Below are 72,089 nucleotides of genomic sequence, written 5' to 3'. Positions count from 1 at the left end.
GTGTGGCAGGCAGAGTATGTTATGTTTGTTTCATAGTTTTCATAGAATTTACAGTGCAGAAGGAGGCCATTCGGCCCATTGAGTCTGCACCGGCTCTTGGAAAGAGCACCCCACCCAAGGTCGACACCTCCACCCTATCCTCATAACCTAGTAACCCCACCCAATACTAAGGGCAATTTTGGACACTAAGGGCAATTTATCATGCCCAATCCACCTACCCTGCACATCTTTGGACTGTGTGAGGAAACCGGAGCACCCGGAGGAAACCCACGCACACACGGGGAGGATGTGCAGACTCCGCACAGACAGTGACCCATGCCAGAATCGAACCTGGGACCCTGGAGCTGTGAAGCAATTGTGCTATCCACAATGCTACCGTGTTGTTTGGGAAAGGAGCACACAACGTTTGATTCCCTAGAGGATCATACTGCCTGAGCATTGGGAGAGCCAACTAGCTTGGGTGAAAGTATGTCGACATCCACCCTTCAATCTCATCAGAAAATCTCCTTGAAGGGCGCCACTCCACATCAGGCATGGCTGACCAGGAGTCTTTTATGCTCTTACCGCCAGCCATTGATATGGTTGGAAGGATTTTCAGATGGACACACTCAACCTGTTTGACCGCATTCTGAAGGCACCTTGCTTGGCCATTAAGTCCTGGATAGAGACTCAAACCTGGAGCTTCGGTTTCAGAGGCAGGGACGCTACCCACTGCACCACTAGAGGAGGTATAGTATAATGGGTTAATAGTTATGGTAATGAGTTAGTATTGCATCTTGTGGTGCAACAATGCAAGCAGCATGATAGATACACTGTAAAGCAGAAAGAATACTTCGGACTCAAGACAGATACACCTATTTTGTAGCCTTTCCTGTACTTACTGTTAATAAAGTAGTTTTGAAGTAATCAGCATGAGTCAGACTAGAGCTACTCATGTGTGAATGGAAATCTCCCTGTGTAGATCAGGGAGATTCTCCAGCCCTGACCCATAACAAGAGAGATTGAGCAGTTGAGGCCTATACTCGCTGGAGTCTAGAAGAATGAGAGGAGATCAAATTGAGGTATATAAGATGCTAATGCAGATTAACAGGGTAGACATGAAGTGGATGTTTCCGCTTGTTGGGCATTCGCTGGAACCTTTTCAGAATCAAGGAATTGTTTTGGATATTATAACCAATGCCTCCACTATCTCTGCTGCCACTTTTTTTAAGACTCGAAGATGTATGCCATCAGGCCCTGGCAACTTGTCTGCCTTTAATTCCAATAGCTTGATCAGTACTTTTTCCCTAGTGATGGTTATTATTTTCCATCCCTCCTCTTCACCAACGTCTGCATTTCCTGTTACTATTGGGATGGTTCTAGTGTCCTCCACTGTGAAAACCGAGGCAAAATATTGATTCTGTGTCTTTGCCACTTCTGCGTTCCCCATTAACTACCCAGTCTCATCCTCGAAGGGACCAACATTGACTTTAGCTGCTCTCTTCCTTTTTATATACTTATAGAATACTTTTCTGTACATTTTTATATTTTGAGTTAGATTTCTTTCAGAATTCATCTTTGCCCTTTTTATTACTTTTTCAATAACCCTTTGTTGGCCTTTAAAAGTTTCCTAATTGAGGCGGCATGGTAGAACAGTGGTTAGCACTGCTCCCTCAAAGCACCAGGGACATGGGTTCAATACCAGCCTTGGTGACTGCCTGTGTGGAGTTTGCACTTTCTCCCCACGTCTGTGTGGGTTTCCACTGACTGCTTCGGTTTCCTCCCACTGTCCAACAATGTACAGATTAGGTGGTTTTGTCATGCTAAATTGATCCTTTGTGTCCAAAAACTTAGGTATCTTTACTGGGTTACGGAATAGGATATGTGCCTAGACAGAGTGCTCTTTCAGAGGGTTGGTGCAGACTTGATGGGCCGAATGGCTTCCTTTTGCACTGTAGAGATACTATGATTCTAATTCTCCAGCCTGCCACCGAACTTTGCAAATGGCATGTCCTAGTCTTTGCCTTTATGTTACCTTAAAACTCCGTACTTATCCACAGATGCATTTTCCCCTCTTACAATCTTTCTTCCTTGCTACAATATATTTTAGATGCGAGGAATTGAATATCTCTTTAAATATCTGTCACTGTTCATCAGCGGTCCTAGCTTTGAGCCCTGTTTGCCAGTCCACTAGGGCCAAATCTGACCTCATGTGTATGTAATTACCTTGGCTTAACACCAGAACACTAGTGTAAATATAAGTTATTGCTTTTGAGCTGGAAGCTCGGCTTTGGGATGACACAGATGTCAAAACTACTGTCAGTTTGAGTATGAAAGTGGGCAAATGCTTCAGCACAGAGTGGCTCCACAGCGTAGCAATGCCTTCCTGCAGTTCTCCTCCAGGTTGCCCGGAGACTGTGGTATTTCCGAGGGATGACAGCAAGGTACCCTTGTGTGTGACCAAGGCTGACTGGACAGAGATCGTAGTTGAGGCTAGCAGCTATAGGGTCTACAAGCAATACTAGGCTCAAAAGCCTGTCAGGTTGGGTGGCACACCATTACTTCAACCAACTGGCTCTGATGAATGCAGCAAACAATGTATAGGTGGGAGATTAGATTCAGGCCTCAGCACCAGATGGACTGAGTGTGTGGGAGCCGGTTCATGCTGAGAACATCGGCTGGAATTTTCCGGCCGTTCCCATTGGCATTTTTCCAGTCCCGCCGACGGCAAACCCCCGCCGCAGATCCTGGCAAATAGAAAAGATACAAAGAACAGGAAAGGAGATGTCGAAGTTGGGACGAGATGTTCTGTTTCTAGTCAGCAGCTATTACCAAACTTAGTAAATCAGCAGCAAGAAATTTTACAACATTTGAAACAGAGAAAGGTATGATGAAAGATGACGAAGAAGACCATTAGGATGTGTCCTCGGTAAGGACAGAAAAGTTCTGTGACTGATCGAAAGATAAAAGTTGGTGGAGCAGGCAGTTCAATGTGGGGAAGTGTGAGGTGATTCATTTTGGTAGGAAGAACATGGACAGTCAATATAAAATAAGGGGTACAATTCTTGAGGGGGTGCAGGAGCAGAGGAACCTGGGTGCTTATGCTCTTGGAGAACCTCACTGTTAGTTATTCAACTGTAGCATAATTCACTCCCCAACTGACCAGTGACACTTAGAGTTTGGTTTCCCCTCATGAACCTCTTTGTACAAGCCATAGCAGGGGAGCTACCACTAAATGGCTTGCCAGCTGCACGAACACAGAAAATGCACAGTAATTATACTTTAGTGTGTTATCTCAACATACATCAATCAAAATAATACATTTGTTTAAAAATGATTTATGTTCATTCACAACTAATAATTATTCAAACTTGATGTCTCAGATCACTGTCGTCAAGCTATATGGTTTTGTTTTTCTTTGTTAATTTTATGTAGGGTGCTAAGACCGAATGATGGGATGAGCTTGTGTCCCAGAATTCAGTATAGAATCGTATTGAGTTGACATAGAATCTGTTCCCACTGGTTAGGGAGGCCAAGGCTCAGTGGGACATAGTCTGAAAGTTAGAACCACAGCTTTCAGGAGTGAAATTTGGAAAACTTTCTACATCAAAGGGTAGTAGAAGTTTGTAACACCTTTTCACACAAACAATTGATGCTAGATCAATTGTTAATTTTAAATCTATTTTTAGAAATGTATTATCAAACATTTTGAGGGATAAGAGACAAAGGAAGGAATGCAGAGTTAGGCTGCAGATCAGCCATGATCTCACTGAATGACAGAACAGGCTTGAGGGGCTGAATGGTCTACTCCTCCTATGTTGCCATGTTGCTGTGCTGCTTTGTCGTTGTAACTGTTCAAAGTGAGACAATTGTCATTTAAAGAGCAGATTTGTTCCAGACAAATATTGGTGAGATGATTTAATAATTTGTTTATTGAATATAGATTCACAATGGAACATCAACATGACAGAGTCTTCGGGGTTTCAGATTCTGCAATAGAACGGCTGCTGTAAGAAGTGGGGAAATGAAATATTGCAATTCAGGCAACTTCCCAATATTCTTAATGTTCGTTAATTTAGTTTGTTATAACCTCTAACCACAATTTCCAAACATTCTCCATTTTTAATACCAGTTCTCTATTAGAATTTTTCTGATCTTTCTGTTTAAACAGCTGCTATTAAATCCAAGCCATAAACTTGGTTTCTCTCTCCAAAGGTGCTGCCTGACCTGCTTCGTATTTCCGTCATTTTCAGTGTTAATTTCAGATTTCTAGCATTGGCAGTATTTTGATTATTCAGTTTAAGAATCCCCTTTACGGGACATCAATGAAGCTAAAATCTGTGTACCCAGCTCCGACTCGTGCAGCATTTGAATGGTGTGGACGGTGTTGGCCAAAGATAAGAACTTGATAGTGCGATTCCAACGTCAGTTTGACTGGGACCACCAGACAAACAGCTTGTGTGAATCACTAACTCTACCCCTGGTTTCAGGCACAATGGAATTACCTGCCTGCAGAGTTTAATAGGTTGCTAATACTCCAGCTTACATCCAGCCATGTCGGTGTTGGGTACATTTTGCTACCAAGTACAAAGTGTATTCAACCTAATCTGTTAAGACTTGAAGAAAATCAAGATTCAAAAATGAAATTGGGCTAAAATTAAGTACAGAAATGGGATAAAAGTGGAACTGCTAAGTATAGCAGTCTGAAAGGGCATTTTTGATTTGCAAATTAGTTTTGCAGCAGGAAAACAAGTCTTTACGTAAGTGACTCAGGGAACCAATGGTGTATAGATGAGATGACTTCAAAATTGAGGGATAAGGGGAAGGTTTGCACCTATTTTCTAAAAACCCTATCCACAGGGTGGGTAACATCGAAGGGAATAAAACAATACATCCGGAGTAAGATATCTGGAGAAAAGGGCAGAGAAGCAGCTACCATCATAGCCACATCCAAATGTAGAAAGTAGGCTCTCCCAAAACAGTTTGTTGCTTAAAAGGCTGCTGTTTAAAATCAAAACTCTAACAGTGAAGAATTTCTACGCTGAAACTAAAGATGGCTTTCACAAACCTGGAAAATAACCTGTGGTAACTATATGCCGGATTTACCTGATAGAGTTATATAATATTGGATGTTGTGTGGGAACACGGGCATTTCACAGAGTTCGGTAAACATAGGAAATCGGGGAAAAGGGAGAACTTCATGAGATAGGGTGTGTGTATAGCCATTGTTGCAGTTAACTGTCCAGTTGCAGTATTATCAGGCAGCATTAAATGGGAAAAAGTTGTCCCATTTTGGGCACGTTTAGCAGGGTGTTTATTGGCGCCTGCAATGCTGACAGTGATCCCGCTATCAAACAGGACTCTTTTTTTCCTGGCTTCAGCGAGGAACGCCCAGCTGAGGCCGCACTTACCTACATTTCCTGCACTGACAAGCTCAGCTCTCACAGTCCTCAGCTCAGCTTGTCAGAACAGGAAGGGTTCAGGACGGGGCAGCACGGTAGCACAGTGGTTAGCATTGCTGCCTACGTCGCTGAGGATCTGGGTTAGAATCCCGGCCCTGGGTCACTGTCCGTGTGGAGTTTGAACATTTTTCCCGTTTCTGCGTGTGTTTCACCCCCACAACCCTAGATGTGCAGTATAGGTGGACTGGCCATGATAAATTGCCCATTAATTGGAAAAAATAATTGGGTATTCTAAATTTATTTTAAAAATGAAAGGGTTTGGGATGCTATTTTAAATGCTGCCCGGATCTCTTAACTGTTCACCGCGCCCTCTGGACCCCCTCCCAATGCCCCAACTTACTTGCTAGGGGGTTTTCGAGACCCTTAGTGTCAGGGCGGCACTGCCAGGGTGCCCAAGTGGCAGTGCCAAGGTGCCAGGCTGACATTGCCAAGGTGTCCAAGTGGCAGTGGGAGTGCTACGGTACCACCCTGCCCAGAGCCGAACACCAAGGGGCCTCCGATGGCCTGTGAGGCTCCCCCTCCTAGATGCCGTTGCGCCTGGTCCACGTTTGTGTGAACCAGTTCTAAACAGTGCGACAGCGAGGTCTCCCAGGCATGGGCATTCGATCCTAGGCCCTGGGATATTCCGGCGCAGACATATTTATGTGAGGCTCACAGCTCACTTAAATATGCAAATCTGGATCCCGCCCAGAGAGGGCAAGGTGCAGGTCGCAATGTCACGTGAGATATTGTTAGATCTCGCAAGGCATCCCAAGTGTCCCAAATCGGATGAGAGGCTTCTTGAGAGATTTAAAGGCCCCGAGTCGGGCACAACAAGGCCCTTCAATTGGGCCCGTGGTCGTTCTTGTCATGTGCTTTCTTTTACGTTAATAAATATTCTTTATTATTGGTTGCAATAAAACTGGACTGTTCCTCCCTGGTTTGCATATATTTTCTCACATGATACCAAATTGAAAATATACACCACTAAGAAACGGTGTTCCAAGTTACTCTTCTGGGTTTTGAGATCCCCTCGCATTTAACACCAGCGGGGTCCTGTACTTAACCCCTGTGATGAACTGTTACTGCCTTACCATCATGTAAGGTGATGTCCCCTTTAAGACCAGGCTTGGAACCCTGGGGATTCCGCCTCTGGCTCCGCCCATCTGGGAGCCATACATAAAGGCCTGCCTCATGGTCTGTATAGCAGTCAGCTCTCGTCCAAATCTGTAGCATAGTTATTAGCCTAATAAAGCCTTCTTTACAGTGTAATCTCTAAGTATCATTATTGAGGGTACCTCAATTTATTAGGCTAAACTAGATTCAGGATGGACGCAGGCCTAAAACCAGAGAAGCTCAATCTGGAAGCACGAACGCCGGAGGCAAAGGAAATTTTTAAATACTGGCTGCGGTGCTTCGAGGCCTACCTGGACTCCTCAGAGACTCCCATCCTGGGGCCATGCAAGCTGCGTCTACTCCACGCCCGGGTGAGTCACAGAATCTCCGCCACGCTCGAAAAGGCGACGAGTTATGAGGAAGTGATTGAGTTGCTCCGCAAGCGGTTTGTCAAACCCGTCAATGAGGTGCACGCCCGGCATCTGCTCTCTACCTGCTGGCAGCGCTCGGGGGAATCGCTCGACGAGTTTGTTGAGAAACTCACCGCGCTGGCCAGGGACTGTGACCATCAGGATGTGACAGGGGAAGTCCATATGAACCTGCACATCAGAGATTCTTTCGTGTCCGGCATCCGCTCGACCTACATCCGGCAGCGACTGTTCGAAAACAGGGCAAAAGACCTCCAGGAGACGCTAATGCTCGCCTCCTCGCTGGAGGTGGCCCGACATAACTTGGGTACGTACCCCGCGGACTCTGCCAGCCCCCCCCGGACATCCTCAGACTCGCCCGTATTACAGGCCTGCGCCACGCGGCGACCCGCTCACCATGGGGGCACACCTTGCTACTTCTGCAAGGGCCAGCACCCACGCCCACGCTGCCCAGCCCGCTCCGCGATCTGCAGCGACTGCGGGAAGAAAGGGCACTTTGCGAGGGTCTGCCTGGCCAGACCCAGGGGCCAGAAAAACAAAGAACAAAGGCCTCGCAATGCTGCTGCGCTCTGACCCGACACGTCCTCTTCTGACGCGTCATCAGCCTCGTGCGAATCATGGGAGCGGCCATCTTCTCGACCCGACACGTGCGACCAACGGCAGCGGCCATTTTACGACTCCGACTACCCGCGACTGGGTGCGGTCACCCTCGATCAAACTCGGCCAAAACACCTGCAGGACTCCATGATGCAGGTCCAGGTCAACGGGCACGACACTGCATGCCTCTTCGACTCCGGGAGCACGGAGAGCTTTATCCACCCTGAAACGGTAAGGCGCTGCTCCCTACGCACCCATCCCACATCCCAAACCAAAGCCCTCGCATCTGGGTCCCACTCAGTACAAATCGCGGGGTACTGTATTGCGGATCTCTCGATCCAGGGTGCCAAATACACCCGTTTCAAATTGTATATCCTCCCTCACCTCTGTGCCCCCCTGCTGCTCGGACTGGATTTCCAGAGCAGCCACCGAAGCCTGACACTGAAGTTCGGCGGACCCTTGCCCCCCCTCACGGTGTGCTGCCTTGCGACACTGAAAGTCGCACCCCCCTCGCTATTCGCTAACCTCACTCCTGACTGTAAGCCCGATGCCACCAGGAGCCGGCGCTACAGTGCCCAAGATATGGCTTTTATCAAGTCAGAGGTCCAGCGTTTACTGGGAGAGGGGGTCATCGAGGCTAGCAACAGCCCTTGGAGAGCGCAAGTGGTGGTAGTCCGGTCCGGGGAGAAGAAACGGATGGTCGTGGATTATAGCCAGACCATAAACCGATTCACGCAGCTTGATGCGTACCCCCTTCCTCGCATCGCGGAAATGGTAAATCGGATCGCCCAATACCGAGTCTTTTCCACGGTCGACCTCAAATCTGCCTACCACCAGCTCCCCATCCGACCAAAAGACCGCCCCTATACTGCCTTCGAAGCAGCCGGCCGGCTCTTCCACTTCCTCAGGGTCCCCTTTGGTGTCACAAATGGGGTCTCCATCTTTCAAAGGGCGATGGACCAAATGGTGGACCAGTACGGTTTGCGGGCTACATACCCGTACTTGGACAATGTCACCATCTGCGGCCATGATCAGCAGGACCATGACGCTAACCTCAAAAAGTTCCTCCAGACCGCCCGAGCCCTTAACCTGACCTATAACGAGGGCAAATGCGTTTTCCACACCACCCGGCTGGCCATCCTCGGCTATGTCGTGGAAGACGGGATCCTAGGTCCCGACCCCGACCGCATGCGCCCCCTTAAGGAACTCCCTCTCCCCCGCAGCCTCAAGGCCCTCAAACGGTGCTTGGGGCTTTTCTCCTATTACGCCCAGTGGGTCCCCAAGTATGCGGACAAAGCCCGCCCGCTCCTAAAGACCACCATTTTTCCCCTCTCGGCTGAGGCCCAATTGGCCTTCAACCGCATCAAGGCCGACATCATCAAGGCCGCCATGCACGCGGTGGACGAAACCATCCCTTTCCAGGTAGAGAGCGATGCATCAGACATCGCCCTGGCTGCTACCCTCAATCAAGGAGGCAGACCAGTAGCGTTCTTCTCCCGAACCCTCACTGCCTCCGAGATTCGACACTCTGCAGTCGAAAAGGAGGCACAAGCCATTGTGGAGGCTGTGCGGCACTGGAGACACTACCTCGCCGGTAGGAGGTTTACCCTCGTCACCGACCAACGGTCGGTCGCCCATATGTTCGATAACACGCAACGGGGCAAAATAAAGAACGATAAAATTTTGAGGTGGAGGATCGAACTCTCCACCTACTCGTACGATATCAAGTATCGTCCAGGGGAGCTCAACGAGCCCCCAGACGCCCTGTCCCGCGGCACATGCGCCAACGCGCAGGAGGACCGCCTGCAAGCCATCCACAATGACCTCTGCCACCCGGGGGTTACCCGGCTCGTCCATTTCATCAAGTCCCGCAACCTACCTTACTCAACCAAGGAGGTCAAGGCCATGGTCAGGGCCTGCAAGGTCTGTGCGGAGTGCAAACCGCACTTCTATCGGCCAGACAAGGTTCGGCTCGTGAAGGCCTCGGGCCCCTTTGAGCGACTGAGCGTGGACTTCAAGGGGCCCCTCCCATCCACCAACCGTTATGCCTATTTCCTCACCGTGATCGATGAGTTCTCCCGTTTCCCATTCGCCATTCCCTGCGTGACATGACCTCAGCCACGGTGATTAAGGCACTGCACAGCATCTTCACCCAGTTCAGTTTCCCTGCTTATATCCACAGCGACCGGGGTACATCGTTCATGAGCGATGAACTGCGTCAGTATCTGCTCAGCAAAGGCATCGCCTCGAGCAGAACGACCAGCTATAACCCACGGGGAAACGGGCAGGTGGAGAGGGAGAACGCGACCGTGTGGAAGGCTGTCCTTCTGGCCCTGCGGTCGAGAAATCTCCCAACCACCCGCTGGCAGGAGGTCCTACCCGATGCCCTACACTCCATTAGGTCACTCCTCTGCACGGCCACAAATGAGACCCCTCATGAGCGATTGTTTCGCTTCCCCAGGAAGTCTACCTCCGGGGTCTCGCTTCCACCTTGGCTGACAGCTCCGGGACCTGTTTTTCTCCGGAGGCACGCGAGGAGCCATAAAACAGACCCCCTAGTTGAAAAGGTCCGACTGCTCCACGCCAACCCCAGTTACGCCGACGTGGAGTACTCCGACGGCAGGCAAGATACGGTTTCCCTCCGGGATCTGGCGCCCGCTGGATCCTCCACCACAGACGCCCCTTCCCGCGCCGCTCCCCTGCAGGACCCGTCGCCCCCTACAACACACCCCCTTCCGGCCCTACCTGATAGGTCCTCAACCGGGACGTCCGTGCCCGCCGCACCACCGCCCGAACTGAGGAGATCGAGGAGGACGATCTGGCCGCCGAGACGGATGGACCTATGATGGCACTTCACCCCCGCCGGACTCCTTTTTAAACAGGGGGTGAATGTGATGAACTGTTACTGCCTTATCATCATGTAAGGTGATGTCCCCTTTAAGACCAGGCTTGGAACCCTGGGGACTCCGCCTCTGGCTCCGCCCATCTGGGAGCCATACATAAAGGCCTGCCTCATGGTCTGTATAGCAGTCAGCTCTCGTCCAAATCTGTAGCATAGTTCTTAGCCTAATAAAGCCTTCTTTACAGTTTAATCTCTAAGCATCATTATTGAGGGTACCTCAACCCCTGATCTGAATATTGTTCACTCCAGTTTCTCACAGTCTTCAGACATGTTACTGACTCTCAATGGAGGCCGCGTTGCAGGGTTGAGAGATCAGGGCGGCATTTAAAATGGCGTCCCAAACTCTTCCTGTACTGATCTCAGCCATCCACAATTCCACCTTTCATTCATGTCATAACACAACAATTATGACATTATTAGAGCCAGTTTCAAACTCAGCAGAAAGTTGAAAAATGTACCCTAGTGAGTCATGCTGACCGTTCCCTATGAGCTGTGTGCCCGAAAACCAAAAGCTGTACTTAAAATGGCACCTTTAAATTACCTTGTGAGCACAGCCATGGAAAAGGATTTAAAAGTACCACACATTTAAATAAATGTCCCCACCACACAAAATGAAATTAAAGGGAACATTGTTCATGTGCGCAATTATGAAGTTATTGCACTTCGATCACAGTTCACTTTTAATCAAAAGGAAATCTGGTGGAGTTCTCCAATCCCATCCACGGTTGGTTTCTTGGTGGGTGGGAGTAGATAATCTAGTGGGAGATAGAAATTTGGAAAGCTACTGGTGTAAAAGCAACCTGCTGTAGCCCTGCACCACTCTTGCAGTGGGGAAAACCACAGTGCTGGGGCTGTAAGGTTAGTCTGCCCCTGTTCTTTGCCATCATAGTCGAGAAAAACTGCACTGTGCTGTGGTATGCATGCAGGCCTCCACTTTCAGACACTGACCATTCCTGTGGCTGGGGTTGTGAAGTGCAGGAGTTTTCTACCCGGTGGCTGATACCAATGTTCATAAGGACACCACAGTGGTTCTGGACAGAACTCAACTTTAGTAAACAAGCATTTTAATGGCTTCACCGCCATTTCATGCTCCCCAAGAGTGCAGGGTGCAATATGCTGCACCCGCATGCCTATATAGGCTCCCTGGCAGCGGCCCGAATGTTCATAAACTGCAATCAATACCATTCCATCAATGTGCAACTGCCGTGTGATCATTGTAAAAACATACTGCATGTCTGTACACATTACCCTGGGAGTTGTCATGACTTGTTTGGGCAGCACGGTAGCATTGTGGATAGCACAATTGCTTCACAGCTCCAGGGTCCCAGGTTCGATTCCGGCTTGGGTCACTGTCTGTGCGGAGTCTGCACATCCTCCCTGTGTGTGCGTGGGTTTCCTCCGGGGGCTCCGGTTTCCTCCCACAGTCCAAAGATGTGCAGGTTAGGTGGATTGGGCATGATAAATTGCCCTTAGTGTCCAAAATTGCCCTTAGTGTTGGGTGGGGTTACTGGGTTATGGGGATAGGGTGGAGGTGTCGACCGTGGGTGGGGTGCTCTTTCCAAGAGCCGGTGCAGACTCAATGGGCCGAATGGCCTCCTTCTGCACTGTAAATTCTATGAAAACTATGAAAACTATGACTCCCACATCCTGAATCACTCCCAGATGTCTAAGATTTTCAGGTGGCCAGAACATCTGCAAGAATGGTTGCTTGGGGATAAGGAGTACCCAGTGAAACATTGGCTGGTGACTCCAAAGCGTTGCTCTCAGAATCGTGCCGTGGAGGGGTACAATGCTGCCCATAGAACCACTCACTCCCTTATAGAGCAGACCACAGGGCTGATGAAGATGCAGTTCAGATGCCTGGACCGCTCAGGTGCCTCCCTGCAATGTGCCATGGAGAGGGTTTCCCGCATGATGACAGTTTGCTGTGCCCTTAACAATCCGGCTGTGCAAAGAGGTGAGCCGGTGCCAGAGGGTGAACTGGAGGCAGGTGAGAGCTTACCTGAGGATGAAGATCTGGAGGCTGAGGAATCTCAGGAGGCTGCTGAGGGTCAGTACGAGTGCGATGACACCATGGAGGAAAGAAGATGTGGGAGATATGTCTTTTATTGCCAGCAGGTTCCAGGAAGAGCAATGCTAAATGAGGTCATACGGTCACATCTCTTTTAGCCCTCAATTCCATTCACTTTTATCTCAGGGGATATCCAACCACTCACAGCGCGAGCAAGTCCTGCATTCACACTTACGCGTTCTGGTTTTCTGAATTGCTAGGTCATGGTCTCTGCTTTGATCTGCAACATCCTGTGAATGCGCTCACTCTGGGAGCTGAGAGCCACTGAGGACAAAAGCAGCGTGAGGGAAGACTTGACACTTTCACTGTCATCTAATGATGCAAACCCTGCCGCGACTGACATGAGGACCTGCCTCGGGAGAGCCTCCTCCACTGTTTGTCTTAACGTCTGCCACTACCACTGCCGCTAGAATATCAACGCTGAAGAGCTGTCCTTGTGGTGATATGCATCATTGTATATACACAAGGGGTTAATGTAAATACACTACAACTAAAAAACCACTAGAGGGAGCACCAGAGATGTCATGACATGCAGACATACAGCCAATGGGTCATTCCAACAGGATACAACCAATGGGTAATCAGGACACCCAGAGGTGGCATTACCACAAGGGGCCAATTCACAACCCATATAAAAGGACAGGGCACACATGCTCTGCCTCTTTCCACAGTAAGAAGTCTTAATACACCAGGTTAAAGTCCAACAGGTTTGTTTCGATATCACTAGCTTTCGGAGCGCTGCTCCTTTCTCAGGTGACAGACAGACATCTAGAGAGTACATCAGGGTTGATCAACAGCATCACACCCAGCACATGGCTTAGAGCCAGCTAGTAAAGATAGACTGAGTTACTACAGCTAAATTAGCAGAGAGTCAAACTCATTTAAGAACTGTGTTAATAGTTCAATAAACAAGTTTATCTAATTTCATAGTCTGGAGCTTCCTTTGTCAAAGCATACATCAAGGAAGCAGCTAATGCTGCACGAAGCAGCATAACACAACAGTCCTCACTCAATGGGGTTCCTCGAAGGAGGGTCAGAAACGTTTATATCCACACACTGCAAATACAGATTTAACACATCTCCGTGACATCACATGGGGGTGTGAAGAGTCGTTCAACTGAGGTTAACATGAATGAATGTTAATCTCACAGTGGGACACTATCACTGACTGGAAGGTTGGCTAAAACGTCACATGAGGATTCCAAATGTACAAATACATAATGCCTTCAGTTGACCAAAACATTTACACAACCACCAAATTTATTCACAGAAGTGCAATTTCTTTACTGCGATAGCACAACCGTGACCTAGAAGTGACATCAGTATACATAACTTTCCTAAAGTGATCGCTACATCTGGATGCATCACCGAACCGGCAATAGAGGTGGAGGCAGCTCGCTCACCGTCACATCCTGATGCCTGTGATTGTGGTGTTGGGTGCTCTGGTGCACAGATGAGCCAACACAGTTGTATGTGGTACAACTCTATTTTATTATAACTCTTATAATACAGTTCGTTCTGGATACTCTGCACGTGCTGTCTCCCTGAGTGTGTTTGGTAACAGATGTGTCCTGGTTCTCCTCTGCAGCTAATACTGACCACCGGGGGTCGTGTCTGTGCTTTTATATCTTTCTGTCATTGGTTGTGGTGTTGTGTGTTCTGATTTGTCTGTTGGTGTGTCTATCATGATGTGTGTGTTTGAATATCATGACATCCCCCCTTTTTACAAAGATATGTGCCTACGTGGTTATAAATATAATGGTGTCGTGAGTGCATCGAAGAGTGTGTGTGTGTGTTATGTACAGCGTGTGCATATGACGTAACTATTTACATGGGGCGATGTCGGGTGCGTCACACTAACAAGGTTGTACCATAACAAAACTTGGATGCGAGAGAAAACAAAAAAAAACTTGAACATTGGTCTGGTCAGACGATATCTGGAACAATAAACAACAACAGGTTATAATACAGAAGTGTTTGACTTTTTGAACGTATGAACAGCGTTATAAGTCCAGTCTAATGGGTGACCGCCTCAAGAATGGGCTGGTCCTCAAGCCGGTTCAGCTGTGGAGATTTGGGGTCACACTGGTTCACCTTGGACTGTTGGAGGTGATGCTGTTGCCGAAGTCTCTACTTTACCATTTGTTGTACTTCGTGCAGTGCTTGGTTTTTTTCATTCGTGCAAATATAACATTCAACATCTTTGTTAGTGGTGCCTTGGCTGTGGTTCGGTTCTGGTGGCGATGGAAGGGGCATGATCCGTGGCATCTCCACGAAGTCATCCTTGGGAACCAGTGGAGGATCCGGCGTGTGCGTACGGTTCAGTTGCGAGCGTGGAAGGCGGCGCAAAGCTCGCTGATTGCGCCTACGCACCAATCCATCCGCCCTGCATGCCAGGAACAAGGTGGAGTCTTTTTCTTTTTATGTTTGTGGTGGACGGCATCTTGTAGCCGATGGGTCGTTGCCATCGAAGTAGCACCATCACTAATATCATGCAAGGCGATGACTGTGCCAGATGTGGAAGTTGGCCGAGACCGTGTACGCTGGTTCCGGCCACCTGCTGTGCCGGAAGGGCGACTCCGCAGAGAAACGTCGAAGCATGTCGCCTTGGAGAGAGAATTGTTGCTCGCATCAACGTCTGGCGATGGCGCGAATTGGTGTGTCCATCTTGGACCGCCGGTGCTGGTTGCCACTGCCGACCCAGTGGGACTGCCACGCGATCCATTCCCTGTCGCCGTGGCATCCGCCGTCACCCTGAGCGTGCCATCACCGAGGCCGCGACACCGCCCGTCCGGAGCAAGGTCTGGCGTGCGCGAATCAGAGTCGGCGCTTGGCTGCTCCCCATCTGGAGTCCGGTCTGCCTTCCGTCGATGCCCCCCGTCCGGAGTCCCAACAGGTTCACTGGAGGCAGCCGAGATTCCCTGAAGCTGCACTTCTGGAGTCGGAACATGCAGGAATGCACCAACCAGTGGAGAGGGTCGAGCCATCGAGGGTGGAAGCGGTGCGCTGCCACCGCAGTCGTCAGTGGTCCCACCGTGATCGTCGAGTGCCTTGGTACGCACTAGGCGAGGTCTGTCACCTTGCACCTTTTGCATGGGAAGTGGGATGCTGTCGTCACTCGTCTCACATCCCGTGGATAGATCCTCATTAGCAGCTTGCTGTTCACTAGGGTTGGGTAAATTGTCAGAGTTTTCATCTGGTGGTGCACACCATGTCGGTGGACTGTCATTGTCTTGCTGTTGTCCTTCATTTGGGCTTTTCTTCTTTGGAATTTTAAATCTTCCCCCAGACATTGCAGAACCTTGTTTATTACCCCCAAATTCTCCCATAGGTATGGTCTCGAATATAGGATCCAATGTTTCTATCGACATTGTACTATTTTCCAAAGAACATTCCGTTTCACTTTTCTTCTCAGGTGCCTCATATGTATCTTTGTCTAATGTACATGCCTTCATGGTCTCTGGGTCTGATTTTGCTGGGACTGGCATGGTCACAGTCTCTCTTTTACTGTTCTCAATTGCCCACATTATACTCCCCATACATAACTGCTTAATCACTGGGGTTAGTGTGGTACAATGGATAATCGGGTCGACCTTATCTGCATCTTCACCATTAGTGGAAAGCACACTTGGTTCACTTGAAACTGCTGTGGGTTTTAAATTCGTTATCTGGCTACTCGATGTCGGTGTCCTCAGGATTCTTGCTCCAATGTTCTGCTCAATAATCAGTGGAGCGTGTATAGGTTCAATGCAATTAATGTTCCCCATAAGGTTTGAAGAGTCATTACTGACTAACTGCTGGTCTCCGAAGTTGGGATTTTGCGGTGCTGTGTTGAAGGGAGACATTTGTCTCTGCTGTAGATATGATTCAGGTTGTGTTATTTCCATTACCTGAGGATCAATGTCTTGTCCATTTTTTCGATCCGTACTAAAACACTGGCAATTCTCAGTCTGCTCCTTGCAAGTTAAACATTCAATTAATTTTGTTAGCAAATCCTCAGCATCCTTCTGTGGCCGTGCAGCATTATTAATCTCTGTTCGGCTATAATGATCCTGAAGGTCAGCGCATAAACCTTTTTTCTTCGGGCTTGGACGAGGCGATTCCTTTGGCTTGTCTTCAGTTGGGCTTGAACAGTCTTCAGCGCTGTGCCCTTCATTGTAGCATGAGAGACCGTCATGTTCATGCTTCTGTGTAGTGGAGCATGGTAGGCTGTTATAGCCTTCTTGCTGTTCACGTGAGCATGGCAGACTTGCATCGTCTGCCGCTGGTTGGTCAGGAGAGGTTGCTAGACCCTCATGGTCTTGTTCCTGCAAGGACTGCGCTCTGGAGTCTTGCGTTCCTTCCATCGTGGAGTCCGTCCACGAGCTCTCTGTGGAGGCTTGTGACACTGGAGTCACTTCTTGTTCGTGCAAGGACTGCGCTCTGGAGTCTTGCGTTGCTTCTATCGTGGAGGCTGTCCACGAGCTCTCTGTGGAGGCTTGTGACACTGGAGTCACTTCTTGTTTGTGCAAGGACTGCGCTCTGGAGTCTTGCGTTGCCTCTACCGTGGAGGCTGTCCACGAGCTCTCTGTGGAGGCTTGTGACACTGGAGTCACTTCTTGTCCGTGCAAGGACTGCGCTCTGGAGTCTTGCATTTCTGCAATTGTGGAGTCTGTCCACGAGCTTGCTGTGGAAGCTTGTGACACTGGAGTCACTTCTGGTTCATGCGAGGACTGCACTCTGGAGTCTTGCATGTCTTCTTTCATAGAGTCGGGAACGTTGAGCGGGACGTGGACCACGCTCTGTGTGGCAGCAGGGCACTCTCCGTGTGCTTGCACCGCTCCCTGTCTGTTAATGTCAGGCTGCAGCATCATCCGGTACTGATAAGTTGGAACGTCATATCTGCTGGATTGAAGATCCTCAAATCCGAAAAATGAATCCGCATCTGCGTCGGATTCAATGTGGGGGCCGCCAATGTGCAACACGAAAGGTTCGTCCGAGTCATAGTCATATAGGACCACGGAGCTATCATTGGGCTCGCGAGGTCCGGAAACACTGTAAAGATCGTCATCGAATTATTCAAGGTCGGAATCATCGGCTTGTGCGTAGGTAACTGCTTGTCGGAGGGTTCTTCGGAGGTCAAATTCATCTCCTGGGTCAATTTGCGGCACTGTGCTGTCATTCCAGGTGAGGGAAGGTTGTTTTACAGCTTTAACAGATTTTTGTTTTTTTGATTTGGGACGTTTCCCTTTTAAATTGGATTTGGGACATTTCCCTTTTAAATTGGTGCAGTCTGGGGCCTCTGACATCCTGACGCTCGGTATGTAGCACGTAGGAAGCGACTGCGCATGCTCAGATCGCTGTTCCTTTACCGATGGCCGTTTTCTTGACTGCGCATGCGCAGCATCTCGCGCATGCGCAAACGAAACTTCCGGTTCTGCGCACTGCTCGCGCAACTGTGCTAGCGTTATACCTTTAGCAAGATGGCCGCCGACCTCGACCCAGCCTTCTCTCAGGCCCGGGATTTTGGCTTCTGGGAATTCGGGCTCCGGGATCCCAGCCACGAGGTGAGTACTGCCGCTTTTCTTACCTTTATTTGCCGATTGGATTGCGTTTTCTTCACAGTACTTGGAGAATTTGTCCAGGACTGCCTGGTAATCGTACCTTTGCTGCCTCCTGAAGAACCTGAACCTTGTGAATATTTCTCTTGCCCTTGCACCGGCGATGGTGAGGAGAAATTCAATTTTTTCGCTATCATCCAGGTCTTGGAGTTCAGCTGCCACCAGGAACAATTCGAACATTTGCCGGAATCGCCGCCAGTTTTCGCGGAGATCACCGTAGCACTGGAGCGGCTGCGGAACCGGGAGCTCTATCATTTTGCCTGGGCACTGCTGGTTGTCTGTGTACACTGAGGTATGCCGGCAGGTATCGATCCACTCCTGTACCATGTGGTGTTGGGTGCTCTGGTGCACAGATGAGCCAACACAGTTGTATGTGGTACAACTCTATTTTATTATAACTCTTATAATACAGTTCGTTCTGGATACTCTGCACGTGCTGTCTCCCTGAGTGTGTTTGGTAACAGATGTGTCCTGGTTCTCCTCTGTAGCTAATACTGACCACCGGGGGTCGTGTCTGTGCTTTTATATCTTTCTGTCATTGGTTGTGGTGTTGTGTGTTCTGATTTGTCTGTTGGTGTGTCTATCATGATGTGTGTGTTTGAATATCATGACAGTGATGATTTGGTGTTTTACCTCTGATGGCCTGAGGCCTGGAGGTTATCTGCTTGATCAGGGTCTCCTGCTCAGTGGCAGAAGCGCCCTTAATGGTCTGAGCACCTGGAATGGGTAGGGGCACAGGCAAAGGTGACTGTGAGCAGCTGCACACCCTTGGAGTATCCTGAGTGGAGGGTCATGGGGTGCCCGGCTAACACTCATCCTCCCTGTGGGAAGCAGAGGTCCCTGGCCTGATCCCTGCGGGAAATGGGGCACCTGGAGGGAGGTCAAGGTGCCTTGTCTCCATTTCGGCTACATCCTTCTGCTTCATATCCAGAAACATCTGCTGGACCAAGGCCTCCATGATGGTCACCAACCTTCCTATGGTGACCTGGAGGCACTCGTATGTCGGAGCCACGGCATCAGACAGAACATCAGAAAGTGGTCGGCACAGCGGCACAATGGTTAGCACTGCTGCCTCACAGCAACAGGGACCTCGGTTTGATTGTGATCTCAGGTGAATTTACATGTGTGGAATTTACATGGTCCCTCCCAGTGTCTGCGTGGGTTTCCTCCGGTTTCCACCCATAGTCCAAAAATGAGCAGGTTAGGTGGATTAGCCATGCTAAATTGCCCCTTAGGGTTCAAAGGTTAGGTGGGGTTATGGGGTGGGGGATTGAGCCTGGGTGCGGTGCTCTTTCAGAGCGTTGATGCAGACTCGATGGGCTGAATGGCTTCCTTCTACACGTTAGGGACTCAATGTTTTTTTTTAAGTGTTTTTATTCGGTTTACACGTTTTGTATTTCACAATTCACATGTTATATGTTAGACTTTACAGAACCGCGCCGACCAGAGAAAAAAAACATACAACACAACATAAAAAAAATGAGCAAGAAATAAATGGAGGTAGAAAGATAGGTGGATGTCAGTGCAGATATTTACATACATTTGCTTTCCCTCCTGTTGTGGCCGTGTCCCTCCTTTGTTGCCGTCCCCACTTTGGCCCAAGCGCGTATGTCTAGCTACAGTTTAGGTCCCTTGTCCCTCTCAATATCGTCATATCCTCCCTCCCGCACAGCCCACCGCGCCCACCTCCTTCCCCCCCACCCACTCTCTTTCCTTTCCATTTTTATCCTGTGACTCGCTTGTTTCTCCTCCTCCCCACCCCCCCTGGCCCCACCCCCGACCCCTCTTGTTCTATTGGGTGTTGACTACGAACAGATCCTGGAACAAGTGTGTGAATGGCTTCCATGTCCTGTGAAAGCCCTCTTCCAACCGTCGGATGGCAAATTTTATTTATTCCAACTTCAGAAATTCCGTCAGATCGGACTGCCAGTCTGCAGTCTTGAATGGTGCCAGCCGAGCAGGATTCCCCAGTAGGCAATCAGCAAGACAAAAGCTAGGACGTCAGTCCCCTCCCCATGAAGAGTTCTGGCTGGTTTGAGACTCCGAAAACTGCCATTTTGGGGGCATGGCTCCACCCTCACGCCAACAACCCTGCAAGTGGCCTTAAAAATGTCCGTCCAGTGCCCGACAAGTTTGGGACATGTCCAGAACATGTGGGTGTGGTTGGCCGGGCCTCCCTGGTACTGTTCATATTTGTCCTCCACCTCCGGGAAGGACCTACCCATTCTCGTTCTGATTAGATGCTCTCTATGCACCATCTTTAGCTGCATTTGGCTAAGCCCTGCGCGTGTGAGGTGGAGTTTGCACTGTGCAGTGCTTCGATCCAGAGTCCTCCCCCCCCCCCCCCCCCCCCCCCCCCCCCATTTCTATGCCTAGTTCCACCTCCCATTTTTCCCTGTCTCATCCAGGTGGAAGTGTATCTCCTCTCACAGTCGCCCAAAGTCCCCACAGTTTCGCCTCCCTAGCTCGGCCGCGTCCAGCAGGTCTTCGTCTAACGAATGTCCTGGTATCTGGGAGTACATTGTTGTTTTCTTATGGAGGACGTTTGTGACCTGGATGTGTCATAGCTCATTTCCTTTTGACAATTGGAACTTCTCAGTGAGCTCCCCCAGGGTTGCTACTCTGTCATTCGTGTACATGTCCCTAACCATCAGTGTGCCCTCGCCCTGTCTCCACCTTCTGAAGGTGGTGTCCATTATTGTGGGAGTAAACTTGTGGTTGTTGCAGATGAGGGCCATGGTGGACATTTTGGTTCAGCCAAAGTGTTGTCTCATCTGGCACTACTGGGCTTCTCGCGTGCTAGGTCGGGGGGGATGGGAGTGCTGTGGTGACTAGGGCCCGGAAAGACCTCCCTCCCCCCCGCTCTGCGGGTCCACTGGGAATATCTCACTGTGCTCAGATTAAGTTTGTAACCTGAGAAGGCACTGAACTCCTTTAGGAGTTTCATTATCCCTTCCATGCCGGGCCGGGGGTTCGAGATTAGAGTTGCAGATCATCCACATAGAGTGAGACTCTGCCATCTGTCCTCCCTCTCGATAACTCCCCACCTCTTCGTCGTTATGAGAACGATTACCAGCGGCTCGATTGCCAGAGCAAACAGCAGCAGAGGAAGTGGGCATCCCTGCCTGGTACCTCTGTGAGCTGGAAGTATTCAGAGCTTGTGGTGTTTGTCCTTACACTCGCCATGGGAGTACTGTACAGTAGTTCCACCCAGGAGATGAAACCTGGCCTTAACTCAAACCATTCCAGAACCTCTATGAGCTACTTCCACTCGACTTTGTCGAAAGCTTTTTCTGCGTCCAGGGAGATGCTCACTTTCTGGTGTTCTCTTCCTGGATAGGTTCATTATCATGTTCAGCAGGTGCCTGGTGTTCGATGTTAGTTGCCTGCCCTTGACAAAGCCCATCTGGTCCTCCGCGACTTTCTCTGGGACAAGTTCTCCAGCCAGTTTGCCAGGGATTTTGACAGAATCTTTGCGTCTGCTTTGAGCAGTAAGACGGGCCTGTAGGACCCCGCACTCAGTTGGGTCTTTGTTCTTTCTGGGTATCAGCGATAATGAGGCTTGTGCCCGTGTCGGTGTCAGGTTGCCCCTTACTCACGAGTCTGCGAACATCTCTCACAGGTGAGGTGGGTGCGCTGTCTCCCTCCTCCCTACAATAAGGGGAACCTCCCCCCCCGTGGACGACCAAACTAAACCAGGATTTATAACAGCACATTGCTCTCCCAGGTGAAGAGAAGGAGAAAAAAAATCATTGAGAGAAAAACACCCAAGCTGACCCAGGAACAATCAAGGATTAACTGAGACCACCTCAGTATGTACCCGCCATTCATTACCTCGAAAGTCACCAACCTCAAGGAAAGGTGAGAAGGAAGCCAGTCCTCCCCAGGATACAGAATCTGCCCGGGCCATTGACTGAGGTCGGCACGGATTCTTCAATTCAAAATAACAAAAAGCAAAATAAAAACCAGATACGATTAGCTCTAACTGGGCAACTATCCTCAATCTCAGTGAAGCCTTAACTAACCCTACCAGCCAACTCCACGCCAACCTTCCATCACCCTGCCATGGCTCCACTCATCTTCACGATCTACAAGATAATGGGTGCCCAAAATACACTCCCTTCTCATAACCTCAAGGCACATAAAAAATAAATTAACAAAACTGTGACAAATAAACATTTCATAGAAGAACACACAGAGTACAGGGTACAAATTGAATAGTTTCAATGGGGTTTTGATGTGTCCATGTGTGTGTGCCTGGGGCGCATGGAGGTGTTACAGGAGGTTGAGGTGGAGAAAGGAGTGAATTTCTTGAGTGAGACCTGGATAGTTTTCTATAATATGACCAAAGAACCAGTTATTCCCAATAAAGATCTGGCAGAAATGATGTAACATTACAGAAAGATCAGAACAATACAAATAGAGAACGAGCAATAGAAATGGGGAATGTTGCGAAATTGTGGTTAGAGGTTGTAACAAACTAAATTAACGAACATTAAGAATATTGGGAAGTTGCCTGAATTGTAACACTTCATTTCCCCACTGCTTGCAGCAGTTGTTCTATTGCAGAATCAGAAATCACTATGATGATAATGTTTCATTATAAATCTCTTTAAAACTTGCTCCCAGTGTTTACCTGGAAAAAAAATGATCTGTCTTTTAAACACCAGTTACAGTCCTTTAAACTGCTGCAGCAATATTGCCAATAGTTGGAAGGTCCCTGTGACTGGTCAGTTATTGACCAGATCTTGGAGGTCAAACATCATCATGTCTGATCCTGAAAACCTTATTGGGATTGAGTGTGTGTCACCCTGGTGGGCACAAATCTGCCACTGTGAGGTGGAGGAGGGGGTAGAGGGAGATTTTGTCAACAGCGAGCTGTCCCTAACATCGTAGCAGACACCTTTGATTATCTTTGTGAGGTTGTCTTCAGGACGGAAAGCATCGTGTTCACAAAGATACTTGAAGCTATATTCATCAACAAAGCTAAATTTATTTACAGTACTTAAATTAAAGTTCAACATTTATTCCCACAGAAAACAAATAGATTACATTGAACTGCACACACTAACACTATCTCTATACTCAAACTGTAACTATATTCTATCCCCTCTAGCTCTACTATGCACTTAACTCCAGTCTCCTCTCCTCTACTCCACTCTCTCCCAGAAGCCTAAGAACAAAGAACAAAGAACAAAGAAATGTACAGCGCAGGAACAGGCCTTTCGGCCATCCAAGCCCGTGCCAACCATGCTGCCCGACTAAACTACAAAGAGTCGGTGCTTTTTATAGTACTGTTTCTAGCTTCATCTAGTGGATAATTGTAACACGACATTAACTCTTCACATGTTGTACATTTCTATAATGTCACAACACTGTGTGCCACTTCCACTCTCTCACTCTTTTTGCCGTTTCCCACATGATTACAATTAAAAATCTTTGTTCCAGCAGCGTGCATGGGAAACAGGAACGATGGAGGGGGGCGGGGGGGGGGGGGGCACTGCTTTTAATTGGTGAAACCTGCCATCAGCTGAGAAGGAAGCTCACTATCACCTTCTCAGGGGCAACTATGGATGGGCAATAAATGCTGGCCTAGCCAGCGACGCCCGCATCTCACATCAAGCTAAAAGATGTGTAATGTTATCCAGATGACATCCTCACCACTGGCTCAAGTGAACAAGAGCACCTGAAGAATTTGGAAGCTACACTGCAACATCTCCAAAACCGTAATTGCCGAGTCAAAAAGGAAAAGTGTGACGTTTTCAAGACATCCATAAACTACTTGGATCACATCATTGATAAAGGTGGGTTGCATAAGGAACAAAAGAATATGGCCGTAATCTTAGAAGATCCAAGTCCTCAAAATTAACTCGTTCGCAACACATTTGAACCCATTACACATCCTGTTCTGTGGCAAATAGGTCAGAAAAATGCGAAAGTGCATTCAATGACTTTGTTAGAGGTGAAAATATTCACACGTAGGCCTGTTTGAGTAAGTAAAGAAGCAGTTTATTATTTCAGATCTGGGCGAAAGATTTGGAGACTACGCAGTCTCACAATACTCTTTCTCACTTGAGCTAAGGTCCGTATTGGGTTAATAAACAGATTCAAGGGGTGGAATTAGTTATATTCTCATTTGCATACAATCAATCAACTATATACACATCACAATTCATTACATGCAGTCAATCAATTTTCTTAGCATCCCAGTTATCACATATATGGTTAAAATGGGTGTTGTCTTACCCGCCCCTAACCTCATGCAAAAGTCACTCAAGACTAACATAAGGATGTGTCCTGTCTGCAGCTGGGGACCTTGAGCTTATTAAGGATACATTGCATTCCTTCTTCTGTGAAGCTGTTATCAGCGGCTGTTAAAATACTCCCTATACATACCCACACCTGGTTCTCATGAAGTAGTTTACACAGTTTGTAACTTATTGTTCAGGAATGTGGCTAGTTGCGACATTTTGTGTCTTTAGTATTGCGATAATAGCTAACAGCCATTTTGTGTCCTTTCGGATATTAACAAGCATTGTGTGTACACTATCTATCCCTACAAATTGCCTCTTCTAAACAGGCATCTAAGCCAATGAGTACCTTTTGGCTCAGCAGAACTATTCAAAAGTAATCTTGGAGCAAACATGTAGTTACAGGGCCACCTATAATTTATATCATAGTCCAGTATCAGAAAATGTCCCCCAACAAATTAAAAAATAAGTCAGAGCTATTGGTTCATCACAGTCCCAACTTCCTTGCTCTGTGTCACCGTATAGGGTTGGTGCAAATGTCTCGCATATTTTGCCTTCAGGTGAGAAATAATCGATCGCATTCCTTCATGAACTCTTACTGGCTCAGATATTCATAACGCTCAGCTAGAAAAGAAAGCTTTGAGCATCATTTTCGGGCTAAGAAGGTTTCACCACTACCTTTTTTGGACGTCATTTTACTTTTTTGGCAGATCACCGACCCTTGATGACAATCTTTGAGCCGTATAAAAGTATTTCTTCTTTAGCAGCTAATATGTTACTGAGATGATCGTTGATATTACCGCCACTCACTTATGATATCCAATATCGTAAGTCGGAGCAACATGCAAATGCTGATGCTTTGTCAAGATTGCTGCTACAAATCAAACAAGAACCTGAAGAAGATTTTGTCAACATCCAATATTTCTCACTCGTGAATAATGTACTTGTGACTTTGTCTCAAGTTCATAGATACACAAGAACTGATCCAGTGATGTAGAAGGTGATGGGCCTCACTTGTGGTGGTGTGGATGTGCTGAGCAGGTTCAGAAAAGGTTGCTGTCCCTCTGGGAATCTAGAATTTAGCACATTTAACCCAAAATAGGCCACTAAGGCAGCTAAACCCCTCCCTCCACCATCCTCCTCCAAGATCATGATAGGTATACGGAGATGCCCTCAAACCTCCAAAGGGCCAAAGAGATGGTAAAACGGGCAGGATCCAGGAGAGGAAAGCTGGGGCAGCAGACACTCGGAGTTCACTGAGACATGGCTGACCCAGCCGGGTCACGATAATCACGCTGGGGTACCTGCCAATAAGTCAGTGGATGGAGTTCCTAACGTCGGGACTCCTGAAGCACATGGACGCAATCAAACTGGAAATGATAGTGACGGTGAAAGTGGCGGTTGCAGATAACCTGGCCCCCATCAAGGAGGCACTGGAAATAATGGAGCGTTGATTGAAGGCGCAGGAAGCGACAGCGCAGGAACTCGAAATGGTGTCAACCGACTAAGGGACCGAATCGCCTCATTAGTAGTTGAAGTAGCGAGTTTGGTGGCAACCCAGGGAATGCTCAAAGGAAAAGTGGAGGACCAGAAGAATCGATCGCGCTGCCAGAACCTCCGCACTGTGGGCCTGACAGAGGGCATCGAGGGCAGATGGAGTACATGGCTCGGATGCTGGGCAAGCTGGTCGGATGGGGGGGTGGGAATCTTCCACAAGCCCTCACAAATAGAAAGGACCCACAGGTCACTCTGACCAAGGCCAAAAACAGGAGAGCAGCCATGGGTTCTCATTGCCAAGGTACACAGGTTCCAAGGTAGAGAGCGGATCCTGAACTGAGCAAGAAGCACACAGTCATGCACATGGGAAGGACAGTCAGGCCAATCGTACTATGGGACGAGGGCTAGGGGGGTGGTCCCACTGCTTAATAAGGAAAGCATTCACAGCGAAAAAGATAGTTACGGACCCAGGAAGATGGCATGTCATAGTTAGCGGTGTCCTGGAATTGGCAACAGTGGTGCCGGTAAAGGTGCATGTTCCCAACTGGGACGGTGGAGACTTTATAAAGAAAACCATGGCAGAAATCCCCAACATAGACTCCCACTGACTGATTATGGGGGTGGATTTTAACTGTGTACAGGACCCACGGACAGACAGATCCATCCCCCAAATGGTGAACAGTGAAGAATGGCAAGAAACTAAACGTCTTTAGGAGCAGGTGGAGGCAGTGGACCCATGGAAGTTCACAAACCCAAGGATGAAGGAATTCTTCTTCTCCCATGTCCACAGGGTCTGGGATCAACTTCTTCCTAGTGGGAAAGTCAGTGCTTCCAGAGATAGTAGGAGCGCAATGCTCCGCAATAGTAATCTCCAACCATGATCCACATTACCTGGATCTAAGGTTGGAGATGGGACGGGCTGGGTACAAAGCCCCCCATGGAGGCTGGTCATCAACCTCCTCCCGACAAGGCATTCTGTGAGTGGATATCACAAGCCATCGACAGGTAAGTAACCGGCAACCAGAATGGGGAGGTCTCACCCTCCACGCTCTGGGAGGCATTGAAGGCGGTGATAAGAGGGGAGATTTAAAGACAGGACACTTAAAGGCGGGACGGAGAGGGCAGCTAGGCAACAGCTGATCGACTCCATACTGGAGGTGGTCGGTGATACTCCATGGCCCCAACCAAGGAACTACTGGCGGAGAGGAAAAAGCGACAAATGGACTTTGACCTGCTCTCCACTGGGAAAGCAGTACTCTGCCAGACACTGGGGGACATTTTACAAGCATGGAGACAAGGTTAGTTGCCTACTGGCTCACCAGCTGAGGAAGCAGGCAGCCACGAGGAAAATAGCTGAAGTGAAGGACAGGAATGGCAGACTAGTTACCGCACCAGAGGAGATTAATAAAGCCTTTGTGACCTTCTGCCAAGTGATGCTGAACGTGATCATGACCCCATCCGGGGAGCAAACACCTGAGGTGATCGACTCCCAAGACGCAGAAAAGGCCTTTGACAGAGTCAAATGGAATTACCTCACAGAGGTATTGGAGCGGTTTGGCTTTGGGCCAGGTTTCACCTCCTGGGTGAAACTGCTGTACAATGCTCCCATGGCGAGTGTACGGACAAACACCACCAGCTCTGAGTACCTTCGGCTGCACAGAGGCAGGAAACAGGGATGTCATTTATCCCCCGCTACTGTCTGCCTTGCCAATCACTCTCAGAGCGGCGAAGGGATGGAGAGGTATCCAAAGGGGAGACAGAGAGTATAGAGTCTCACTCTATGCAGATGATCTGCTTCTCGACACCTCGGACCCCCTGGCCAGAATGGAAAGAATGATGAAACTTCTGAAGGAGTTTGGAATCTTCTCAAGTTGCTAACCTAACCTGAGTAAGAGCGAAATCTTCCCCGTGACCCCATGGTTGAGATGAGCAGAGCTGGAGGGATTGCTGTTCAAACTGGCCCAGACCAAATTCCGATACCTGGAGATCCAAATAGCCCACCCCTGGACACGGATCCTCAAATGGAACCTGAGGAGGCTGGTGGAGGAAGTTAAAAGGGACCTGTAGAGGTGAACACACTCACCCTCTCCCTGGCTGGGAGAGTTCAGACGATCAAGGTGAACAAGCTGCCCAGGTTCCTCTTCATGACCAGATCCCTCCCAAACTTCATCCCCAAGGCCTTTTTAACCGCAATCGAAAAACAAATCATGGCGTATGTATTCGGGGGGGGGGGGGGGGGGGTTGCATGGACAGCTAGAGAGAGAAAAACCTGAGGATTAGGAGGAAGGTCCCACAAAGAAGGGGAAAAGTGGGACGCCTAGCCCTACTGACCGTTCAGTTCTACCACTGAGTAACCACCGCAGAAAGGGTACGGCGATGGGCCAAAGAACAGAGAGCAGAATGGGTCAGAGTGGAGGAGAGTTCCTTCACGGGGATATCCCTCCGCGCACTGGCTATGACCGAACTCCAATCCCCCCCAACTAAATACTCAAAAAGCCACAGTTCGAATGTGAAATCAAATGCAACATAACCAGTCTTACCGAGATCACCACCATAGCCCCCCACCTTCAAAAACTGCAAGTTCACCCCCACGACAATGGACACCTATTTCAAAAAGAGGAGGCAGGACGAGGGGACACTGATAGTAAGAAACATATTCACAGAGGGCAGATTAGCGAACCTGGGAGACCTTACGGACAAGTTCCAGCTCCTGAAAGGGAACAAACTCAAATACAACCAAGTCCAAAACTTTGCCGCCTGCAAGGAAATGACGACATTCCCCCAACTAACAGGACGCACACTACTGGATGGGCTACTGACTGCGGATGAACTAGGGGAAGGGAATAGTGTGGATATGTACGGATGACTGCTAAGAAGGTACGCCAACCCCCAGACGAGACAAGAAGGAAGTGGGAGGAAGAACTAGGCAGGGAGATAGGATAAGGCTGCAGACTGGCTGTCCGACCTGGCAGAACTTCTCAGGATAGACAGTATGCCATCAGAGGATCTGAGGAAGGTTTCCACAAAACATGGAGGCTGTTCACCAAATTGCTCCAAGACCTGTTTGTAACCAGCGCCCAGTCAAGCAAGGAGTGGGGGAAGACACAGACCAGGTCACAAAATGAGTTTGAGAAAGGGAGGGGGGAAGAGTGGTTAAGGGTACGGGGGAGAAGGACTGGAAGGGAAGGTGGGTTAGGAGCGGAGGGGGATAAAACCCTAAGAGAAAACACAGGGCAAGTAGCAAAGGGGAGAAACGCAAGGGACAAGGGCAACAATAGCCCACTCGGCGGACACCCCCACCCCAACCCGTCCCAGCTCGGTTAGGTGCAGGAGGCAACCAGGGTGGGGGCAGGCTGTGCAGCGGTGACAGCTGCCCACTGGGGGCTCTCACATAGGGCTTTCCCCTCATAGCTGCATGGAGGCTCACCCCCAGGGGAGCACAGACAGCTACGAGCCCCCACCTACTGGATGGACGTACTCTGGACCATAGACTGGCCCAGACAGCACTCAAAAACAGGTTTTCTCTTTGTGCAAGCCACTTCTTTCTGTATCTCCCTTGATCACCTTGCAACCTTGACTTCTGAACATTATATGACACGCCTCATGCGTCGAGATGATCCACCCGCTGCAGGATTCTCCAGTCCGCCAGCTGTGTATTCCTCGGCGCGGCCTCACCGTCCACTGGATTCTCCATCCTGGTCACCTGACTATGGGATTTCCCACTGTGGCCACCTCACACCACCGGGAATCCCACAGGCGTGAGAGCGCTACCGGCAGAATGGATAATCCTGCCCCTCTGTAGAATAGTAAAAACTACAGTGGTTGTAAAATTCTTGTAAATACATGTCTTGACCCTGTCTTGTGTGAAGTATGTTATGAAATGCTAAGACCCGAACAAAAACATTTAAAAAACAGAAGGTGATGGACATGGACCAAAGAGGACCAATGACTGACGTACATTTCACCACTGTACCCCTTACATCCGTGGGATGGCTGACACAGCCATGGCAGAGAAAACACGCAGACCACGCTGGTCCAGTGGAAGGACACATGTTCCTAGTGACTGTAGATGCACATTCTAAATGACCGGAGTAGTGATTCTAAAATCCATGATGGCAGAACAAACAATTGCGAAGTTGGATGAAATATTTGTGAGATTTGCCGGACCGGAGCAGGTTGTAAGTGACAATGTAACACCAGTTCACATCCAAGGAGTTCAAAGATTACTCAAAAGGAAATGGTAAACAGCAGGGTGGGTCATTGGTGGGTGTCGGGAGGGTGTGGGACGATCGGTCCCACCATTCCCACAGTGATTCTGATGGCGGGAGCAGCAACACCCAGCTGCTAGTGGCTTTTTCATTGAGAATTACGCCACTGCCGCCTTTTAAATGGAGATACATTAGGTTATGTGGAGTCTTCCAGCCAGAAGCAGCAGCAGAGAGCAGGTCATGCACCCTGCACGTAGAATTGATGTAAGCCCCCATCCAGGTTTGTACTTTTGGCGAAGAGCAGAGTTGCTTCGATTTTGCACCTGCTGGCAAGCAAGGCAAGAGAACTGTGAAGATCAATGTGGTTTTCTTAAAGGTAAGAGTTGGCCAGAGACTCAAATAGGCAATTTTCCTGTTGGACAGGATCGCACAAAAGAATCTGCTTGAGAGAGCTGCTCAGGAGAACCCAGGGAAGGACAGAGCAGTGGTAGTGTCAGAGGTCCAGGGCCTCTGGTTAATGGCCCATGTGTGTTTAATGCAGGGAAGTCCTGGCAAATGAGAGAAGTTTCAGAATTTGAAAGAGAAGTGGTGGGTGAAAAATACCTTTTCAGGTTTAAGCTGCAGTCATTTATTATCTTAAGAGCTGACTCCAAATTAAAAGACTATGCTGCTGCAGCTGACCTGTAATAGCACATTAAAAACTTGCCAAAAGCCCATGAAGCTGTCAGCAGTCTGGTGTAGCATTTTGCAGGGGTATCCAGTGCTGAGTAAAACAAGCATTGTGATGCAATTGCCCTTCACAATGAGCTACATGTGCGAGGTTGGATTTTCTGTTTTCATAAAGATTGAAGACGACACAAAGGAACTGGCTGGAGTCTGCACCTGATGTGCGCATTGTCCTCTGCTCCTTTGAACCTGATTCAAGTGAGATTGTGAAACAAAGCAGGCTCCCCTTTTGCTTTTCCCAGAATGCCCAATTAGATACTGTCCCAAATGGTTCGATGCTATTAAAATAAATGTATTGTTTTCTTGCACAAGTAAAATCAAACCACCAGTTGCTTGGCAAACGATGTTTTGGCAGCAACCAAGAGAAAGGAAGGAACTGAAAAGCACAGGGAACAGGGTGTTCTTTGCAAATGATTAGATTTAGTAGTCAGAGGGCTGTGAGCGAGAAAGCAGTCGTCAGTCACAGATGAAGTGTCGAAGAAGGAACAGCAAGAAACAGCTCAGCTAGACATGAAATGCTGAACGCAGAAGCCAATTTGTGCAAAAGATTGTTTCCTTCACTAAACCGAAGACCATTCCCAAGCCGTGGTCACTTGAGATGTACGGTGCGGTAGTCATAATATGTTATGTTTGTTGTTTGGGAAATGGAGCACACAACACTTGATTCCATAGAGGATCACACTGCCTGAGCATTGGGAGAGCCAACGAGCTTGGGTGAAAGTATGTCGACATCCACCCTTCAATCTCAACAGAAAATCTCCTTGAAGGACACCACTCCACATCAAGCATGGCTGACCAGGAGTCTTTTATGCTCTTACCGCCAGCCATTGATATGGTTGGAAGGATTTTCAGATGGACACACTCAACCTGTTTGACTGCATTCTGAAAGCACCTTGTTTGGCCATCAAGGTCTGGGTGGGACTCAAACCTGGAGCTTCGGTCTCAGAGGCAGGGCACTACCCACTGCACCACTGGAGGAGGTATAGTATAATGGGTTAATAGTTATGGTAATGAGTTAGTATTGCATCTTGTGGTGCAACAATGCAAGCAGCATGATAGATACACTGTAAAGCAGAAAGAATACTATGGACTCAAGACAGATACACCTATTTTGTAGCCTTTCCTGTACTTACTGTTAATAAAGTAGTTTTGAAGGAATCAGCATGAGTCAGACTAGAGTTATTCATGTGTAAATGGAAATCTCTCTGTGTAGATCCGGGAGATTCTCCAGCCCTTACCCATAACAAGAGAGATTGAGCAGTTGAGGCCTATACTCGCTGGAGTCTAGAAGAATGAGAGGAGATCAAATTGAGGTATATAAGATGCTAATGCAGATTGACAGGGTAGACATGAAGTGGATGTTTCCGCTTGTTGGGCATTCGCTGGAACCTTTTCAGAATCAAGGAATTGTTTTGAATATTATAACCAATGCCTCCACTATCTCTGCTGCCACTTTTTTTAAGACTCGAAGATGTATGCCATCAGGCCCTGGCAACTTGTCTGCCTTTAATTCCAATAGCTTGATCAGTACTTTTTCTCTAGTGATGGTTATTATTTTCCATCCCTCCTCTTCACCAACCTCTGCATTTCCTGTTACTATTGGGATGGTTCTAGTGTCCTCCACTGTGAAAGCCGAGACAAAATATTGATTCTGTGTCTTTGCCACTTCTGCGTTCCCCATTAACTACCCAGTCTCATCCTCGAAGGGACCAACATTGACTTTAGCTGCTCTCTTCCTTTTTATATACTTATAGAATACTTTTCTGTACATTTTTATATTTTGAGTTAGATTTCTTTCATAATTCATCTTTGCCCTTTTTATTACTTTTTCAATAACCCTTTGTTGGTCTTTAAAAGTTTCCTAATTGAGGCGGCATGGTAGAACAGTGGTTAGCACTGCTCCCTCAAAGCACCAGGGACGTGGGTTCAATACCAGCCTTGGGTGACTGCCTGTGTGGAGTTTGCACTTTCTCCCCACGTCTGTGTGGGTTTCTACTGACTGCTTCGGTTTCCTCCCACTGTCCAACAATGTACAGATTAGGTGGTTTTGTCATGCTAAATTGTCCCTTTGTGTCCAAAACGTTAGGTATCTTTACTGGGTTACGGAATAGGATATGTGCTTAGACAGAGTGCTCTTTCAGAGGGTCGGTGCAGACTTGATGGGCCGAATGGTCTCCTTTTGCACTGCAGTGATACTATGATTCTAATTCTCCAGCCTGCCACCGAACGTTGCAAAAGTCTTTGCCTTTATGTTATCTTAAAACTCCGTACTTATCCACAGATGCATTTTCCCCTCTTACAATCTTTCTTCCTTGCTACAATATATTTTAGATGCGAGGAATTGAATATCTCTTTAAATATCTGTCACTGTTCATCAGCGGTCCTAGCTTTTAGCCCTGTTTGCCAGTCCACTAGGGCCAAATCTGACCTCATGTGTATGTAATTACCTTGGCTTAACACCGGAACACTAGTGTAAATATAAGTTATTGCTTTTGAGCTGGAAGCTCGGCTTTGGGATGACACAGATGTCAAAACTATTGTCAGTTTGAGTATGAAAGTGGGCAAATGCTTCAGCACAGAGAGTGACTCCACAGCGTAGCAATGCCTCCCTGCAGTTCTCCTCCAGGTTGTCCAGAGACTGTGGTATTTCCGAGGGATGGCAGCAAGATACCCTCGTGCATGACCAAGGCTCAGTGGGCTAGACAGTTGGTTTGTGATGCAGAACAAAGCCAGCAGCGTGGGTTCAATTCCCGTACCAGCTGAGAATTCTGAATTCTCCCTCTGTGTACCTGAACAGGTGCCAGAATGTGGTGACCAGGGGCTTTTCTAGTAACTTCATTGCAGTATTGATGTAAACCTACATGTGACAATAAAATGATTATTATTAAAATTATTAATTAATAATAATCGCTTATTGTCACAAGTGAGCTTTAATGAAGTTACTGTGAAACGCCCCTAGTTGGCACATTTCGGCGCCTGTTCGGAGAGGCTGGTTCGGGAATTGAACCCGCGCTGCTGGCCTTGTTCTGCATTAGAAGCCAGCTGTTTAGCCCACTGTGCTAAACCAGCCCCCTCCATCAATATTCAAAAGTGATTGGTCGGCTAAATATAATACAGTACATTCAGTAATTTGAAGAACTGAAGAATTACAAGAGTTAATTACAGAACTTAATTCTAAACTTACAAAATCGATGACTTTCCTTCAACATCGCAAGTTAAACTACACTAATTCAATCCACAATGCTGACTGTTTTAATACTTTTTTACCTTAGCACAATGGACTTAATTGTGAGGGAGGTCGATAGTTTGCACCAGTGGTGATCATTCAAACTTCTCAGATCACTGTCGTCAAGCTATATGTATTTGTTTTTCTTTGTTAATTTTATGTAGGGAGCTCAGACCGAATGATGGGATGAGCTTGTGTCCTAGAATTCAGTATAGAATCGTATTGAGTTGACATAGAAACTGTTCCCACTGGTTAGGGAGGCCAAGGCTTAGTAGGACAGAGTCTGAAAGTTAGAACCACAGCTTTCAGGTGTGACATTTGGAAAACTTTCTACATCAAAGGGTAGTAGAAGTTTGTAACACCTTTCCACAAACAGTTGATGCTAGATCAATTGTTAATTTTAAATCTATTTTGAGAAATTTGTTATCAAACATTTTGAGGGATAAGAGACAAAGGAAGGAATGCAGAGTTAGGCTGCAGATCAGCCATGATCTCACTGAATGACAGAACAGGCTTGAGGGGCTGAATGGTCTATTCCTGCTCCAATGTTGCCATGTTGCTGTGGTGCTTTGTCGTTGTAACTGTTCAAAGTGAGACAATTGTCATTTAAAGAGCAGGTTTGTTCCAGACAAATATTGGTGAGAAGATTTAATGATTTGTTTATTGATTATAGATTCACAATGGAACATCAACATGACAGAGTCCTCGGCATTTCAGATTCTGCAATAGAACGGCTGCTGGAAGAAGTGGGGAAATGAAATATTGCAATTCAGGCAACTTCCCAATATTCTTAACGTTTGTTAATTTAGTTCGTTATAAGCTCTAACCACAATTTCCAAACATTCTCCATTTCTAATACCAGTTCTCTATTAGAATTTTTCTGATCTTTCTGTAATGTTTAAATTGCTGCTATTAAATCCAAGCCATAAATTTGGGTTCTCTCTCCAAAGGTGCTGCCTGACCTGCTTCGTATTTCCGTCACTTTCAGTGTTAATTTCAGATTTCTAGCATTGGCAGTATTTTGATTATTCAGTTTAAGAGTCCCCTTTACGTGACATCAATGAAGCTAAAATCTGTGTACCCAGCTCCGACTCGTGCAGCATTTGAATGATGTGGACGGCGTCGGCCAAAGATAAGAACTTGATAGTGCGATTCCTGTGTCAGTTTGACTGGGACCACCAGACAAACAGCTTGTGTGAATCACAAACTCTACCCCTGGTTTCAGGCACAATGGAATTACCTGCCTGCAGAGTTTAATAGGTTGCTAATACTCCAGCTTACATCCAGCCATGTTGGTGTTGGGTACATTTTGCAACCAAGTACAAAGTGTATTCAACCTAATCTGTTAAAACTTGAAGAAAATCAAAAATGAAATTGGACTAAAATTATGTAAAGAAATGGGATAAAAGTGGAATTGCTAAGTATAGCAGTCTGAAAGGGTGTTTTTGATTTGCAAATTAGTTTTGCAGCAGGAAAACAAGTGTTTAGGTAAGTGACTCAGGGAACCAATCGTGTATAGATGAGGTGACTTCAAAATCGAGAGATAAGGGGAAGGTTTGCACCTATTTTCTAAAAACCCTATCCACAGGGTGGGTAACATCGAAGGGAATAAAACAATACATCCAGAGTAAGATATCTGGAGAAAAGGGCAGAGAAGCAGCTACCATCATAGCCACATCCAAATGTAGAAAGCAGGCTCTCCCAAAACAGTTTGTTGCTTAAAAGGCTGCTGTTAAAAATCAAAACTCTAACAGTGAAGAATTTCCACGCTGAAACTGAAGATGGCTTTCACAAACCTGGAAAATAACCTGAGGTAACTATATGCCGGATTTACCTCATAGAGTTATATAATATTGGATGTTGTGTGGGAACACGGGCATTTCACAGAGTTCGGTAAACATAGGAAATTAGGAGAAAAGAGCGAACATCATGAGATAGGGTGTGTGTATAGTCATTAGTGTAGTTAACTCTACAGTTGCAGTATTATCAGGCAGCATTTAATGGGGAAAAATGTCCCATTTTGGACACGTTTAGCAGGGTGTTTATTGGCACCTGCAATGCTGACAGTGATACCACTGTCAAACAGGACTCTTTTTTGCCTGGCTTCAGTGAGGAATGCCCCGCCGAGGCCGCACTTACCTACATTTCCTGCACTGACAAGTGCAGCTCTCACAGTCCTCAGCTCAGCTTGTCAGAACATGAAGGGTTCAGGACGGGGCAGCACGGTAGCACAGTGGTTAGCATTGCTGCCTACGTCGCTGAGGATCTGGGTTAGAATCCCGGCCCTGGGTCACTGTCCGTGTGGAGTTTGAATATTCTCCCCGTTCCTGCGTGTGTTTCACCCCACAACCCAAAGATGTGCAGGATATGTGGATTGGCCATGATAAATTGCCCATTAATTGGAAAAAATAATTTGGTATTCTAAATTTATAAAAAATAAAGGAAGGGTTTGGGATGCTATTTTAAATGCCGCCCGGATTTCTTTACTGTTCACCACGACCTCTGGACCCCCTCCCAATGCCCCAACTTACCTGTTAGGGGGTCTTTGAGACCCTTAGTGTCAGGGTGGCATTGCCAAGGTGTCCAAGTGGCAGTGGGAGTGCTACGGTCCCACCCTGCCCAGAGCCGAACACCAAGGGGCCTCCGATGGCCTGTGAGGCTCCCCCTCCTAGGTGCCGTTGCGCCTGGTCCACGTTTGTGTGTACCAGTTCTAAACAGTGCGACAGCGAGGTCTCCCAGGCATGGGCATTCGATCCTAGGCCTTGGGATATTCCGGCGCAGACATATTTATGTGAGGCTAAATGCTCACTTAAATATGCAAATCCCGCCCAGAGAGGGCGAGGTGCAGGTTGCGATGTCTCGTGAGATATTGTTTGATCCCGCAAGGCATCCCAAGTGTCCCAAATCAGATGAGAGGCCTCTTGAGAGATTTAAAGGCTCCGAGTCGGGCACAACAAGGCCCTTCAATTGGACCCGTGGTTGTTCTTGTCATGTGCTTTCTTTTACGTTAATAAATATTCTTTATTATTGGTTGCAATAAAACTGGACTGTTCCTCCCTGGTTTGCATATCTTTCCTCACATGATACCAAATTGAAAATATACACCACTAAGAAACGGTGTTCCAAGTTACTCTTCTGGGTTTTGAGATCCCCTCGCATTTAACATCAGCGGGGTCCTGTACTTAACCCCTGATCTGAATATTGTTCACTCCAGTTTCTCACAGTCTTCAGACATGTTACTGACTCTCAATGGAGGCCGTGATGCAGGGTTGAGAGATCAGGGCGGCGTTTTAAATAGAGTCCCGAACTCTTCCTGTACTGATCTCAGCCATCCACAATTCCACCTTTCATTCATGTCATAACACAACAATTATGCCATTATTAGAGCCAGTTTCAGACTCAGCAGAAAGTTGAAAAATGTACGCCAGTGAGTCATGATGACCGTTCCCTATGAGCTGTGTGCCAGAAACCCAAAAGCTGTACTTAAAATGGCACCTTTAAATTACCTTGTGAGCACAGCCATGGAAAAGGATTTAAAAGTACCACACATTTAAATAAATGTCCCTGTCATGATATTCAAGTGAACATCCCAGCACATACACGCATACATAATGATAGACAGATCAATGGACCAATTAGCGCACACAACACGACAGCCAATCACAGACAAGAGCATACACAGTACAAAACAAGGAACACAACACTTCCTGGGCAGTCCAACAGGAGACGGCTCAGGGCAAGGACCTCCAAGCCAGACACTCAGACAGTCACCATGTGCTGAGTACCAAGTTTGTTATATAAATAGTTAAAAGAAATAAAACTGCATTGTACCAATCACAACCGTGTTGGTTCGTCTGTGTCTCAGAGTACCCAACACTTCATGGTACCAGAAGTGAATCAAAACCTACCCACAAATCTGCCATCCTGCACCATGGACACCGTCAACATACCGCAGCCGTTGCAAGTCGCTGGGAACCTTGGCGTAAATTGGACGCTGTTCAAACAACGCTTCAAACTCTTTTTGGAAGCCAACGAAAAACCTCGGACAAAAGAAAGATCGCCATCCTCCTCACCACCGCAGGTCAGCACGCCATCCATGTCTACAACTCCCTGGTGTTCGCGGAAGGCGAGGACAAATCTAAACACGACACGGTCCTCCTCAAGCTCGACCAACACGCCATGACGTCACGACGTGTGGCAACTGTGGAGCTGCACATTTAAAAGGGCAATGTCCCGCAAAAACCCGACAATGCCTATGCTGTGGCAAGGTGGGCCACTACGCTGCTTACTGTCGAGCGGCTCAACCTGTCGATCTTTCACATCTCCGACAACCTCGCAGGAACGTGCGGACCATTCAGCCTCCACATTACGACATCCAGACCGATGACACAGATGACCGAGACGCCTTCCGGGTTGCGGTCATTGATGGGAACCGGGTCAACACAATCAATCTGGTAGATGAATGGTGTGCCACCCTGATGGTCAGCCGATCGCCGATCACTTTTCGCCTGGACACTGGCGCCTCCGCCAACCTCATAGCATGGTCAGCCTTCTACGCCATGAAGGTCAGACCACCAATCCGGCCGTCCCGGTGCAGGATGGTCGACTACAACGGGAACGTTATCCCGGCTATGGGATCCTGCCAACTCCAGGTGACACACAACACACACACGGCCACACTCCCGTTCGAGATAGTCGGCTCATCGAAGGACTCCCTGCTGGGCGCACAGGCATGCAAGACTCTCCACCTCGTGCACGAGTCCACTCTCTCTCTCCAGACGGCACATCTGACTTCCTGGATGCAGAGTTCAACGCACAGCTCCAATCGCTCCTCGCCCACAACCAGGAGGCATTCGAGGGCATGGGAACACTGCCATACACCTACCGAATTCGCCTCAAACCAGACGCCATCCCGGTCATTCACGCACCTTACAGAGTCCCTGCGCCACTCAAAGACCGCCTCAAGCAGCAGCTGCAGGATCTCCAGGACCAAGGGGTCCTATCCAGGGTCACAGAGCCCACGCCATGGGTCAGCTCCATGGTGTGTGTCAAGAAGCCCTCCGGTGGGCTCCGCATATGTATTGACCCAAAAGATCTCAATAACAATATCATGAGGGAACATTATCCCATACCCAAATGGGAGGAGATCACCAGTGAAATGGCTCAGGCGAAAATATTTACGAAACTGGATGCCTCTATGGGGTTTTGGCAGATCCAACTCGATCCGTCCAGCCGAAAGCTGTGCACCTTCAACACCCATTTTCGGCAGGTTCTGCTACAACCGGATGCCATTTGGCATCATCTCGGCATCCGAGGTCTTTCATAGGATCATGGAGCAGATGATGGAAGGCATCGAAGGGGTGCGCGTATACGTGGACGATGTCATCATCTGGTCCACCACACCACAGGAGCACATATATCGTCTCCAACGTGTTTTTGCCCGCATATGGGAAAACGGCCTGCGCCTCAACCGAGCCAAGTGTTCCTTTGGCCAAACCGAGCTGAAGTTCCTGGGGGACCATATCTCCCGGTCAGGGGTCTGTCCGGATGCAGACAAGGTGAGCGCCATCACAGCCATGCCGCAGCCGGCAGACAAGAAAGCAGTGCTACGCTTCCTAGCCATGGTCAACTTCCTGGGGAAGTTCATCCCAACCTTGCCTCCCACACGACGGCTCTGCGCCACCTCGTCAAAAAGTCCACAGAGTTCCAGTGGCAACACACACACCAGCTGGAATGGGAGGAGCTCAAACTCAAACTCACCACTGCACCGGTATTGGCGTTTTTTGACACGTCTCGTGCCACCAAAATCTCGACTGATGCCAGCCAATCCGGCATTGGAGCAGTGCTCCTGCAGCGGGATGACACGTCATCATGGGCCCCAGTTGCCTATGCATCGCGAGCCATCACCCCCCAGAGCAGTGCTACGCGCAGATCGAAAAGGAGTGCCTGGGCTTGCTAACCGGTCGAGACAAGTTCCATGATTATGTATATGGTCTTCCCCGGTTCACTGTCGAAACTGACCACCGCCCCCTGGTCAGCATCATAAACAAGGACCTGAACGAGATGACCCCTTGCCTCCAGCGCATCCTACTTAAACTCAGGAGGTACGACTTCCAACTAGTCTACACCCCAGGGAAGGAACTCATCGTTGCGGATGCCCTATCCAGAGCAGTGAGCACGCCGCCAGATTCGGAGGAGTTCGTATGTCAGGTCGAGGCGCAGGTGGCCTTCACATCGGCAAATCTGCCAGCTGATGACTCCAGTCTTGCCCGTATTCGCCGAGAGACTGCGGCCACCCCCTTCTACGACGTGTGATGCGCCACATGACGGGAGGATGGCTCAAAGGGCAGTGCCCTCAGTTCTACAATGTCCGATACGACCTGGCCGTCATTGATGGTGTCCTTCTGAAGTTGGACCGGATTGTGATTCAGCACAGCATGCACAAGTTTGGTTCTCGACCAACTACACGAAGGCCACTTGGGGGTCGAAAAGTGCAGATGGAGGGCCCGAGGGGCGGTATACTGGCCGGGCATCAGTGACGATATTGCCAATATGGTGCTCAACTGTCCCACCTGCCAAAGGTTTCAGCCGGCGCAACCTCCTGAGACGCTTCTGCCTCATGAGCTGGTGACATCCCCCTGGGCGAAGGTGGGTGTGGACCTATTTCACGCGCTCGGCAGGGACTATGTCATCATCGTTGGCTTCTTCTCCAACAACCCAGAAGTCATACGCCTGCACGATTTGACGTCGTCTGCTGTCTAAGGGCCTGCAAAGACACTTTTGCTCGCCACGGCATTCCGATGACTGTCGTGTCGGACAATGGGCCCTGTTTCGCCAGCCAGGAATGGTCATCGCTTGCTGCCTCGTATGGCTTCACACACGTGACGTCCAGCCCTCTGCACCCCCAGTGAAATGGAAAGGCGGAGAAGGGCTTTCACATTGTCAAGCGGCTCCTCTGCAAGGCTGCTGCTGCCGGGTCGGACTTCTGCCTCGCCCTGCTGGCCTATCGCCCGGCCCCACTAGCCACTGGTCTCTCACCAGCACAGCTGCTGTTGGGTCGCGCCCTCAGGACCACTGTGCCTTCCATTCTGGCACCCACAATAGACAATGCTCCGGTACTGCACAGGATGCAACTGCAGCGCGGTCGCCAGAAGAGGTCATATGACACACGGGCAACTGATCTTCCCGCCCTGGCCCCTGGAGACGAAGTCCGCATCCACCTACCAGAAGGTGGCTGGTCAGCACCTGCCGAAGTTCTCCGATGTGTGGCTCCCCGCTCGTTCCTGGTTCGCATGCCTGATGGAGCCGTGCATAGGCGCAATCGCCGGGCTCTTCGTCTACTTCCACGCTCGCAACAAGACCTTACACTGACACCGTGTCCTCCTGTGGTTCCTGATAGCGACTTAGTGGAGCTGCCTGCTACCATGCCCCTTCCGTCGCGTCCGTGGCCAGGCCCGCACCTCAGCCGGTGGTTCCGGACCCACCCTTGAGGCGGTCAACCCAAATTCGTCGCCCATCTACTAGACTGGACTTATGAGACTGTTTACACGTTGAACTCATGCAACCACTGTTTTAACATGTTTATGTTCTTATCGTTACAGGAATTTGTTTATCGTTCCACATTTCCACGTTCTTTGTTATGGTACAACCCCGTTATTATGTCACACCCGATATCGCCCCTTGTATATAGTTAAGCCCCATGTAAATGCTGTAAATATTACACACACACACATTTAGCTGCACTCAGTACACATCTCTGTTAATAACCACGTAGGCACATAATCTTGTAAAAAAGGGGTATTATCATGATATTCAAGTGAACATCCCAGCACATACACACATACATAATGATAGACAGATCAACGGACCAATTAGCACACACAACACGACAGCCAATCACAGACAAGAGCATACACAGTACAAAACAAGGAACACGACACTTCCTGGGCAGTCCAACAGGAGACGGCTCAGGGCAAGGACCTCCAAGCCAGACACTCAGACAGTCACCATGCGCTGAGTACCAAGTTTGTTATATAAATAGTTAAAAGAAATAAAACTGCGTTGTACCAATCACAACCGTGTTGGTTCGTCTGTGTCTCAGAGTACCCAACACTTCAGTCCTCACCACACAAAATGAAATTAAAGGGAACATTGTTCATGTGCGCAATTATGAAGTTATTGTACTTCGATCACAGTTCACTTTTAATCAAAAGGAAATCTGGTGGAATTCTCCAATCCCATCCACGGTTGGTTTCTTGGTGGGCGGGAGCAGATAATCTAGTGGGAGATAGAAATTTGGAAAGCCACTGGTGTAAAAGCAACCTGCTGTAGCCCTGCACCACTCTTGCAGTGGGGAAAACCACAGTGCTGGGGCTGTAAGGTTAGTCTGCCCCTGTTCTTTGCCATCATTGTCCAGAAAAACTGCACTGTGCTGTGGTATGCATGCAGGCCTCCACTTTCAGACACTGACCATTCCTGTGGCTGGGGTTGTGAAGTGCAGGAGTTTTCTACCCGGTGGCTGATACCAATGTTCATAAGGACACCACAGTGATCTGGACAGAACTCAACTTTAGCAAACAAGCATTTTAATGGCTTCACCGCCATTTCATGCTTTCCAAGAGTGCAGGGTGCAATATGCTGCACCCGCATGCCTATATAGGCTTCCTGGCAGTTGCCCAAATGTTTATAAACTGCAATCAATACCATTCCGTCAATGTGCAACTGGCGCGTGATCATTGTAAAAACATACTGTACACGTTACCCTGGGAGTTGTCATGACTCCCACATCCTGAGTCACTCCCAGATGTCTAAGATATTCAGGTGGCCAGAACATCTGCAAGAATGGTTGCTTGGGGATAAGGAGTACCCAGTGAAACAGTGGCTGGTGACTCCAAAGTGTTGCACTCAGAATCGTGCCGAGGAGGGGTACAATGCTTCTCATAGATCCACTCACGCCCTTTAGAGCGGACCACAGGGCTGATGAAGATGCAGTTCAGATGCCTGGACCGCTCAGATGCCTCTCTGCAATGTGCCATGGAGAGGGTTTCCCGCATGATGACAGTTTGCTGTGCCCTTAACAATCCGGCTGTGCAAAGAGGTGAGCCGGTGCCAGAGGGTGAACTGGAGGCAGGTGAGAGCTTACCTGAGGATGAAGATCTGGAGGCTGAGGAATCTCAGGAGGCTGCTGAGGGTCAGTACGAGTGCGATGACACCATGGAGGAAGGAAGATGTGTCTGAGATACTTTTATTACCAGCAGGTTCCAGGAAGAGCAATGTTAAGCGAGGTCATAAGGTCACATCTCTTTTCGCCCTCAATGCCATTCACTTTTATCTCAGGGGATATCCAACTACTCACAGCGTGAACAAGTCCTGCATTCACACTTACGCGTTCTGGTTTTCTGAATTGCTAGGTCATGATCTCTGCTTTGATCTGTAGCATCCTGTGAATGCGCTCACTCTGGGAGCTGAGAGCCACTGAGGACAAAAGCAGCGTGAGGGAAGACTTGACACTTTCACTGCCATCTAATGATGCAAACACTGCCGCGACTGACATGAGGACCTGCCTCGGGAGCACCTCCTCCACTGTTTGTCTTAACGTCTGCCACTACCACTGCCGCTAGAATATCAACGCTGAAGAGCTGTCCTTGTGGTGATATGCATCACTGTATATACACAAGGGGTTAATGTAAATACACTACAACTAAGTAACCACTAGAGGGAGCACCAGAGATGTCACGACATGCAGACATACAGCCAGTGGGTCATTACAACAGGACACAACCAATGGGTAATCAGGACACCCAGAGGTGGCATTACCACAAGGGGGCACTTCACAACCCATATAAAAGGACAGGGCACACATGCTCTGCCTCTTTCCACAGACAGACATCTAGAGAGTGTCATGATATCCACATTAACATATCATGGTGCAATCACACACACACACTGATGGACAGGTAGACGGACCAATCAATACACACACAACATCACAGCCAATCACCAGTGAGAGCACACGCACTATAAAACAGGGAACACCACAGTTCCCGTTCATTCTACCAGGAGATAGCTCAGAGCACAGAGCTCACAGCGGCCACTCAGATATACACCATGTGCTGAGTGCCTCACTAAGGTAGTGCTAGGGCTGGGTCCACAGGTTAGCTGGTGAAGTACGAACCACAGCCAGAAGTTAATAGTTATTATTGCACAGAATAATAAAACAGAGTTTTACCATCTACAACCGTGTTGGTTCGTTTGTGTATCGGAACACCCAACACGACATGATAACAGGATCAGATAGTTTTTGGTGTCACCTCGGACACCCTACGCCAGCAGCTCCTCAAAATAAAGCCTTATCCTAGCCACCGCCATCGAGGCCTGCGTCCTCCACAAAAACGCGACCAGCCGGTACTCCCAATTCCAGGCGGCCGACTTGGCACGGCAGGAGTCCTACGAAGCCGAGCGGGTCCAGTCGATCGAGTTCCTCCCGGCCAGCGGCCCGGACGAGGGCGGCCATTTTGCGCGCTTTCCGAGGCCTCCCGCGCTTGTACGCACCAAAAGAGGGGACGTCGACGCAGAGGGACGGGATGCGCAGGCGTGCTCTACGCAGGACCGCACCGCGCATGCACGGTGGCACAACAAACGCCATGATGTCACGACGTGCGGCAACTGTGGATCCGCACACTTAAAGCGGCAATGTGCGGCCAAAGCGCGACAATGCCTCCGCTGTGGCAGGATGGGTCACTACGCTGCCTGCTGTCGAGCAGTTCAACCTGCCAACTCTCCGCAATTCCGCCAGCCTCGCAGGGACGTGCGGGCCATTCAGCCCCCATACACTGAGTCATATCCTGACGACGTGCAGACCGGTGATACTGACGACCGGGAACCCTTCCGCGTTGCGGTAATAAACAAGAACCGGATGTCCCCAAGTCGGACCCACCAGCCGATGCCTGTGCACAGCATTAATCCGGGCGATGAATGGTGTGCCACCCTAACGGTCAACCGATCACCAATCAAAATCTGCTTAGACGCTGGTGCCTCCGCCAATCTCATGCATTGTCAGCCTTCCACACCTTGAAGGTTAAACGACCGATTCTGCCATCCCACTGTCAGCTGGTTGATTATAACGGAAACGTTATCCCGGCCATGGGGTCCTGCCAGCTCGAGGTTGCACACAATTCACATACAGCCACACTGTCTTTTGAGATAGTTGGATCCTCAAAGACTCTCTGCTAGGCGCATAGGTGTGCAAGATCCTCCACCTCGTTCAGCGGGTACACACTTTGTCTCCAGAAGGCACGTCCGATTTCCAGGATGCAGACTTTAGGGCGCAGCTCAACTCGCTCCTTGCCCACAACCAGGAGGTTTTCGAGGGCATGGGCACACTGCCATACACTTACAGAATACGGCTCAAACCGGACGCCACCCCTGTCATCCACGCACCTCATAGAGTCCCAGCACCACTCAAGGACCGCCTCAAGCAGCAGCTGCAGGACCTGCAGGACCAAGGAGTCCTGGGTCACGGAGCCAACGCCATGGGTCAGCTCCATGGTGTGCGTATAAATAAGCCCTCCAGCGAGCTCTGGATTTGCATCGACCCGAAAGATCTAAACAACAACATCATGAGGAAACACTACCCCATACCCAAATCGGAAGAAATCACGAGCGAAATGGCTCGGGCTAAAATTTTCACAAAGCCTGATGCCTCAAAGGGTTTTTGGCAGATTCAACTGGATCAGTCCAGCAGGAAGCTGTGCACTTTCAACACTCCCTTTGGCAGATATTGCTACAATAGGATGCCGTTTGGCATCATCTCGGCATCCGAGGTGTTTCATCGCATCATGGAACAGATGATGGGGGGCATCGAAGGGGTGCGCGTCTATGTTGACGACGTCATCATCTGGTCCACCACACCACAGGAGCACATCAGTCGTCTCCAGCGTGTCTTTGCATGGATACGAGATCAGGGCCTGCGTCTCAACCGGCCAAGTGCTCTTTTGGCCAAACTGAGCTAAAGTTTCTGGGGGACTACATATCCCGGCCAGGGGTGCGGCCGGATGCCGACAAAGTGGCAGCTATTGCAGCCATGCCGCAGCCGGCAGTCAAGAAGGCAGTGTTACGCTTCCTCGGGATGGTCAACTTCCTGGGGAAGTTTATTCCCAACCTTGCCTCGCACACAACGGCTCTTCGCCACCTGGTCAAGAAGACAACGGAATTCCAGTGGCTGCCCGCACCACAGAAGGAATGGGAGGAGCTCAAGATCAAGCTCACCACCGCCCCGGTATTGGCGTTCTTCGACACCACTCGGGACACAAAGATCTCGACTGATGCCAGCCAGTCCGGCATTGGGGCGGTACTCCTGCAACGGGACGATACTGCATCATGGGCCCCGGTCGCCTATGCCTCGTGGGCCATGACCCCCACAGAACAGCGCTATGCGCAGATTGAGAAGGAGTGCCTGGGTTTGTTAACCGGCAAAGATAAATTCTACGACTATGTGTATGGTCTTCCGCAGTTCACTGTGGAGACCGACCATCGCCCCCTGGTCGCTATCATTCAGAAGGACCTCAACGATATGACCCCTCGCCTCCAGCGCATTCTGCTCAAGCTCCGGAGGTACGACTTCCAACTTGTCTACACCCCGGGAAAGGACCTCATCATCGCGGATGCCCTGTCCAGAGCAGTGAACACACCGCCCGAATCGGAGAGGTTTGTTTGTCAGGTCGATGCACAAGTAGCCTTCACGTCGGCCAATCTGCCGGCTACTGATGCACATTCGCTGTGAGACTGCGGCTGACCCCCTTCTACAACGTGTGATGCGCCACATGACGGAAGAGTGGCTCAAGGTGCAGTGCCCACAATTCTACAATGTCAGGGACGACTTGACCGTCATTGATGGTGTCCTCCTAAAGTTGGACCGGATTGTGATCCCACACAGCATGCATCGGCTTGTCCTCGAACAACTGCGCGAAGGTCATCTCGGGGTTGAAAAGTGCAGGCGGAGGGCCCGAGAAGCTGTATACTGGCCGGGCATCAGCGACGACATCGCTAACATGGTGCTCAACTGCCCCACCTGCCAAAGATTTCAGCCGGCGCAACCCCCTGAGACACTTCAGCCCCATGAGTTGGTCACGTCCCCCTGGGCAAAGGTGGGTGTGGACCTCTTTCATGCGCTCGGCAGGGACTACGTCATTATAATTGACTATTTTTCCAATTATCTGGAGGTCATACGCCTGCACGACTTGACATCATCAGCTGTCATCAGAGCATGCAAAGAAACCGCTTGCCATGGAATTCCGCTCACAACGGGCTGACAACGGGCTCTGTTTTGCGAGCCAAGAATAGTCTTCTTTTGCCGCTTCATACAACTTCACACACGTGACGACCAGCCCTTTGCATCCCCAGTCGAATGGCAAGGCGGAAAAGGGCGTCCAAATTGTGAAGCGGCTCCTCTGCAAGGCTGCTGATGCCGGATCTGACTTCTGTTTAGCCCTGCAGGCCTATCGCTCGGCCCCACTGTCCACGGGCCTCTCGCCAGCCCAGCTGTTGATGGGTCGCACCCTCAGGTCCACTGTGCCGTCCATTCATGTTCCTAAACCCGACCATGCTCTAGTACTGCAAAGGATGCGACAGCAGCGTGCTCAGCAGAAGGTGGCACATGACGCTCGGGCAACTGATCTTCCTGCCTTGGCGCCTGGAGACAACGTCCGCATACACCTACCGGAGGGTGGCTGGTCAGCAACCGCCGAGGTTCTCTGCCGCGTGGCTCCCCGCTCGTTCCTGGTTCGCCTGCCTGATGGCTCCATTCGCCGGCTTAATCGGCGGGCCCTTCGGCTGCTTCCGCGCTCGCTATGTGATCATGCACCGGTCCCACGCCCTCCTGTTGTCCCTGATGTTGACTTCGTGGAGCTTCCTGCCACTCTGCCTATTCCTCTATCGCCCGTGGCCAGGCCCATTCCTCAGCCGGTGGATCCTGACCCACCCTTGAGGCGGTCAACCCGAATTCGTCGCTCACCTGATAGACTTGACTTATGAGCCTGTCTGCACATTGGACTCACTGAATTGTTATGCAACAATGTTAATACTGTTAACATGTTTCTTTCTTGTCGTTCCAGATGTTTCGCTATTTGATGATTGCACTTGTTTTGTTCGTGGTACAACCTCGTTGCTCTGTTGCACCTGACACCTTCCTCTGTATATGGTTTAGCCTCATGTACATGTTGTAAATATTGCACACACATACTCAGATGCACTCAGTACACACTAATATTTATTACCATATAGGCACATATCCTTGTGAAAAGGGGGGATGTCATGATATCCACATTAACATATCATGGTACAATCACACACACACACTGATAGACAGGTAGATGGACCAACCAACACACACACAACATCGCAGCCAATCACCAGTGAGAGCACACGCACTATAAAACAGGGAACACCACAGTTCCCGCTCATGCTAACAGGAGATAGCTCAGAGCACAGAGCTCACAGCGTGCCACTCAGACATACACCATGTGCTGAGTGCCTCACTAAGATAGTGCTAGGGCTGGGTCCACAGGTTAGCTGCTGAAGTACGAACCACAGCCAGAAGTTAATAGTTATTATTGTACAGAATAATAAAACAGAGTTGTACCATCTACAACCATGTTGGTTCATTTGTGTATCGGAACACCCAACACGACAGAGTACATCAGGTTTGATCAACAACATCACATCCAGCACATGGCTTCGAGCCGGCTGGTAAAGATAGACTGAGTTACCACAGCTAGATTAGCAGAGAGTCAAACTCATTTAAGAACCGTGTTAATAGTTCAATGAACAAGTTGATCTCATTTCATAGTCTGGAGCTTCCTTTGTCAAAGCATACATCAAGGAAGCAGCTAATGCTGCACGAAGTAGCATAACACAACAGTCCTCACTCAATGGGGTTCCTCGAAGGAGGGTCAGAAACGTTTATATCCACACACTGCAAATAAAGATGTAACACATCTCCGTGACATCACATGGGGGTGTGAAGAGTCGTTCAACTGAGGTCAACATGACATGAATGTTAATCTCACAGTGGGACACTATCACTGACTGGAAGGTTGGCTAAAACGTCACATGAGGATTCCAAATGTACAAATACATAATGCCTTCAGTTGACCAAAACATTTACACAACCACCAAATTTATTCACAGAAGTGCAATTTCTTTACTGTGATAGCACAGCCGTGACCTATAAGTGACATCAGTATACATAACTTTCCTAAAGTGATCGCTACGTCTGGATGCATCACCGAACCGGCAATAGAGGTGGAGGCAGCTCGCTCACCGTCACATCCTGATGCCTGTGATGATTTGGTGTTTTACCTCTGATGGCCTGAGGCCTGGAGGTTATCTGCTTGATCAGGGTCTCCTGCTCAGGGGCAGAAGCGCCCTTGGTGGTTTGAGCAGCTGGAATGGGTAGGGGCACAGGCAAAGGTGACTGTGAGTGGCTGCACACCCTTGGAGTATCCTGAGTGGAGGGTCATGGGGTGCTCGGCTAACACTCATCCTCCCTGTGGGAAGCAGAGGTCCCTGGCCTGACTCCTGCGGGAAATGGGGCACCTGGAGAGAGGTCAAGGTGCCTTGTCCCCATTTCGGCTATATCCTTCTGCTGCATATCCAGAAACATCTGCTGGACCAAGGCCTCCGTGATGGTCACCAGCCTTCCCATGGTGACCTGGAGGCACTCGTATGTCGGAGCCACGGCATCAGACAGAACATCAGAAAGTGGTCGGCACAGTGGCACAATGGTTAGCACTGCCGCCTCACAGCAACAGGGACCTCGGTTTGATTGTGATCTCAGGTGAATTTACATGTGTGGAATTTACATGTTCTCTCCCAGTGTCTGCGTGGGTTTACTCCGGGTGCTCCGTTTTCCACCCACAGTTCAAAGATGAGCAGATTAGGTGGATTAGCCATGCTAAATTGCCCCTTAGTGTTCAAAGGTTAGGTAGGGTTATGGGGTGGGGGATTGAGCCTGGGTGCGGTGCTCTTTCAGAGCGTGATGCAGACTCGATGGGCCGAATGGCCTCCTTTTACACTTCAGAGACTTTAGGTTTTTTTTAAAGTGTTTTTATTCGGTTTACACGTTTTGTATTTCACAATTCATATGTTATGTTATACTTTACGTAAGTGCATCAAGCAGAGAAAAAAAACATACAAAACAACATAACAAAAACAGGGAGCAAGAAATAAATGGAGGTAAAAAGATAGGTGGATGTCAGTGCAGATATTTACATACAATTGCTTTCCCTCCTGTTGTGGCCGTGTCCCTCCTTTGTTGCCGTCCCCACTTTGGCCCAGGCGCGTATGTCTAGCTACAGTTTAGGTCCCTTGTCCCTCTCAATATCGTCATATCCTCCCTCCCGCACAGCCCACCGCGCCCACCTCCTTCCCCCACCACCCACTCTTTTTCCTTCCCATTTTTATCCTGTGACTCGCTTGTATCTCCTCCTCCCCACCCCCCCCTTGCCCCACCCCCGCCCCCTCTTGTTCTATTGGGTGTTGACTACGAACAGATCCTGGAACAAGTGTGTGAATGGCTTCCACGTCCTGTGAAAGCCCTCTTCCAACCGTCGGATGGCAAATTTTATTTATTCCAACTTCAGAAATTCCGTCAGATCGGACTGCCAGTCTGCAGCCTTGAATGGTGCTGCCGATCACCAGCCGAGCAGGATTCCCCGGTAGCCAATCAGCAAGACAAAGGCTAGGACGCCAGTCCCCTCCCCATGAAGAGTTCTGGCTCGTTTGAGACCTCGAAGACTGCCATTTTGGGGGCATGGCTCCACCCTCACGCCAACAACCCTGCAAGTGGCCTGAAAAATGTCCGTCCAGTACCCGACAAGTGATGCACAATCAATTACTTGTGAGACAAGGAAAGTCATACTAATCGGCTTTAATCAGCTAGAACTGTACCCAGCAGCTTCGATACAGAAAGTGAAGGCTGCTGGGACGGCATTAGTTCTTATACCCCGCCTCTCAGGGCAGAGCTACGTACGTTGGCCAATGGTAGACTCCTAGGTCTAGCCAATGGGCATCCACCTCTCAGGTACTGCAATACCTGGTATTACCACAACAAGTTTGGAACATGCCCAGAGCATGTGGATGTGGTTGACCGGGCCTCCCTGGTACCGTTCATATTTGTCCTCCACCTCCGGGAATGACCTACCCATTCGGGTTCTGATTAGATGCTCTCTATGCACCATCTTTAGCTGCATTTGGCTAAGCCCTGCGCATGTGAGGTGGAGTTTGTCCTGTGCAGTGCTTCGAATCAGAGTCCTCCCCTCTATTTCTATGCCTCGTTCCACCCTCCATTTTTCCCTTGTCTCATCCAGGTGGGAGTGTATCTCCTCTCACAGTTGCCCAAAGTCCCCACAGTTTCCCCTCCCTCGGTCGCCCGCATCCAGCAGGTCTTCGATTAACGAATGTCCTGGTATCTGGGAGTACATTGTTGTTTTCTTATGGAGGACGTTTGTGACCTGTATGTGTCATAGCTCATTTCCTTTTGACAATTGGAACCTCTCAGTGAGCTCCCCAAGGGTCGCTACTCTGTCATTTGTGTACATGTCCCTAACCATCAGTGTGCCCTCGCCCTGTCTCCACCTTCTGAAGGTGGTGTCCATTATTGTGGGAGAAAACTTGTGGTTGTTGCAGATGAGGGCCCTGGTGGACATTTTGGCTCGGCAGAAGTGTTGTCTCATCTGGCACTACTGGGCTTCTCGAGTGCTAGGTCGGGGGGGATGGGAGTGCTGTGGTGACTGGGGCCCGGAAGGTCTTCCTCCCCTCTGCGGGTCCACTGGGAATATCTCACATTGCTCAGGTTAAGTTTGTAACCTGAGAAGGCACTGAACTCCTTTAGGAGTTTCATTACCCCTTCCATGCTGGGCCGGGGGTTCGAGATTAGAGGAGCAGATCACCCACATAGAGTCAGACTGCTGTCTGTCCACCCTCTGGATAACTCCCCACCTCTTTGTCGTTATGAGAATGATCGCCAGTGGCTCGATTGCCAGAGCAAACAGCAGCAGGGGGAGTGGGCATCCCTGCCTGGTACCTCTGTGAGCTGGAAGTATTCAGAGCTTGTGATGTTTGTCCCTACGCTCGCCATGGGAGTACTGTACAGTAGTTCCACCCAGGAGAAGAAACCTGGCCCTAACTCAAACCATTCCAGGACCTCTATGAGCTACTTCCATTCGACTTTGTCCAAGGCCTTTTCTGCGTCCAGGGAGATGCTCACTTTCTGGTGTTCTCTTCCTGGATGGGTTCATTATCATGTTCAGCAGGTGCCTGGTGTTCGATGTTAGTTGCCTGCCCTTGACAAAGCACGTCTGGTCCTCCGAAACTTCCTCTAGCAAAAGCTCTCCTGCCAGTTTGCCAGGGATTTTGACAGAATCTTTGCGTCTGCTTTGAGCAGTAAGATGGGCCTGTAGGACCCCGCACTCAGTTGGGTCTTTGTTCTTTCTGGGTATCAGCGATATTGAGGTTTGTGCCAGTGCCGGTGGCAGGTTGCCATTACTAGCGAGTCTGCAAACTTCTCTCACAGGTGCGGGGCCAATGCTGGTGTGAATGCTTTGCAGAAGTTAGCCAGGAATCCATCTGGCCCCAGCGCCTTCCCCGCTTGCATGAAGTTGATGCTCTCCATGAATTCTCCCAGTTCTAATGTTGCTTCCAGACCCATCTCTTCTCTTCCACAACCAGCATGTCCAGTCTATCGAGGAACTGCTTCATTCCTGAACCCCCCTCTGAGGTGTACAACACCTAACAAATGGAAACCCGGGGCGCATCCACAAGTAATTATAGTTGATCCTGCAGGAGGGAGGGACAGGAAACCCCCCATCAGAATAGTCACCCGGACCATCTTCCTGCTCTCACCCCCTCCTTCCCGAGACTCAACGTCAGATTTGAGGACGAGGCAGTTCAGTCCTGCGCAAATAGTCACTACATTTTTTGTTGACCAATATGGTGAAGTGCCTGGTTCACTGCTGGTTTTGTTGTCCTCCCCAGCCCATGCTTGTGCATGACTTCATCTGCTTCTGTCGGTGGGGTGAAATAGTATTATAGTATTCCCTGCCCTGGAACATCACCCAGAGCTTGGCGGGGTACAGCATTCCGAACCGTACATTGTTTCTATAAAGGGTCACATTGGCTTTGTTAAATTGCGCCCGGCGCTTGGCCAGGTCTGCCCCAATGTCCTGGTGTACCCGGATCGAGTGTCTCTCCCATTTACAGGACCTTGTCTGTCTCGCCCAGTTTAGGATCTTTTCCTAGTCTTGGTACCAGTGCAGTTTTGCAATGACGGCCTATGGCTGCTCCCAGGCCTTGGGCCGTTTTGAACTGAAGACTGTGTCCACTTCTAGGGGTTTGAGGAAACTTTCCCCTCCAACCCGTTTGCCCAGCATCTGGGACACGTACTCGGTAGGGTTTCTGCCCTTGGCACACTCCGGTAGGACCACAATGCGGAGCTGCTGGTGGCGCGATCAATTTTCTTTGTCTTTGACCTTCCCCCTTTGTGTCCCTTGTGTCACCACCAAAATGACCATCTTTGTCTCCAGCGAGGCAATCGGTGGCTCTGGTCAATTGGGGCCTTCTACAGCTCTCTGATCATCGCCTGCTGTGTCTCTAGCCACTGATCCGTCTTTTCCAGCACTGCTTGCAGGGTGACCAGCACCTCCGCTACCTCCACTTTCACTGTTGCCATCATTTACAGTTTGGTGGCAACCTTGAACTCTTGGAGTTCCTGTGTCATGAATTCCCTCCATTCGTTCATTGGGAGGTGTGGCCGGGGCCTTGTCTCCCCATGTATTCGCCATCACCTTGGTCTTTCTGAAAAAATGAAATGAAATGAAAATCGCTGATTGTCACAAGTAGGCGTCAAATTAAGTTCCTGTGAAAAGCCCCTAGTCGCCAAATTCCGGCGCCTGTTCGGGGAGGCTTTTACTCCCAGCTTTTACTGCCCCTGCTGTCTCTTTGGCTCCGCGGGTTGCTGTTGCTGGGCATGTTTCTTTCTTGTAGTGGTGTTGGAGGAGGGGAGGTTTCTGTTTTTGTCACGGTTGAGTGAGGTATTTTTGGTTAAAGGTGCCTAATTTCAAGTTTCCAGGAGGGAAACCATGTTTTGTGCGTCCGCTCAGCACATCCCTGTCACTGGAAGTGGGATTCTTTGATTCTATGGGACACGTGTGGAACCCAGGAAAACCAGGAGAGGGAAATAAAAAAGTATGTGCGTAAAGCATTGAATTATGGTCATGGGCTGAATAAGCATTTCTTTATCTTAAACTTGTGTTTATTGAGGTTTTGCATTTTTAACAAACACAACAAAGCCACAGGAATGGCCCAGCAGCACCAGAGAAAGTAAAGGCTCAACGTACATGAATACAGAGGGGGGCAGGAGAACAGCAGTACAACTGGGTCACTACAATCATCAGACACAACTTCATATCGCCAAAAGCCCCACCAGAGAAGGGAGAACAGGATAAAGCCATGAAAAAATGGTGAACACCTTCTCATGCGGTGATTGCTCGCTATTAACATGAGAATACAGGATATTGTTTGCACCCCGTGTTCATTCACCCACTAATATACATCTCCCTCAACTCCACCAGCACCAGAGGCACCAATGGCACACTGGCACCTCCTTCCCTCGGATACCAGACCCGCCTGCACCCCTGCAGGATCCAATCATGGATTATTTATACTCACCTGTCGTGTTGGGTGTTCCGCTATACAAACGAACCAACACGGTTGTAGATGGTACAACTCTGTTTTATTACTCTTGATAACAACATCTGTTAACTCATGGCTGTGGTTCGTACTTTACCCGTTAACCTGTGGACCCAGCCCTAACACTATCTTAGAGAGGCACTCAGCACATGGTGTATGTCTGAGTGACACGCTGTGAGCTCTGTGCTCTGAGCTGTCTCCTGCTGGAATGAAAGGGAACTGTGGTGTTCCCTGTTTTGTAGTGCGTGTGCTCTCAATGGTGATTGGCTGTGATGTTGCGTGTGTGTTGATTGGTCCGTTGATCTGTCCATCAGTGTGCGTGTGTGATTGCACCATGATATTTTTATATGAATATCATGACATCCCCCCTTTTAACAAGAATATGTGCCTGTATGGTAATAAATATTAGTGTGTACTGAGTGCATCTGAGTATGTGTGTGCAATATTTACAAGATGTACATGAGGCTAAACTATATACAGAGGAAGGTGTCAGGTGCAACATAGCAACGAGGTTGTACCACAAACAAAACAAGTGCAATCATCAAATATCGAAAGAGAACTCCTGAAACGACAAAAAGAGAAATACATTAACACTGTTGCATAACAATTCAGTGAGTCAAATGTGCAAACAGGCTCGTAAGTCCAGCCTAGTAGGTGGGCGACGGATTCGGGTTGACCACCTCAAGGGTGGGTCAGGATCCACCAGCTGAGGAATGGGCCTGGCCACTGGCGATAGAGGAATAGGCAGAGTGGCAGGAAGCTCCACGAAGTCAACATCAGGGACAACAGGAGGGCGTGGCACCGGTGCATGATCACGTAGCGAGCGCGGAAGCAGCCGAAGGGCCCGCCGATTACGCCGGCGAATGGAGCCATCAGGCATGCGAACCAGGAACGAGCGGGGAGCCACGCGGCGGTGAACTTCGGCAGTTGCCGACCAGCCACCCTCTGGTAGGTTTATGCGGATGTTGTCTCCAAGCGCCAGGGCAGGAAGATCAGTTGCCCGAGTGTCATGTGCCACCTTCTGCTGAGCACGCTGCTGTCGCATCCTTTGCAGTACTGGAGCATGGTCGGGTGTAGGAACATGAATGGACTGTACAGTGGTCCTGAGGGCGCGACCCATCAACAGCTGGGCTTGTGAGAGGCCCATGGACAGTGGGGCCGAGCGATAGGCCAGCAGGGTTAAACAGAAGTCAGATCCGGCATCAGCAGCCTTGCAGAGGAGCCGCTTCACGATATGGGCGCCCTTTTCCGCCTTGCCATTCGACTGGGGATGCAGAGGGCTGGACGTCACGTGTGTGAAGCCATACAAAGCGGCAAAAGAAGACCATTCTTGGCTCGCAAAACAGGGCCCATTGTCCGACATGACGGTAAGCGGAATGCCATGGCGAGCGAAGGTTTCCTTACATGCTCTGATTACAGCTGATGATGTCAAGTCGTTCAGGCGTATGACCTCCGGATAATTAGAAAAATAATCAATTATGATGACGTAGTCCCTGCCGAGCGCATGAAAAAGGTCCACACCCACCTTCGCCCAGGGGGACGTTACCAACTCATGGGGCTGAAGCGTCTCAGGGGGTTGCGCCGGCTGAAACCTTTGGCAGGTGGGGCAGTTGAGCACCATGTTGGCGATGTCGTCGCTGATGCCCGGCCAGTACACAGCTTCTCGGGCCCTCCGTCTGCACTTCACAACCCCGAGATGGCCTTTGTGTAATTGTTCGAGGACCAGCCTGTGCATGCTGTGTGAGATCACAATCCGGTCCAACTTTAGGAGGACACCGTCAATGATGGCCAAGTCGTCCCGGACATTGAAGAATTGTGGGCACTGTCCTTTGAGCCACCCTCCCGTCATGTGGCGCATCACACGTTGTAGAAGGGAGTCAGCCGCAGTCTCACGGCGAATACGGGCCAGACTTACATCATTGGCTGGCAGATTGGCCGATGTGAAGGCCACATGCGCTTCAACCTGACAGATGAAACCCCCCGATTCGGGCGGTGTGCTTACTGCTCTGGACAGGGCATCTGCGATGATGAGGTCCTTTCCCGGGGTGTAGACAAGTTGGAAGTCGTACCTCCGGAGCTTGAGCAGAATGCGCTGGAGGCGAGGTGTCATCTCATTAAGGTCCTTTTGTATGATGCCGACCAGGGGGCGATGGTCGGTCTCCACAGTGAACTGAGGGAGGCCATACACATTGTCATGGAATTTATCTATGCCGGTTAACTTTGTCTGCATCGGGACGCACCCCTGACCGGGATATGTGATCCCCCAGAAACTTTAGCTCAGTTTGGCCAAAAGAACACTTGGCTCGGTTGAGGCGCAGGCCGTGTTCTCGTATCCGTGCAAAGACGCGCTGGAGACGACTGATGTGCTCCTGATGATGACGTCGTCAACATAGACGCGCACCCCTTCGATGCCCTCCATCATCTGTTCCATGATCCACTGAAACACCTCGGATGCCGAGATGATGCCAAACGGCATCCTATTGTAGCAGTACCTGCCAAAGGGAGTGTTGAAGGTGCACAGCTTCCTGCTGGACTGATCCAGCTGAATCTGCCAAAAACCCTTTGAGGCATCAAGCTTGGTAAGAATTTTAGCCCGGGCCATCTCACTCGTGATCTCTTCCCGTTTGGGTATGGGGTAGTGTTCCCTCATGATGTTATTGTTCAGGTCTTTCGGTTCGATGCAGATCTGGAGTTCGCCCGACGACTTTTTAACGCACACCATGGAGCTGACCCATGGCGTGGGCTCCGTGACCCGGGAAAGCACTCCTTGGTCCTGGAGATCCTGCAGCTGCTGCTTGAGGCGGTCCTTGAGTGGTGCTGGGACTCTACGAGGTGCGTGAATGACCGGGGTGGCGTCCGGTTTGAGCCGTATTCTGTAGGTGTAGGGCAGTGCGCCCATGCCCTCGAAAGACTCCTGGTTGTGGGCGAGGAGCGAGTGGAGCTGTGCCCTAAAGTCTGCATCCGGGAAATCGGACGTGCCTTCCGGAGACAGAGTGTGTACCCGCTGAACGAGGTGGAGAACCTTGCACGCCTGTGCACCTAGCAGGGAGTCCTTCGAGGATTCAACTATCTCAAAGGACAGTGTGGCTGTGTATGCATTGTGTGTAACCTCGAGCTGGCAGGATCCCATGGCCGGGATAACATTGCCGTTGTAATCGACCAACTGACAGCGGGATGGCCGAATCGGTGGTTTGACCTTCAAAGCGTAGAAGGCTGACCATGCAATGAGATTGGCGGAGGCACCAGTGTCTAAACGGATGTGATTGGTGATCGGTTGACCGTTAGGGTGACACACCATTCATCACCCGGATTAACGCTGTGCACTGGCATCGGCTGGTGGGTCCTACTTGGGGACATCCGATTTCTGTCAATTACCACAACGCGGAAGGCTTCCCTGTCGTCGGTATCACCGGTCTGTATGTCGTCAGGGTATGACTCGGTGTATGGAGGCTGAATGTCCCGCATGTCCCTGTGAGGCTGGCGGAATTGGGGAGCGTTGGCAGGTTGAGCTGCTCGACAGCAGTAAGCGTAGTGGCCCATCTTGCCACAGCGGAGGCATTGTCGATTTTTTGCTGGACATTGGCGCTTTAAATGTGCGGATCCACAGTTGCCGCACATTGTGACGTCGTGGCGTTCGATGCGCCACCGCGCATGCGCAGTTCGGTCCTGCGTAGAGCACGCCTGCGCATCACGTCCCTCTGCGTCAACGTCTCTTTTGGCGCGTACAAGCGCGGGAGACCGCGGAAAGCGCGCAAAATGGCCGCCCTCGTCCGGGCCGCGGGCCAGGAGGAACTGGATCGACTGGACCCGCTCGGCCTCGTAGGACCCCTGCCGTGCCGATTCGGCCGCCTGGAATTGAGAGTACCGGCTGGTCGCGTTTTCGTGGAGGGCGCAGGTTTCGATGGCGGTGGCTAGGGTGAGGCTCTTGATTTTGAGGAGCTGCTGGCATAGGGCGCCCGAGGTGACCCCAAAAATTATCTGGTCCCAAATCATGGAATCGGAGGTATCCTCATAGCCGCAGGACTGTGCGAGGATACGGAGGTGTGTCAGAAAAGATTGAAAATGCTCATCCTTTCCCTGCAGACGCTGCTGGAAGAGGTACCTCTCGAAGCTCTCGTTCACCTCGACGCTGAAGTGTTCCTCAAACTTTAGAAGGACCGTCTTGTACTTCGTCATGTCCTTACCTTCCGCGAATACCAGGGAGTTGTAGATGTGGATGGTGTGTTGCCCTGCCGTGGAGAGGAGGAGGGCGATCTTCCTGGTGTCCGATGCATTCTCCCTTTCTGTGGCTTCTAGGAAGAACTGGAAGCGCTGTTTAAACAGCTTCCAGTTGACGCCGAGGTTTCCAGCGATTTGGAGCGGCTGCGGTGGGCTGATGGTGTCCATGGCGCAGGATGGCGGATCTCTGAAGATGTGCAGGTAGGTCTCACAGTTCCAGGGTTCCAATCCTGGTACTATGTCGTGTTGGCTGTTCCGCTATACAAACAAACCAACACGGTTGTAGATGGTACAACTCTGTTTTATTACTCTTGATAACAACATCTGTTAACTCATGGCTGTGGTTCGTACTTTACCCGTTAACCTGTGGATCCAGCCCTAACACTATCTTGGAGAGGCACTCAGCACATGGTGTATGTCTGAGTGGCACGCTGTGAGCTCTGTGCTCTGAGCTGTCTCCTGCTGGAATGAGCGGGAACTGTGGTGTTCCCTGTTTTGTAGTGCGCATGCTCTCACTGGTGATTGGCTGTGATGTTGTGTGTGTGTTGATTGGTCCTTTGATCTGTCCATCAACGTGTGTGTGTGATTGCACCATGATATGTTTATATGAATATCATAACATCACCCCAAAAAAACAAAGAAAATTAATGAGAACCCCGGTTCTAAAAGGCTACATACATACCACACAACACCAGATAATCTAGCATTAGGCCCAGTATAGAACCAACATGATTCCAGACAATTAATCAGAGGACCAGCAGCTATATATTCGGATGATCTGTGCCAGCAACGCCTCCCAACAAAAGGAACTGAAAACTACCAGGAGTGGATCATAGGATAACAAAAGGTCAGTGTCCAACTGTGGGTCTGTATCCCCCCTGTGCACACACACCATCATAGATGAGAAAGAAAAAACTGCTCAAACAAATACAAAGCTTCCTGATGTCCTCTCAGGATGTCCCAAAAACTGCCTTCGAGAAGGGGCATCCCGAGCTCCAGGGGAAACAGGATACCAACCACAAACCTGGCTGATCCCAGCACACTCCCACACACAACAATCAGCATCTCATGGACCTCCAGCACACCCCAAAGCCTATTGCCTAGCTGGTCCTGCACCTGCTCAACCACACTCATGACAATACACCTTCCCCACTGTTATTGGTAGCACAGGTAGCACAGTGGTTAGCACTGTTGCTTCACAGGGCCAGGGTCCCAGGTTCGATTCCCGGCTTGGGTCACTGTGCGGAGTCTGCACGTTCTCCCTGTGTCTGCATGGGTTTCCTCCGGGTGCTTCGGTTTTCTCCCACAAGTCCTGGAGGAAGTGCTGTTAGGTAATTTGGACATTCTGAATTCTCCCTCTGAATACCTGAACAGGCGCCAGAATGTGGCGACTGGTGGCTTTTCACAGTAACTTGATTGCAGCGTTAATGTAAGCCAACTTGTGACAATAAAGATTATTATACTGAAAAAAAACGATTAGGCCAGCCTCAACCGGGAGACCTCAGCACCAAAGGGAAGAAGAAACGTCAAGACATCTAGGAGTGGCGGAGTGGGGGGGTGGGGGGGGGGGGGGGTGCGCTGACTCCTTCCTCCCTACAATAAGGGGAACCCCCCCCCCGTGGACTGCCAAACCAAACCAGGATTTATAACATCTCACTGCTCTCCTAGATGAAGAGAAGGAGGAAAAAATCATTAAGAGAAAAACACCCAAGCTGACCCAGGAACAAGCAAGGATTAACTGAGACCACCTCAGTATGTACCGCTATTCATTACCTCGAAAATAACCAACGTCAAGGAAAGGTCAAAAAGAACCCAGTCCTCCCCAGGATACAGAATCGGCACAGATTCTTCAATTAAAAATAACAAAAAGCAAAATAAAAACCAGATACGATTAGCTCTAACTGGGCAACTATCCTCAATCTCACTGAAGACTTAACTAACCCTACCAGCCAGCTCCACGCCAACCACCCATCACCCTGCCATGGCTCCACTCATCTTCACTACAAGATAATGGGTGCCCAAAATACACTCCCTTCTCATAACCTCAAGAATAAAAGCACATAAAAAATAAAGTAACAAAACTGTGACAAATAAACATTTCATAGAAGAACACACAGAGTACAGGGTACAAATTGAATAGTTTCAATGGGGTTTTGATGTGTCCATGTGTGTGTGCCTGGGGCGCATGGAGGTGTTACAGGAGGTTGAGGTGGAGAAGGGAGTGAATTTCTTGAGTGAGACCTGGATAGTTTTCTATAATATGACCAAAGAACCAGTTATTCCCAATAAAGATCTGGCAGAAATGACGTAACATTACAGAAAGATCAGAATAATACAAATAGAGAACGAGCAATAGAAATGGGGAATGTTTGGAAATTGTGGTTAGAGATTGTAACAAACTAAATTAACGAACATTAAGAATATTGGGAAGTTGCCTGAATTGTAACACTTCATTTCCCCACTGCTTGCAGCAGTTGTTCTATTGCAGAATCAGAAATCACTATGATGATAATGTTTCATTATAAATCTCTTTAAAACTTGCTCCCAATGTTTACCTGAAAAAAAATGATCTGTCTTTTAAACACCAGTTACAGTCCTTTAAACAGCTGCATTAATATTGCCAATAGTTGGAAGGTCCCTGTGACTGATCAGTTATTGACCAGATCTTGGAGGTCAAACATCATCATGTCTGATCCTGAAAACCTTATTGGGATTGAGTGTGTGTCACCCTGGTGGGCACAAATCTGCCACTGTGAGGTGGAGGAGGGGGTAGAGGGAGATTTTGTCAACAGCGAGCTGTCCCTAACATCGTAGCAGACACCTTTGATTATCTTTGTGAGGTTGTCTTCAGGATGGAAAGCGTAGTGTTCACAAAGATACTTGAAGCTATATTCATCAACAAAGCTAAATTTATTTACAGTACTTAAATTAAAGTTCAACACTTATTCCTACAGAAAACAAATAGATTATATTGAACTACACACACTAACACTATCTCTATACTCAAACTGTAACTATATTCTATCCTCGCTAGCTCTACTATGCACTTAACTCCAGTCTCCTCTCCTCTACTCCACTCTCTCCCAGAAGCCTAAGAGTCAGTGCTTTTTATAGTACTGTTTCTAGCTTCATCTCGTGGTTAATTGTAACACGATATTAACTCTTCACATGTACATTTCTATCATGTCACAACACTGTGTGCCACTTCTACTCTATCACTCTTTTTGCCGTTTCCCACATGATTACAATTAAAAATCTTTGTTCCAGCAGCGTGCATGAGAAACACGAACAATGGGGGAGGGGGAGGGGGAGGGGGGGCGGGGGGGAGGGGGGGGCCACTGCTTTTAATTGGTGAAACCTGCCATCAGCTGAGAAGGAAGCTCACTATCACCTTCTCAGGGGCAACTTTGGATGGGCAATAAACGCTGGCCTAGCCAGTGACGCCCAAATCTCACATCAAGCTAAAAGATGTGTAATGCTATCCAGATGACATCCTCACCACTGGCTCGAGTGAATAGGAGCACCTGAAGAATTAGGAAGCTGCACTGCAACATCTCCAAAACCGTAATTGCCGAGTCAAAAAGGAAAAGTGTGACGTTTTCAAGACATCCACAAACTACTTGGGTCACATCATTGATAAAGATGGCTTGCATAAGGAACCAAAGAATATGGCCGTAATCTTAGAAGACCCAAGTCCTCAAAATTAACTTGTTCCAAATTTCGCAACACTATTGAACCCATTACACATCCTGTTCTGTGGCAAATAGGTATGACACTGTCAGAAAAATGCAAAAGTGCATTCATTGACTTTGTTAGAGGTGAAAATATTCACACGTAGGCCTGTTTGAGTAAGTAAAGAAGCAGTTTATTATTTCAGATCTGGGAGAAAGATTTGGAGACTACGCAGTCTCACAATACTCTTTCTCACTTGAGCTAAGGTCCGTATTGGGTTCATAAACAGATTCAAGGGGCGGAATTAGTTATATTCTTATTTACATACAATCAATCAACTATATTTGCGTCACAATTCATTACATGCAGGCAATCAATTTTCTTAGCATCCCAGTTATCACATATATGGTTAAAGTGGGTGTTGTCTTACCCGCTCCTAACCTCATGCAAAAGTCACTCAAGACTAACATAAGGATATGTCCTGTCTGCAGCTGGGGACCTTGAGCTTATTAAGGATACATTGCATTCGACTTCCGGGTGCGGCGATGACCAGCTAAGTCGCACGTTTCGGCAGCTCCCGGTGGAAAGGACTTTTGGGCTCTTAATAGGAGCCCCAACGGCAATTTTAACGGCTAAAAACACTGTGCGGTAAACCAGAAGGGAATCCCCCCTGGACACGGATGGAAAAAGGAGAGGATAGTGGCTGGATTGCGGTGGATCCTCTAGAGCAGCGGCCAGGAAGGCAGGCACAAAGCAAGATGGCGTCGGAAGGAGGCAGTTTAATATGGGGCCCTGACCAACAAGAGTTCCTGCGGCGTTGCGTGGAAGAACTTAAAAAGGAGATGAAGAAGGAGATGTTGGCCCTGATATTATAGGCGATTGAAGGGCTAAAGGAAGAGCAAAAGACCCAGGAGCAGGAGCTTCGGGTCGTGAAGACAAAGGCTGCTGAGAATGAGGACGACATACAGGGCCTGGTGGTGAAGACAGAGATGCACGAGGCACAACACAAAAGGTGTGTGGAAAGGCTGGAGGTGCTGGAGAATAATGCGAGGAGGAAGAATTTAAGGATTCTTGGTCTTCCCGAAGGTGCAGAGGGGGCGGACGTTGGGGCATATGTGAGCACGATGCTGCACTCGTTAATGGGATCGGAGGCCCCGACGGGCCCGTTGGAGGTGGAGGGAGCCTATCGAGTTATGGCGCGAAGACCGAGGGCTGGAGAAATTCCTCGAGCCATAGTGGTGAGATTTCTCCGATATAAGGACAGAGAGATGGTCCTCAGATGGACAAAGAAAACTCGGAGCAGTAGGTGGGAGAACGCGGTGATCCGCGTATATCAAGATTGGAGTGCGGAGGTGGCGAGAAGGAGGGCAAGCTTTAATCGGGCCAAGGCGGTGCTGCACTAAAGGAAGGTTAAATTTGGAATGCTGCAGCCGGCAAGACTGTGGGTCACACATCAAGGGAAACACCACTACTTTGAAATGGCAGAAGAGGCGTGGACATTTATTGTCGAGGAGAAACTGGAATAAGTGGGCTAGAAAAAGAACGTTTGGGACAAAGTGGTGGGGCGAATATGTGGGGTGAAGAGGGGAAAAGGGGGAAGAGATGATTTCCCAAGTTGTTAATCCTGCGACCCTGTAACTTTTCTCTCTTCCCCATGTCGTGGGGGAGGGGGGGAGGGAGGATGAGGAGCTGGGGGCGCCGGCCATTGGGGGCGGGGCCAAATGGGAAGCGCGGGCTTTGTTCCCGCGCTATGGTAATCATGGCGGGAACAGGGAAGCAGGAAGGAGGGGGCCTCGCACAGTGGGAGCCGAGGTCATGGGGGGAAGCCGAGGTCGGCCAGAGTTTGCTGACTTCTGGGAGCAACATGGGGTGTGCAATTATGCTAGTGAGGGATCTAGCGGGGGGGTGGGGGGGTGGGGGGGGTTAACTGGCTTGCTGCTGCTGGGGAGAAGAGGGAGCTGGTATGGGGTGGGGTGGTCGGGGCGGGAGGGCGCCGTTGGGGGGAGATACGGCTACGTGGGAACCGGGTGAGGAGCTGGATTGAAAAAGGAGATGGCTAATCATCAAGGGGGGGGCGGGGGGGGGGGGGTAAAGAGCCCCCCAATCCGGCTGATCACGTGGAATGTGAGAGGGCTGAATGGGCCGATAAAGAGGGCACGGGTACTCGCTCACGTAAAGAAACTTAAGGCAGGTGTGGTTATGCTGCAGGAGACGCATCTGAAACTGCTAGACCAGGTCAGACTACGCAAAGGATGGGTGGGGCAGGTGTTTCATTCGGGGCTAGATGCAAAAAACAGGGTGGTGGCTATACTCGTGGGGAAGCGGGTAATGTTTGACGCAAAGACCATAGTGGCGGATAGTGGGGGCAGATACGTGATGGTGAATGGCAAATTGCAAGGGGAGGTGGTGGTCTTAGTGAACGTATATGCCCCGAACTGGGATGATGCCAACATAATGAGGCGTATGTTAGGACGTATCCCGGACCTAGAGGTGGGGAAGTTGGTAATGGGTGGAGATTTTAATACGGTGCTGGACCCAGGGCTGGACAGATCGAGGTCCAGGACCGGAAGGAGGCCGGCTGCAGCTCGGGTGCTTAAGGACTTTATGGAGCAGATGGGAGGAGTAGACCCCTGGAGATTTAGTAGACCTAGGAGTAAGGAGTTTTCGTTTTTCTCCTATGTCCACAAAGTTTATTCACGGATAGACATTTTTGTTTTGGGAAGGGCACTGATCCCGAAGGTGACGGGGACGGAGTACACGGCTATAGCTATTTCGGATCACGCTCCACATTGGGTGGACCTGGAGATAGTGGAGGAAAAAGAACAGCGTCCACCCTGGAGAATGGACATGGGATTATTGGCAGATGAGGGGGTGTGTTTAAGGGTGAGGGGGTGTATTGAAAGGCACTTGGAACTCAATGATAATGGGGAGGTTCAGGTGGGAGTGGTCTGGGAGGCGCTGAAGGCAGTGGTTAGAGGGGAGCTGATATCTATTAGGGCACATAAAGGAAAGCAGGAGGGTAGGGAAAGGGAGCAGTTGTTGAAAGAACTTCTGAGGGTGGACAGGCAATATGCGGAGGCACCGGAGGAGGGACTGTACAGGGAAAGGCAAAGGCTACATGTAGAATTTGACTTGTTGACTACGGGTAATGCAGAGGCACAATGGAGGAAGGCATAGGGTGTACAGTACGAATATGGGGAGAAGGCGAGCAGGTTGCTGGCCCACCAACTGAGGAAAAGGGGAGCAGCGAGGGAGATAGGGGGGGTGAGAGATGAGGAGGGAGAGATGGAGCGGGGAGCAGAGAGAGTGAATGGAGTGTTCAAGGCATTTTATGAAAGATTATATGAAGCTCAGCCCCCGGATGGGAAGGAGAGAATGATGTGCTTTCTGGATCAGCTGGAATTTCCTAAGGTGGAGGAGCAGGAGAGGGCGGGACTGGGAGCACAGATTGAGACGGAGGAAGTAGTGAAAGGGATTGGGAGCATGCAGGCAGGGAAGACCAGACGGATTCCCAGTTGAATTCTATAGGAAATATATGGACTTGCTGGCCCCGCTACTGATGAGAACATTTAATGAGGCGAGAGAAAGGGGGCAGCTGCCCCCGACTATGTCAGAGGCAACGATATCGCTCCTCCTAAAGAAGGAAAAAGACCCGCTGCAATGCGGGTCCTATAGGCCTATTTCCCTCCTGAATGTGGACGCTAAGATTCTGGCCAAGGTAATGGCAACGAGGATAGAGGATTGTGTCCCGGGGGTGGTTCATGAGGACCAAACTGGGTTTGTGAAGGGGAAACAGCTGAATACAAATATACGGAGGCTGCTAGGGGTAATGATGATGCCCCCACCAGAGGGGGAAGCGGAGATAGTGGTGGCGATGGATGCCGAGAAAGCATTTGATAGAGCGGAGTGGGATTATTTGTGGGAGGTGCTGAGGAGATTTGGCTTTGGGGATGGGTATATCAGATGGGTACAGTTGCTGTATAGGGCCCCGATGGCGAGCGTGGTCACGAATGGATGGGGGTCTGATTATTTTCGGCTCCATAGAGGGACGAGGCAGGGATGTCCTCTGTCCCCGTTATTGTTTGCACTGGCGATTGAGCCCCTGGCCATAGCATTGAGGGGTTCCAGGAACTGGAGGGGAGTACTCAGGGGAGGAGAAGAACACCGGGTATCTCTGTATGCGGATGATTTGTTGCTATATGTGGCGGACCCGGCGGAGGGGATGGAAGAGATAATGCGGATACTTGGGGAGTTTTCAGGGTATAAATTGAACATGGGGAAAAGTGAGTTGTTTGTGGTGCATCCAGGGGAGCAGAGCAGAGAAATAGAGGACTTACGGTTGAGGAAGGTAACAAGGGACTTTCGGTACTTGGGGATCCAGATAGCCAAGAATTGGGGTACAATACATCGGCTTAATTTAACGCGGTTGGTGGAACAGATGGAGGAGGACTTTAAGAGATGGGACATGGTGTCCCTGTCACTGGCAGGTAGGGTGCAGGTGGTTAAAATGGTGGTCCTCCCGAGATTCCTTTTTGTGTTTCAGTGCCTCCCGGTGGTGGTCACGAAGGCTTTTTTCAAAAGAATCGAGAAGAGTATTATGAGTTTTGTGTGGGCCGGGAAGACCCCGAGAGTGAGGAGGGGATTTTTGCAGCGTAGTAGGGATAGGGGGGTGCTGGCACAACCGAGCCTAAGTGAGTATTATTGGGCCGCTAATATTTCAATGGTGAGTAAGTGGATGGGAGAAGGGGAGGGAGCGGCGTGGAAGAGATTGGAGAGGGCGTCCTGCAGGGGGACTAGCCTACAAGCTATGGTGACGGCACCGTTGCCGTTCTCACCGAAGAAATACACCACAAGCCCGGTGGTGGTGGCTACATTGAAAATTTGGGGGCAGTGGAGACGGCATAGGGGAAAGACGGGAGCCTCGGTGCGGTCCCCGATAAGAAATAACCATAGGTTTGTTCCGGGGAGAATGGATGGGGGATTTGGAGCATGGCAAAGAGCAGGGGTAGCACAATTGAGAGATCTGTTCATAGATGGGGCGATTGCGAGTCTGGGAGCGCTGACGGGAAAATATGGGTTGCCCCAAGCGAATGCATTTCGGTATATGCAACTGAGGGCTTTTGCGAGGCAACAGGTGAGGGAATTCCCGCAGCTCCCGACGCAGGAGGTGCAGGATCGAGTGATCTCAGAGACATGGGTGGGGGATGGTAAGGTGTCGGACATATATAGGGAAATGAGGGATGAGGGGGAGATCATGGTAGATGAGCTGAAAGGGAAATGGGAAGAAGAGCTGGGGGAAGAGATTGAGGAGGGGCTGTGGGCTGATGCCCTACGTAGGGTAAACTCATCATCCTCGTGTGCCAGGCTAAGTCTGATACAATTTAAGGTGTTACACAGGGCGCATATGACTGGAGCACGGCTCAGTAAATTTTTTGGGGTAGAGGATAGGTGTGCGAGATGCTCGAGAAGCCCAGCGAATCACACCCACATGTTCTGGTCATGCCCGGCACTACAGGGGTTTTGGGTGGGGGTGGCAAAGGTGCTTTCGAAGGTGGTGGGGGTCCAGGTCGAACCAAGCTGGGGGTTGGCTATATTTGGGGTTGCAGAAGAGCCGGGAGTGCAGGAGACGAGAGAGGCTGATGTTTTGGCCTTTGCGTCCCTAGTAGCCCGGCGCAGGATATTGTTAATGTGGAAGGAAGCCAAACCCCCGGGTGTGGAGACCTGGATAAACGACATGGCAGGGTTTATAAAGTTAGAACGGATTAAGTTCGTACTAAGGTGTTCGGCTCAAGGGTTCACCAGGCGGTGGCAACCGTTCGTCGACTACCTCACAGAAAGATAGAGGGAATGGAAAAGAAGAAGACAACAGAAGCAACCCAGGGGGGAGGGGGGTGGGGGTGGGGTGGGGGGGGGAGGGAGGGGGGGGAGAGGAATCGGACGGACTCTCAGGGATGTTATTGTATATGTATAGGCACTTGTTTTAGGTAATGTATATTGAACTGTTGGATTGTATATTTGGAGAGTATTTATTTTTGACAAGGCAATTGCCATTTAGTTTGGTTTTTGTTTCTGTTCAGATATTATTTATTTATTTGTTTAAAACTGGCCACTGTTATTTATATTGCTTTATTGTTGTTGAAAAGAAACACTATGTACTGTTATGTTTGGCCAAAAAATCTTGAATAAAATATATATTTAAAAAAAAAGGATACATTGCATTCCTTGTTCTGTGAAGCTGTTATCAGCGGCTGTTAAAATACTCCCTATACATACCCACGCCTGGTTCTCATGAAGTAGTTTACACAGTTTGTAACTTATTGTTCAGGAATGTGGCTAGTTGCGACATTTTGTGTCTTTAGTATTGCTATAATAGCTAACAGCCATTTTGTGTCCTTTCTGATATTAACAAGCATTGTGTGTACACTATCTATCCCTACAAATTGCCTCTTCTAAACAGGCATCTAAGCCAATGAGTACCTTTTGGCTCAGCAGAACTATTCAAAAGTAATCTTGGAGCAAACATGTAGTTACAGGGCCACCTATAATTTATATCAAAGTCCAGTATCAGAAAATGTCCCCCAACAAATTAAAAAATAAGTCAGAGCTATTGGTTCACCACAGTCCCAACTTCCTTGCTCTGTGTCACCGTATAGGGTTGGTGCAGATGTCTCACATATTTTGCCTTCAGGTGAGAAATAATCGATCGCATTCCTTCATGAACTCTTACTGGCTCAGATATTCATAACGCTCAGCTAGAAAAGAAAGCTTTGAGCATCATTTTCGGGCTAAGAATGTTTCACCACTACCTTTTTTGGACGTCATTTTACTTTTTTGGCAGATCACCGACCCTTGATGACAATCTTTGAGCCGTATAAAAGTATTTCTTCTTTAGCAGCTAATATGTTACTGAGATGATCGTTGATATTACCGCCACTCACTTATGATATCCAATATCGTAAGTCGGGGCAACATGCAAATGCTGATGCTTTGTCAAGATTGCTGCTACAAATCAAACAAGAACCTGAAGAAGATTTTGTCAACATCCAATATTTCTCACTCGTGAATAATGTACTTGTGACTTTGTCTCAAGTTCATAGATACACAAGAACTGATCCAGTGATGTAGAAGGTGATGGACCTCACTTCTGGTGGTGGGGATGTGCTGAGCAGGTTCAGAAAAGGTTGCTGTCCCTCTGGGAATTTGGAATTTAGCACATTTAACCCAAAATAGGCCACTAAGGCAGCTAAACCCCTCCCTCCACCATCCTCCTCCAAGATCATGATAGATATACGGAGATGCCCTCAAACCTCCAAAGGGCCAAAGAGATGGTAAAACGGGCAGGATCCAGGAGAGGAAAGCTGGAGTGGCAGACACTCGGAGCTGACCGAGACATGGCTGACCTAGCCGGGTCAGTTCCGGATGGAGTTCCTAACCTAGGAGCTCCTGAAGCACATGGACGCAATCAAACTGGAAATGATAGTGACGGTGAAAGTGGCGGTCGCAGATATCCTGGCTCCCTTCAAGGAGGCACTGGAAATAATGGAGCGTTGATTGAAGGCGCAGGAAGCGACAGGGCAGGAACTCGAAAGGGCGGCGACTGACCAAGGGACCGAATCGCCTCATTAGTAGTTGAAGTGGCGAGTTTGGTGGCAACGTAGGGAATGCTCAAAGGAAAAGTGGAGGACCAGGAGAATCGATCGCGCTGCCAGAACCTCCTCATTGTGGGCCTGCCAGAGGGCATCGAGGGCAGAGATCCCATGGAGCACATGGCTCGGATGCTAGACAAGCTGGTCGGAGGGGGCGGGGGGTGGAAACTTCCACAAGCCCCCACAAATAGACAGGGCCCACAGGTCACTCCGACCAAGGCCAAAAACAGGAGAGCAGCCATGGGTTCTCATTGCCAAGGTACACAGGTTCCAAGGTAGAGAACGGATCCTGAACTGAGCATGAAGCACACAGTCATGCACATGGGAAGGACAGTCAGGCCAATTGTACTATGGGACGAGGGCTAGGGGGATAGTCCCACTGCTCAATAAGGAAAGCATTCACAGCGAAAAAGATAGTTATGGACCCAGGAAGATGGCATGTCATAGTTAGCGGTGTCCTGGAATTGGCAACAGTGGTGCCGGTAAAGGTGCATGTTCCCAACTGGGACGGTGGAGACTTTATAAAGAAAACCATGGCAGAAATCCCCAACATAGACTCCCACTGACTGATTATGGGGGTGGATTTTAACTGCGTACAGGACCCACGGACAGACAGATCCACCACCCAAATGGTGAACAGTGAAGCATGGCAAGTAACTAAACGTCTTTAGGAGCAGGTGATAAGAGGGGCGATTTAAAGACAGGACACTTAAAGACGGGACAGAGAGGGCAGCTAGGCAACAGCTGATCGACTCCATACTGGAGGTGGATCAACGATACTCCATGGCCCCAACCAAGGAACTACTGGCGGAGAGGAAAAAACTACAAATGGACTTTGGCCTGCTCTCCACTGGGAAAGCAGTACTCTGACAGACACTGGGGGACATTTTTTGAGCATGGAGACAAGGTCAGTCGCCTACTGGCTCACCAGCTGAGGAAGCAGGCAGCCACGAGGAAAATAGCTGAAGTGAAGGATAGGAATGGCAGACTAGTCACCGCACCAGAGGAGATTAATAAAGCCTTTGTGACCTTCTGCCAAGTGATGCTGAACGTGATCATGATCCCATCTGGGGAGCAGACACCTGAAGTGGAGCAAACTCCCTAGACGCAGAAAAGGCCTTTGACAGAGTCAAATGGAATTACCTCACAGAGGTACTGGAGCGGTTTGGCTTTGGGCCAGGTTTCACCTCCTGGGTGAAACTGCTGTACAATGCTCCCATGGCGAGTGTACGGACAAACACCACCAGCTCTGAGTACCTTCGGCTGCACAGAGGCAGGAGACAGGGATGTCATTGATCCCCCGCTACTGTCTGCCTTGCCAATCACTCTCAGAGCGGCGAAGGGATGGAGATGTATCCAAAGGGGAGACAGAGAGCACAGAGTCTCACTCTATGCAGATGACCTGCTTCTCTACATCTCGGACCCCCTGGCCAGAATGGAAAGAATGATGAAACTTCTGAAGGAGTTCGGAATCTTCTGAAGTTGCTAACTTAACCTGAGTAAGAACGAAATCTAAGGATGAAATATTTGTGAGATTTGCCGGACCGGAGCAAGTTGTAAGTGACAATGTAACACCAGTTCACATCCAAGGAGTTCAAAGATTACTCAAAAGGAAATGGTAAACAGCAGGGTGGGTCATTGGTGGGTGTCGGGAGGGTGTGGGACGATCGGTCCCACCATTCCCACAGTGGTTCTGATGGCGGGAGCAGCAACATACAGCTGCTAGTGGCTTTTTCATTGAGAATTGCGCCACTGCCGCCTTTTAA

This window comes from Scyliorhinus torazame, chromosome 18 (genome assembly GCF_047496885.1).
Source record: "Scyliorhinus torazame isolate Kashiwa2021f chromosome 18, sScyTor2.1, whole genome shotgun sequence".
NCBI lineage: Eukaryota > Metazoa > Chordata > Chondrichthyes > Carcharhiniformes > Scyliorhinidae > Scyliorhinus > Scyliorhinus torazame.
This window is presented reverse-complemented; position numbering follows the sequence as displayed.